This window comes from Lepisma saccharinum, chromosome 5 (assembly GCF_977018435.1).
Source record: "Lepisma saccharinum chromosome 5, izLepSacc3.1, whole genome shotgun sequence".
NCBI lineage: Eukaryota > Metazoa > Arthropoda > Insecta > Zygentoma > Lepismatidae > Lepisma > Lepisma saccharinum.
In genome coordinates, this window is record NC_139233.1 from 1,517,118 (window position 1) to 1,589,206 (window position 72,089).

The following is a 72,089-nucleotide window of genomic DNA, read 5'->3' on the forward strand; positions in this document are numbered from 1 at the left end:
GCTCCATGTCCTTTGGTGGCCCTATGTTTCGGAGACGTTGTCTTTTGGCGACGCTATCTTTCGGTGATTCAGTGTTTTGAGGACGTTTTCTTTCGAATTCAGTCTTTTGGCGACTCTTTCTTTCGGAGACGCTGTATTCTTGCGACATATCCTTTTCCGACCCTCCATTGCTACCCGCTCTTTTGCGACCTGTCCTTTTGGAACACGTTCTTTTTTTTTCGACCTGTTCTTTCACAAGGTTACGGTCTTGTGGGGCGATATTGAAAACATATCGTCCAGGCGATATCAATTAGACGATATATCGTCACGATATTTTGGCGATATGTATATATATGTACCGTATGTATGTATGTATATATATATATCTGTGTGTGTGTGTGTGTGCGTGTGAGTGTGTGTGTGTGCGTGTGTGTGTGTGTGTGTGTATCGTAGAGACGATATATCGCCGATATCACAATACATGAAAAATATCGTATCGTCTGTAACGATATTTTCTTGATGATATATCGCGATATCAAATTTCTGATATCATCCATCCCTAAATATAACTTGTTCAAGGTCTCATTTTTCCTGTCATCTCGTGTTTCCTTTGCTCGCTACTCAAAATGATGACGATGATATTTGAACTGCGGACCATATTTTATATTTACGACTTTAAAGAGAGGAAATTCTAGTCTTATTTTTTTAAAACACCTTAAGTATTACTGTTAAAGAACACATTTCACTTTAAACTGTAGTTCCAGTCCCGATTAGCCTTAATGTGCACAAAGTGGACTTAAACACCAACTCAAACCAAACCAAGGAACAAAATGATTTTGCAATATACTTATTATGTTATGCAGCAGTAACTTTAATTAAAATTTGTCTACACAAATCCAACTCTTTTAAAACAAATAGCCGCGCTCATATAATCAGAAATATAAGATTTTTGCGCTACTCAAGGGAGACGCCAAAGTTTGGCGCCTTCCGAAAGCGGCGCCCTGGGCAGTGGTCCGGCACTTAAGCGGCGCCTGAAAGGAACTCACCTGCTTCTCGCATGAAAATGTCTGATGCAGCTTAGGCAAGAAAAGCAGGGTACGTGGTATCGATTGAACACACTTCCCTTTGGCAACACCCAAAACAAATCAATGCGTTTCTTGGCAACTTTTTGAATTTAATGTGTTGTGGAAACACTTCGTTTGGAGAATATGAGCAACAGGAGGAGGGGTAGTGGGCGACAGGGCTTAGAAATTAAAGAGACTGTTAGTTTATAAAATTCAGGGACAGGAAGTGCCTCAAGTCTAAACAAAAACGGAGAATAACGACAAAACTTCTCATGTCTATTACATCCAGTGTGGTATTTAAGAAATTTCCCGTGGGGGGAAATTCTACTGACTGTCTAGGCAGCATGAGATAATGACTTTATGCCATATAACATTCCCCCATGGATAAAATTTATCAAGCAGAGGGGGAGACACAAGTACCCAGAGGGGGGAAAGGGAAATCCCCCACCCTCCTACAAATATCACACTGATTACATCACAAAGCAATTTTATCATCTCGAACATCACGCTGAAACGTAGTTAAAAAGCAATCAGTACTGTACACACAAGCACTTGAAGTGGAAAATGTTAGCCGGGAAGGGAGGGGGGGGGGGGATAGATGCTTGGTCAAGTCTTGGAGTTAGCTCGGGGGATGCTCCTATGGTTTAACATGGTGACAATAAGACAGCTGGGGATGCTATGAGAAAAGTTTGCATACTTCGAGCACTGATACACAGCAATACATAAAAATTCAATATGCTTTCCAAGGCTGTAATTTAATTTTATTATAAAACATAAACTAAACATAACGTACAACCTTATAGCAAGGTCTTCTTCAGACTCTGCACCAAGTACAAATGTAACAAGATACAAAAACAGGACGATTTATATACACAAACATTACTCCCTTCCAGACTATTAGAAAGTTGTTCTGGAACATTCTAGCAGGTGGCTTTCCCCTGTCAACTGTACTTGCACCTAAAAGGCTAAACATATTTACTTCCATATAGAATGTGGTTGGACTCTTTATCTCACGCTCTTTTTCCTTCATTCTTCTTCCTTCTTCTCTCCTCTTTCTCTCTTGTCCTTTCCGCTCTTTCTAACACCTTCTTCCATTCTTTGTTTATCTTCAGTCCCCCATTCCAGTTTATTGTGTCTTCTTCACCTTTCTTCTCTATTTCCTATGCCTCCTTCCATTTTCTCACTAGTATTCTCTTCTCCCTTCCTATCTGCTTAGCCTCATCCAACTCTATGTCATGTCCTGTTTCTCTCGTGTGTTTAAATATCGCATTTCTCTCTCTCTTAAGTCGTACATCATCCCTATGTTGTTTCAACCTGTCTTTCAGCCTCTTTTTCGTTTCTCCTATGTACACACTCTGACATTCTTTACATTTCACTTCGTAGATAATCCCTTCGTCTTCCTCTTCTCCTTTTTCTTGTTTGCATTCTTCGCTATTCTTAAGATGCTTCTCCCTCCCTTTCTGTAAGTTTTAATGCCCGCTTTCCTAAGCACTTTGCATATCTTTTCTGTGGTCTTCCCCATACTCCTTATTCCAAACCTCCTCTCTTTTTATTTCTCTTTCTCTTCCAATTCTCCCCTGCCACTTTTCTTCCTTCTTCTGTTTATGCCCAGTCTATCCTCCTTCTCATAGCCATTCTTTTCCAGCTGTTTCCATAGGCTATTTATTTTGCCTTCTTTTTCACATTCTTTTGTGCATATTTTCTTGATTCTGTCCTCCATATTCTTTATAAAATTTCTTTTTGTCACCTCACTTACATCACAGAAAAGATATGCAAAGTGCTTAGGAAAGCGGGCATTAAAACTTACAGAAAGGGAGGGAGAAGCATCTTAAGAATAGCGAAGAATGCAAACAAGAAAAAGGAGAACAGAGAAGATGAAGACGAATGGATTATCTACGAAGTGAAATGTAGAGAATGTCAGAGTGTGTATATAGGAGAAACGAAAAAGAGGCTGAAAGACAGGTTGAAACAACATAGGGATGATGTACGACTTAAGAGAGAAAGAAATGCAATATTTAAACACACGAGAGAAACAGGACATGACATAGAGTGGGATGAGGCTAAGCAGATAGGAAGGGAGAAGAGAAAACTAGTGAGAAAATGGAAGGAGGTAAAGGAAATAGAGAAGATAGGTGAAGAAGACACAATGAACTGGAATGGGGACTGAAGTTAAACAAAGAATGGAAGAAGGTGTTAGAAAGAGTGGAAAGGACAAGAGAGAAAGAGGAGAGAAGAAGGAAGAAGAATGAAGGAAATAGAGCGTGATATAGAGTCCAACCACATTCTATATGGAACTTAATATGCTTAGCCTTTTAGATGAAAGTACAGTTGACAAGGGAAAGCCACCTGCTAGAATGTTCCAGAACAACTTTCTAATAGTCTGGAGGGGAGTAATGTTTGTGTATATAAATCGTCCTGTTTTTGTATCTTGTTACATTCGTACTTGGTGCAGAGTCTGAAGAAGACCTTGCTATAAGGTTGTACGTTACGTTTAGTTTATGTTTTATAATAAAATTAAATTACAGCCTTGGTCAGCATATTGAATTTTTATATCATGGAAACAAGGCTTAATGGAGCAATACATGTGACGACGAATGGATTAATTTGTTAATGCTCAAGTAACTTCTGCCGCATTGCATAAATTCAATCACCTCCATAATCTACAAATCACTACAAGAGAGGATTCCTCCCACTGAATGGAATAAATCCGTTGAAATGCCTTTATTGAAGAAAAGCCTAGTAAAAAGTGTTTAGATCTGTGTCCCATAACTTTATTACCAATAATTTCCAAACTTCCCGAGAAGATTGCACACACATTCAACTTTTGGATTATATGAAAGAAATTGATGCACTTCCCAAATACCAATTGTACTAAATATTGTGAATGACATTCAAAAAGGAATACAGAAACAAGATTGCTCCAGTGGGGCATGGATGCCCGAAGAGATATCTTAGAAAAGACAATGTATGTAATTCGAGTGGTGATATTTTATTACATCTAATACTGTTTTCTGTGACTTGCAGACTGTATGAACAAAATAAGGAAAGAACGTTTTCACCACAGACATTAGAATCATCTTGACTGTCGTAACTACAGGTGTCCAGGATGAAATTTTTTGATCGGGATGGGATTGGGGAAGGGAAATTTTTGGACCAGTTTCAGGACGAGAAACTTTCGAAATTTGCGGTAAAAATCTTGAATTCTACGCACTACTCCTTTCCCTCTTAAGTGATTGTTTCTGCACTTCTGGAATAAAAACAGTTAATTTCAAGAAATTTTTGACACTTTCAGAAGAAAAAAATACCAATAAATAACCAATTTCCAATATGATCCTTTGGAATTTCTCGACTGTTGGGGTTCTCGAAAAGTCTGACATAATTTTCCCAAGTTCGATAATTCACGCGCCGTCGTTTTGAATTACTTTTCTTTAATACAGTACCCTTTGACACGTAAAAACATGGATCATAGGAGCTATGAAGGAGAGCAGATTAAGTGGTCCTGTTTGATATCTATGCATCGTGAAAAAGTACAAAAATATAAAGAATTGTTTGTCAACAAAGTGATCGATGTTTATGGAAAGGAAGCAAGGCGAAACCAGTTTCTATTTCAACTCAAGTTGGAATTTGTCAACAGTGCCAGGGAATTTTCACTCAATTTCAATCTTATGAATTGTAAAATAATAGTAGTAATAATAATAAAGGTAAAATACAAATTCTATGACTGAGTGGCAAGATATGCCCCCCCCCCCCCCCGAGAAAAAATCTGCAGGCGCCATTGAGCTCGATGATGTCCAAGGGGTGGACAGCCACACAGTCTTTCCCCCATAGGGCACAACGAAGGGAATTCACTTTCACTTCAAATATGTTCCATCCTGACACATTCTTATATCGACGTATATAATCATAGAAGTAACTTCTAGAAACTAAATCAGACTGATATATGGCTCAGCCGGGATTCTTTGAGATTGGGGGAAGTTTCATGTGACAAATATGTACTGCATGGTCTTATCTATTTTTTCTTTGACAGTTTTCTTTTCTTAAAAACAATTAGCTTACATATATACGTACACAGACATTCAGAATTACTGTTTTTGAGAATTGTTTAAAGGATAGTAAACACGCTTCTTTGAACTGGGTGAGGAATTCAGAAGTTAATTGAAGATGCAACACAGAAAGCAATTCAAGATTCATTACAGGACTTGTCCCAGGAGTGAATTGGCAACTTAATTTAGACCCGAAGTCAGGTCCACATCACATCAGATCAGGTAAAGGTCAAGAGGTCATGTCAAAGTCATTTCAATTCAATCAGTATTTCAACCCTCAATCTGTTAATACTGAAGGAACACAGGACTCAGGCAAGGAATTTAGGACTAAAGTGACAACACAAGTCAGGATGCAATTCAGGGCTTAGTACAGAATTCATCTCCATCTTGAATTCCATTCTTAATGCAGTCCTGGATTCAATGTTGAATTTGATCCTGAATTCAATCTTAAGTTCGATCTTCAATTTAATATTGAGATCAGTCCCAATTTCAATACTGAACAAAGTAATACAGGACTTAAGCAGGAATTCACGAGTTAATTGAGGACACAACTCAGGATGCAATGCAAGATTCAGGACTCTTTTCAGGATTGAATTGGAGACTCAATTTAGGCCTGACAGGTCAAGATCAGGTTAAGGTCAGATCAAATAATATTTTCACTTCATGATTTGCACAAATAGTGCATATAAAACTATTTTTGATTAGAATATTTGAACACCATTTTTATGAAGTACTTCGTTTAGAATATAGCCACACATGAAGAAATTATTTTTATCTGGTGCAGGGTCTCCTGAAGCATGGGGCTTTGTGTGAGTGTCCAAAGGGCTGGGGCCAGCTCCAAGTTCTGGCGACTGTAATAAATACCACCTCCTTTATGTTTGTACATAAACTCAGAGAGAGAAATCTCACTTTCGTATGGTTTGTTCAACTTAAATTTATTAGCAAGTTTGTAATTACAAAAATATGTTCACAGCCATCATATCACATTAAAATACAATAATTTTTCAGTCTTTTTCATACAGTTGCATATCAGAAAGAAAATGAGAGAATACATATTTCTTAATATTCTGCAAAATATGTTTAAATGGCAGTTTCATCCTATTTGTTATCCTAATTTATATATTATACTTTAGTTGTGGTTTGTATGATCATTCTGACTTGAATCATACAGATCCAATTGTCTCTTACTATTCTTATGTGAACTATTAAGTGGTATTAAGCATCATTAACATAGTTAACCACTTAGAAATACATGTTCTATCTCCAACAGTACAAACTATTCACACTGTAAAATCTTCAAAACTAAACCTCAACTACGTATGGAGTAGATAAATTTTGCATTTCACGTTACAATGTGGAAATACAAAACTTTACCTACACAATCCTTTAACAATATTTAGTGCCCAACGATGAATACTTGAATATGTTTCAGACAAAAAATGCAAAGTGCCATCGCACATTATGCAATAGACAATGGCAACACATTAAAATTCTGATCTGAAAATCAGGTATATTATTCTTAATACACAGTATTTTCTAGATGTAAATAAATATCTACTGTCACAATTTTAAAGATAAAGAACATAAACTATCAGGACATAAAATCACTCACTGTCAAAAAAACAGACATGACATAAATATGTCTACCATCTTGAAAAATTTCACCAGTAAAATGATTTTTGCAAAAACTTTGTAGCCACAGAGAACCATCCCGTGGCATTTTCACTTAAATTTCTCAGATTGATTAGGGCTTTGTCTCGAACAGGTGAATCTTCTTCTGGAAAGTATTCTGGCAAGGTGCAGTTTTTCAATACCAATGTTTCTGGAAGTATAGGCTGCAAGATCTGTAAATAACGGGATTCGGTAAATATTATTAGCACAACCATATATCGTTTTCAAACTTTAAAATAGATAATTACCTCAAGAACATATATTTTTAAAAAAGTACAGGGTGATGCATGAAAAAGTAGCTTGGATTCTTCAGTATTTACATTGTATACAGATTTCAGTCTCAGTTATTTCATGTTACTGTTTTACCTCTCGGGTTACTAGAAATGATGGGGATGAATAATGAACTGATGAAATAGGTATACGACAAAGACAATAATCAGTGTGTTTACAATTTAGTAAAAAGATAATTTCCTGGCTTTTCCACGTTTTTGTGACCAAATCATTACAGCAATTCATGTATTTACACATGTGTGTAAGAAGGTCACTACGTTTTAGTTAAACACTACACTTACAATTACACCTAAGCAGGTAAAACTGAGATTGACTTTTGGATAGGGACATCAGGAGTGAGTTTTTAAGTAATACTTGCAACAATACATATCAACTTAACTTTGAAGCAAGCAATTTGTTTTTCTTTTTACATTTAAATAAAGATTTCATGCTTGGGGAATAAAAGACATGGTAGATAACACCGTATGTGCTCGTGCGTGTATAATGTGCACCCTGGTTTTTGATGGGTAAAAGTTACAAAAAATTATATCTTGTATATAATGTACAGTACAATGCAGTTTCAAAAAATGGCTTTCTTAGTTGTAGGTCGTAAATATGTTGCTATGCTGATCAAGAGTGAATAAAATCATTACTATTCAATGAGTCACCTGTTCATATGTGGACCAAGAGGAGAATATCCTCTTGTGTAAACAATAATGGTGCCTCCCCCTTCTCCCTCCACTGTGTTTAGCATCCTAATCTTTCACTCTTTAACCACCTTATTTATTCTGTAATAGTAGAAACCGAGATCAAAATTACATTATGGATTTCCAATGATCACGAAGTTATTTTCTATTATTTCTTACCCAACAAATACTGATAATATGCATCCCATGTGACTGAACGTGCATGCTCGAATTCTGCCAGAGTTGCACTGCTTTTCTTGGTGTCGCACAACATTACATTGCAAAGTGAAAAATCGTGTGAAATGGCCTTCAAACTTTTATACGTGGTTTTTCTTATTCCTTCTTTACTTTTTCTAAAAGAACTTCAAAATATATACTTTTTCCGTGACTAATGTAACATTTAAACAAGGCACATTCAGGACCTTCAAACCAGCAGTTAGCAGCACAAGATTTCTTCCATTAAGGAATTTACACACTCCATATATATATTATTATTTGGCCAGTAATACATTTTAATTATTGTTTTCTGTTTCCTTATGTTTTTTTTCACCCAAAGCACCATAGAAATCGGAATGTTCGTTCATTTTGTGATGAACTTATTTCAACCGCATTTCACATTAGTGTCGTCATCTTGAATGGAATACTGTTGCCATATTCAAAAACTGCAGGATTTAAGTTTTAGAATGATATATATAACACAATAGGGTTCCGTAAACATGAAAAATCAATGCAAGTGTCCCAAAATCATGGAATGACTCTGAACAGTTTCATGTTGGCTGTCCGAATTATTCTGTGCATAATACGCACCACAGTTTTTGGGAGCAAAAACCCTTAGTGGTACCCTTAGTGAATGAAGACAGAGGATCTTCGAAATTAACAGGATTTAACCATTAAATTGTGCAACGCGGAAATAAGGAATTTCTAAATTTCACGTGAGTAATATCTCCCTCTGGTTGTTAATACTTGGTACTTGGCAAGAGATTAATATTACAATTTATATTATATCCTAATGCTTGAAGAGTAATTAGTGGATTTTTTTTCAAGCACTCCAATGTTAAAGATAATACTAATATCTACATACACAGTAATAATATCATAATAATACATATATGAGGGTTGAGGCATAAGTCACCCCTGGTACACATGACCTGTCTTGTTCATACATTATTCAATTCCATACCGTGTCCTATTCCATTTGTATATTTCAAATTCTTGTACCGGTCCTGCATTCTCGCAAAAAAAAAAAAATAGTTACCATACCCTCATATGCATGTATAGGTTTGAGATTGTGATATTCTCATGATATAGACAAAATGAAATAAAAGAAAACAGTTTACGAAACTGTATTACCTCTTGATTCCACTTATTTCTAGCCACCAACTTAGCCTCCATGATTCCTGTTGATGAAACAGCTGATGCCAATTTCTCAAGGTCGACATCTTGAGTAGCACGGACCGTGCAGCGTTGATGTTCCACGTCCACAACGAGGGAAACAACTCCATGTACACTGATCAAGGTTTCCTCAAGCAGCTTCTGTGTTTTCTGAAATAGAAGGTACGTTATTATTTCCCATTCTTTCATGAACACAAATATTAGTCTGCAAAGCTAAAACTAATGTAAGAAATGAGAATATAATCAGTTAACACAACGTATTCTAACACTTAACTAAACTCTATGATGCAAAATGGCTGTGTGAATGAAGGCCTGTGAAATGTTTTCTCGTTGGGTGTTGAGTAGACCTCGGATTTTTAGGTTCTAAAAAGTGTGCTTTCAGGTTCCTAAAATAGGCTATAAAAATCCTAAAATAGGCTCTAAAAATCCTGAAATAGGCTCTAAAAATCCTGAAATAGGCTCTAAAAATCCTAAAATAGGCTCTAAAAATCCTGAAATAGGCTCTAAAAATCCTGAAATAGGCTCTAAAATCTGAAATTAGGCTAAAAAAATCCAGAAGTAGGTTCCAAAAAAACTTAAAATGGTACAAAATTCTTGAAAAATACTGATTAGATACAATAGTCAAAAACAAAATTTCACAAGAATCGTAAGAAATTTTAAAAAACTAAATATGCTGACCAAGGCAGTAATTTATTTTATTAAAAACATAAACTAAACGTAATGTTTCAACCTTCTATCAAGGTCTTCTTCAGACTCTGTATCAAGTACAAAGATTTTGTACTTGATACAGAGTCTGAAGAAGACCTTGATAGAAGGTTGAAACGTTACGTTTAGTTTATGTTTTTAATAAAATAAATTACTGCCTTGGTCAGCATATTTAGTTTTTCATAATCATGGAAACAAGGCTTAATGGTGTTATAAGAAATTTTAATAGGTATATATAACAACCAAATATTAATTTTCTAACCAAATTTTCATATCTTTACATCATTTCAAAACTATCCAAAATTATTGTAATGCAATACTTGTGCTGTTAGCGAAAGTTGCTCTTTGATATGAAAAATGAATTACGTATGTATAATTTGGTGCTCAATACCAGGGTGGCTACTCGGAATTCCAGGAATTATACGTGAATTATTGGCTTTGGGAATTATGCATGAATTTTGGTAAACATGAAAAAGAGGTACAAGCAGATGTTTTCTCTATTCCAATTTCTTTCTCCGTAGACGTGAAAAATTGCAACTCTTATTAATCAAAATCACATTAAATTTATACATATTTATAAATGTCCAGAAACAAGATTTCACAGTTTGGCTTTTATTTTTATTTTTATGGAGGAAGAAAAATAATTTTCTCATTTCGTTTACTTTGTAAGTGTCTTTTGCAGAACAATCTATCTGACATACAAAGATTATTGCAAAAGAAGATATCTTGAAGTTGATTAGATACAATTTTGGCTACATGGAAACACACAGAACCTTTACATTGTTAATATAGTATTGTGTGTGTGGATGTTGAGTCGGTAATACGTAAGGTTGGAATAGAGAAAACATCTACTTGTACCTTGAATTTTATCATGGTCCTAGTGACGTTGCTGAATCTTTTCTCATGTTACCCACAGTCAAACTTCACCTTTTGTGCGTGAGGATCATTTTATATGCTGAAAATTATCTTTCAACAGAAACATAGCCAGAGGTTCATATTTGGATGAAGAAACATCACTTTGCAAGCCGTGAATGCCACAAAAGGATGAAATTGACAGGAAAGTGAGAAAGACCACACAGAGCATAGTTTGCACTTTGGACTGTGCAGGCAGTGCCAAAACTGGGAAGGAAAGGGGGGGAGGGGGTGCAAGGACAGTTTACTTTCTTGTTTTGTTTGGAGCTTTGAAGAACATCACAGACTTGAAGCGAGGGAAATCGACAGAAAACATGTTTCAAACATGCCAGTCATTGAATTGTTTCATCACCAAACCCGGTAAATACCTCTGTGAGATATAAAAATCCTGTAAAAACCTAAAAAACAGGTATAATTTAGGCACATAAATGTAAAATAGGTTCTAACAAGCAAAATAGGTTATTTTAGGCAGTATAAAACTTCGCCACTTGTTGCGTTTTTTAATGAAACTATGACGTTAACTTGTAATTTAATCCGAGGTCTAGTGATGAGTTTCATCAACACTAATTTCTAGCTTTTGAGACTGGAGTCCATTACCATTGCTGTCAACTAGCTTCCCAGCTGTCCTCGCAATGCTCAATCAACACCAACATTTTTATGCTCTAAGTGGGGTCGAACACAGGATCATTTTGCCCTAAAAATATGAGTACTAACCATTAGGCTATGCAGATATGTAAGAACTGTCTCAGCCAGTGATGTTAACTGGGTACCTGGAATTCTGTACCAATGTTTTAGGAAGCCAACCTTTTGGCCTTCCCACAATTACAACCCAGAAATTGTGGGGAAGCAAGAGATTGGTTCAGCAGCTCAGTGGTAGTGTACTGGCAGTGTCGTGTCCTTTCTAATATGTGTGCAATGGCGTGCGGTGCTAAATCAGAGAGGGGAACAGGTGACCTGCACTTGCCCCCTCCCCTCCCATACCCGTCGTAATATAATACAGTAAACCAAGTAAAATTCAACCCTTATTGAAATGAACTAAATAGAGGGGTGCCCCCCCCAAGGCAAATGGCGCATCCCCTCCAAATCATATAATTTGTGAGTAATCCCCACAACGTATTTAATTACTACAGCGTGTCTACTGAAAATAACTTCTTTCTTAGCTTTACTGCACACTATACTTGATCTGCACCTCCTTCCTAAACAGGGGTGCCCATCACTCAAGACCACCCCTAAAATCGTTCATCATAATCGAGAATATATCTTGTCTTGTATTGCAGCTATAGTATATAAACTTCACATTCACCTCATTCAAGCGCCAAACACGCAACCTAGTAACATATCATTGCGATCGAAGCGAGCGATAAAATCTTTAAATCCATTCCTTTGCAGGCTTTCAAGAATATTAATTTAATGGAATGTTAATACTTTCTTAAGATCCAGAGATATTTAGTCTTTTCCAGCTTCCCCTTTGGCGCGTTCGGGGTCGAAAACGTGTGGATATCATATCGCTAAATGCACTCTTCAAAATTTAATTTTCGAACTCTCTCTCTCTCCACTACAGAAATCTCTTGACAATCTTAGATTTCATCAAAGTTTCCATGCCAATTTTAGACTTACTGTTGATATTGAAGAGTGGATTATACCTCATCCAAAAAATTAATTCTCAGTCTCTACACCAGAATTTCCGCAATAGTCTGTCTAAGACAATAGTAATACACAATAATTGTATAAATGCCCTCAATTTAAGGCTCAATCCCCCTCTAACTAAAATACCCACAATAATCTAAGACCTAGAGTTGGATATTTCTCCGCCCCCCACCTCGATAATACCCTTAAACACTTTCTCTTCTTCATCTAATGGATTAAATATGGTGCATTTAAGATGTAAAATTTTTACATATATTTTGGAAAAAGATATACTCAATGTGATCAAAAGTATCCGGACACACCGCGAAACGTGTGTTTAACATAGAGGGCGACACAGTACTGCCATCTACCGCATGGAACACATAGTCAGCGAACTCAGTAGTCTGCAGACAGTGTGACACAGCAGTATGGGATGGTCTGAGGAAATTACAGACTTTCAACGTGGTCAGTTGGTCGGGTGCCACTTGTGTAGGAAGTCTGTGTCTGAGATTTCCACCCTCCTAAACATCCCTCTGTCCACTGTTTCCAATGTTATAGTGAAGGGATGTGTACAACCCAAAAGCATGCAGGCCAACCTCCCATGTTGACCTCCAGAGACCATCGAGTGTTGAAGAGGGTCGTAAAGCATTATCGTCAATCATCCATTGCCACCATCACACAGGAATTCCGAACTGCATCAGGATCTACTCCAAGCACCATTACTGTTTAGCGCAAGGTGTGGCAACTTGGTTTCCATGGCCGAGGAGCTGCCCATAAGTCAAACATCACACAGACAAATGCCAAACGCTGTCTCGTGTGGTTCAAGGAGCGTCGAACCTGGACCACAGAACAGTGGAAAACCGTTGTGTGGAGTGATGAATCACAGTACACAATGTGGCGATCAGATGGTAGGGTGTGGGCATGGCGAATGCCTGGTGAACGACATCTAACAGCCTGTATAGTGCCGACAATGAAATTCGGAGGTGGTGGGGTTACAGGGTGGTCATGTTTCTCCTGGAGGGGGCTTTGCCCCTTGTTGCTTTACATGGCAATGTCACGGCACAAACTTACGTTGACATTTTAACAGCTTTCATGTTGCGTACCGTCGAAAACCAGTTTAGGGATGACCATTGTGTCTTTCAACACGACCGAGCACCCGTCCATACTGCAGGGCTTGTGGGGAAGTGGTTTGACGACAACAACGTCCCACTAATGGACTGGCCTGCGCACAGTCCTGATTTGAATCCCATAGAACATCTCTGGGAAGTTTTGGAATGCCGAATTCGTGCTAGACCACACCGATCCACGTCAATACCTCTTCTCATTTTTTCGCTCTGCGAGGAATGGGCTGCCATTCCTCAGGAAACGTTCCGGCACCTGATTGAAAGTATGCCTGTGAGAGTGAACGCTGACATTAAGGCTAAGGGTGGGTCAACACTGTATTGACTGCCAGTGTTTCCGATGGAGGGTTGCCCAAACTTGTACTTTATTTTCAGGTGGGTGTCCGGATACTTCTGATCACATAGAGTAAATGTTGAATTTTATATTATTTGAAGTGAACCCCCCAAAAAATTTTGATCACGCAACCTGTGCCATAATCCCCCTGTTGGCACCCCTCCTGACCAAACAAACATACGATACATATGTTACAAATTGTCAGAAGTAACATACATGAAGCACGTTAAAATTTGGACAATAACAATGTTAAAGAAAATATGATACTATAATGTAAAAATAACATTAAAAACAAAATTGTTGATGCGCAACAAAGAAAATAATAATAAAAGCAATTTATGCTTCATCTCTCTATTTGTAGATTAAGTTGACTTTTTTGTAGAGTTGAGCATTCTTGTAATTCAAACGTCTTCAATGCAATGATGGCATTCAGATGGCCGAGTTTTTTCATGACGTCCGCTAGATTTGTAGAAATTGTGACAAAACCCGAACTGTTCCGAACTCCCTTCTCGGGAACAAACAAGGACAACAAAAATTTGCCACTGGAAGAGTATCCAGTTAATCATTTAACAGAGTTGTAGTAACTTTTTATAAAATGCCTTGTGTACGATTTCGTTTTTGTTTTTAATTCGATTAGGGTAGGTGTTTTGTTTGCTGTCTTTTCTGTAAAGTTCAATGAACTAAAAAAGGCTTTCGTCTTCAGCCAGTCGATCATACAACATTCTCAACCCTACGCTCGCAACATTCCCCTTTCTTGTCCTGCCTCTGCGTGGTCTTGGGGCTGTTGGAACAGGTGGATTCGAGCTGTTCCCTCGGAAGCTATTTCGCAGCATTTAGCCAAGGCATTTAGCAGACGATTAACTGTAGAAGATTTTTCCAGTTCGTTATGAATGTCAGATGCAATTTTGCAATGAGATTAGGAAACTATAGACTTACTACAATCAAAACTATCACTACGACGCAATTAAACTTTAGCACATAGCAAAAACTCGAAGGAAAACGAATTCGCTGTCTCTTGTAGGGAACAGCTAGAGAGTTCAGCTTCCCTGGTGGGAAGTGGGACCATGAGGATCATTTACCTTCGCGCGTGGTCGGAAATACTCGGCGTCAGGCACTAGAGGGTGGAACGACGAGGGTAGGTGAAGTAAACAAACGTCCAGTCAAGGTGAAAGTTTACTTCGGCGTGTTGATTTCGGGAGAAAGAAGTGTTTTTATTATGTTAATATAGATAATTAAAATAGCTTCAATGGGCGATAAGTAGGAGGGAACAGCCTGTTCCCTCTGTTCCATGGAGGGACCGCCACTGTATGTGTGAATATTGAAAACAGCTTCTGATTTACACTAGAGTGTGTACTCATGGACAGTAACCCATGCTCAAACCAAAGCTTGAACCCGGAACCTTTAGTATTGAGATTGTGATTTGCTTGATTAGTTACCAATGGGCATATTTTATTCACACAAATATTAGAGAATGGGCACATTGTTTGATAGTCAGTCAGTAAAATTATCAATCTGATATATCCATAAATGCAACATTCTGCCATTTTGTTACTATTACTACGATGAAAAACTACTATATTTTGCCATTCATTTCTGATTTTGAGAAATTCATAATCATAAATAGTTTCACAACAATGGAGGTTCACTGATCAGAATCAAGGGACCGATATTATTATACATTTAATAAGTTCACTTTTTATGCAACTTCAGACTGATGGGCTTGTTGACTTCTGTTACATTTTCGCATTTATTTCTTCACTTTTTATTATGATTTCATCCTCTTTTATTTACACATTGAAGGATGGACAACCAACCAAAAACTTTTTAAAAAACTAAAGGGGACCTCCTTCTTTAAGAGGCTGGTCAATGCAGTTTGGCTCAATTACGGATGGAAATTGCATGTGTGTTACAAAAATATTTGGCATGTTAAATAACTTTATATTTATAAAATAATCTTATAGATTAATTGAATTTGTTGCTTTAAGTCCACATTATACACAGAAAGGCTAATCAGGACTGGACCTACAGTTTAAAGTGGGATCCGAACCACTATGTGCCTCCACCAGGTATTGAACCCGGGACCCCTTGATTAAACGGCAATGATGCTACCACTGCACCATCGGGGAGGCCCAAAATAATCGTACATTTTCTAATAATAAAACACACAGGCTCAATTTAGAACAGAATGAAAAATACAGTTAATAGATTAAACACACAATTCCATAAATATTTTAAACTGAACTAAGCAGTGTTGGCACACAGTGGATATACCAGAACTTAGGAAAGTTATGAAAATTGAAATAAATTATAAATATTTTAGTTACTACTGACCCATTTGAAAATAGCCGAAATAGTAAATCATTCTGTATGTCCATCCATCCATCCACATGTGCATGCACATGTATAATGTTGTCAACATTTGTAGGGCAATAAATTTACATTTGATAAAAATTTAGACATCAGTAGAGAGACCTCATCCAAAGCTTATAAAATGATTTTAACAAGTTAGTTCAAAACTAAATTCATGTCTTCAGCACACCACCAATGGATTAAAATATATTCAAGGTCAAAATCTTTCAATTAATGAGTACACTGAATATCCACTTTATTAAAATCACCAGACCTGTTATACATATGTTACAATGACACCTACATGTGGCACTGGTTGACAGTGCCAACCAATAGCCACAGTTGTTGCACCAGCCAATATTCTCACTGGTGCATGTCTGGTATATGTGAAATGGGTCAAAGAATGTAGCATCATTGTCGGTGCAAAACTATGACACTGATGGGCCTACAAAGCATACAGTTTCACAAGTTAACAAAACCTAAGATAAGTTAACAAAACCTTCCAGGAATAAAAAAAAACTGTTTAACCCTTTGTGGACAGGACTTACAATATCAAGTTCTCTTTCCACAGAGATATAATATGTTACACTTTACGAATTTTTGTCTAACAATTTTTTGGAAGTGAAAAAAATATAACATTGCATAAAAGTTATATGAAAACATATTTTGAATAGGTAATATAAAATTAATTCTTGAAAATACTGTAAAAACTTTCTACTACGATCAAAATCATCACTGCAGAATTGGAAGTGGAATTATCATAAGAAATTTCCGCAATGTGGATATAAATTGTGAAATGCTACTGTCAAGAGCACAACTTCATTCGACACGAGTTCAAGTATGCTTTATGCTCATATAGACTAATAGGGACTGGACCCACGGTTTAAAATAAAACCAAACCACAGTGCGAAGTGCTTTCTCAGGGGGACATAATCTGGGACCCCTGTTTAGGGTGCTTGGCCCCCTAATGCCTACTTGCTAAAGTTGAAAGCTCCCTGCCTAGTCAAAGCATTTGTCAAACTTCAACAAGATGGCTACTTCAGCTGTCTTCTTTGGTGTAGACTAGGCTGGTGGGTTTAATAAAATGGACATCCATGCAAGTACATAGTTCAATTAATAACTTAAGGTATACATACTGCATGCAGTCCATGAATGTGAAGACTGATAACATGTGCTTTTGTTCTAACATGTCTGGTGACTTGAGTCCCTTCCAAGGCAGTATATCTTTTATGGCGTGTTTCTCTGAGAACTGATGACGAGGCACTTGGAATGCTGCAAACTGAGGTATCAGACTTTGATTTTTGGAGTACTCTACACAATACCCCTGCCAAAGACATGGTTCTGTCAGAGAAATTTGTTGACCTAGAGGAAAAGATAAGCATTATGAAGCAACAGATGAATGCAGAAATAGATTTGCATAACCTCATGACAATAACAAAGAAATGACCTGGCTTTAAATGTACATAGGTTAGGAATAAAACAGGATAATCAGTACTTTACTGTAATAGGTTGATAAAGGAATATTTGTGTAGTGCCCAATATGGAGGTCTGCAGGACTTTTTCCAGGGGAGAGTGAGTGAGTGTGTGTGTGTAAATGAAGCATTTCCCATAATATTGTTTCCCCCTCAAAAAAACACCTATTCAGCTTGAAATTATCATGTTTCTGCCATGTCTTTCTACTAGCATAAATTACTGTGACTAAAGTAAAATTAAATGTGTGAAATATATAATGTTACGTTTTCGGACATCCATGCTGCAATAATTTTACCAATCTGATATTTCTATCGCCAACCTACGATTCAGTACAAAATTCTTCTGGTAATTTTTTAATGAATATAAAAAAACACAATTCACATGATATCTTAAAAATCTGAGCTCATATATCACATAATCAGTCCTGGAGTAGTCCCATTAACAATTTTGTAATTTACATAGCAATGGACAATACAAGTACTGGTCTCATTCCTTCACCAATTTATTAATATTACAAGGGGTAGGAAAATGCATCGCTATCATGCCTGAAAATTTTCAAATTCAGTTCTAAAAAATATATATTTTTTAATATCAAGTTTGCTTGTGGAAATTTAGATTACATTTGCGTATGTGCTTTTTAACATTTATGCATTTTCTCTATCATTAAATCAGAATAATAAATATGTCATTACATATTTTTGCAGTGTTGCTAACTGCATTTTAAAATCTGCAGTGATATGGTAGAGTCGGCTATACATTAGAATGTATTGCGTAGCTATTCATGCTGTTACGGGTAGAGCCTTCTTTAGGAAGGCCACTACGGCACAAGAATTAATTACTTTTAATCCAATCTTGTATTAATTAATAAAATAAATGTTTTAGGATCATGCTTTAAAATGTGCAGCTTTTTTTGAGTTTGATTCATAGCTCTCTTGGGCCATATTTGCCTCTCCCCCCCCCCAAAAAAAAGCTGGCTCCTGAATTATTTTAAGTCTTTCTACCCCTGAATATTACCAATACAAGTTGTATCAGTACTATAACGTACCACTTGAAATTTAATGCACGATATGTGCTATTATTTCAGAAGTTACAGAGTATCATGCAGCAGCGTTTGAGATTGGACTCTGATAACACAGGCACTGTTTGGCCCCCTAATGCCTACTTGCTAAAGTTGAAAACTTAGTTGTGAATTTACACTTCAATTAATAAAGACCAAATACCACTGCCTTAAAAACATAAAATATTATTATTCATTCTGGTGCTGATTAAAAATTATTTAAGAGATTAATAACATTTGCAGTTTGTGTTGCAAAGCGGGGATGTGGCAATTGAACCAACAAATGAATGCACTTTTCCATCATAACATGGGATGCAAGGTGGACCCTTTCTAAAACACCCAAATGTCAACTTCCCTTCCACCCTGGAATGCATTTTTCAGACTAGCAAGGCTATGGTGTCTGGATTCACATCCAGATAATCCTATGCAGGGCTCGTGTTACGTGTTGTCCTCTTGTGTTTGTCATTGTCCTTTCATTCATATTATCTTATCACAATTCATCTTCATCTTAACCATTAGCCAAAAGTGGGGTAAAATAAATAAAATCAAACTAAACCATCGTAACATGATTTTTGGTTTCACACTGTATTGTTAGATTTAGAAAGGTATTGATAGATTTACAAAGGCCCTTGACCCAAACGAAAGGTAGATATCTGTTCTTCCTGACTTTCGTGGTTCAAATGCAGAGGGACAGAATATGCTGAGTGGTCAACAGATCTCCTTTCAGTGCACGCAAAACAAGAAAGGCAAGTGAGTCATTTTGCAAACTGTAGATCATCATGCATGGCCAGTCTATACACCTTGCCACATACAATAGCTGACGAACACACATGCACGTAAACAGTAGAGTGTCATGCGACAGCAGCAGCCAATCCACATCCCTTGTATTCAAGCTCCTTTTAGCGAAGGCATGGCCACTAGCAAGGCCCTGTCCCCTGCAGCATTTCTCCCTCTGCCTGCATGGACATTAGCCATCATATGTTGTGAGCTGTATACTCACTGAAAGTGGCAACTTCAAAAATCAAACGCAAACTACTTGCCTAACAGACTCTAGTTCATATAGGGCTAAGAACAGGCACGGATCCACAGGGAGAGCAGCAATCACCCCTCCTAAATGCCTGGACTAGGTTTTTGCATACATTCTATTTAATCTATATTTAATGTGTATCTTGATATGGTTTATGTAAGCTATATTTTAGTTCATGAATGTAGAACATTATGAATGGTTATTATGGATATTTTGTAAATATTGTAATAGTGAATGTCAATTATTATTATTATTATTTGTTCCTAATCCCTATTGAGATCTTCTGGTACTACACTTGAAATCAAAATTCAAAAATAAAAAACGACCCTAATGCTTTACATTCTCCTGGCCCAACAGGACAACATGATTCTGGACAAAATGTCCTTGTTTGTTTGCTTTCCCACTTTTCATCATATCTCTATATCGTTAGGTTTATCACAACACAGGAAAGATATCATAATGACGGAAGAAAATAATAATCATCCTTTACTTATCCAGAATTCGAACCCAGTAACTCTTTTTTTTCATCATGTAGATATGGAATAGTACTATATGTTGTTAATAAAAAATCTTTGTAAATAATGGTCAGAAAGGACTTCCCAAGCGCCATTCCTGGATCCGTCACTGGCTAAGAATAATACACTATTAAAACTATTCAACATTCCTTACTTCTGAAGCAAACTCTCCAGGGCCTCCAGCACACCAAAAGTTGCCAGAAGGAACGGGTGATCCTCACTTCTCTGAGCCAACAAACGAATCGTCTCCAATGATTCGCTCACTACCACCTCATTTCTACTGTCCAAAACATAGGCGAGGAACTGCAAACTTGTCCCATCCTGCAATAAAAAACAATGCTGAAAATACATTATCAACAAAGCAGGAACGGCAGAGATGGTTGTCAATAAACAAATATGATATTAAGAAAGGTGATAGTTCATGGCACGTTTTAACACCACAAAAACAACCAAGAGAAAGTCACACTCACTTAATAATTTTCTGAATGTTAGTGACAATGGTTCTACTTTAGCATGCAATGTTACTGGGACATTATCCATTGTTTAGTGCTTTAAACTATCCTTATCTAACACTACATTTCGAGAGAGCACCTCTTATTTAGTCTTCAGGTGAAAGTTCTTTTGCCGGTGGTGCGAATCGAACCTACGACAGACGTTGAGATTTTTACTACAAATCCCTTGCTCTACCCAACTAGAGTGCATCACACATAAATTTGCCGTTGCGTAGAAACAAATTTTCGTTTCGTCTCCCTCTCTCTTAGCATCACGTGTTCTACCCTGCTCGAAAACCTTCGCTACTGTTGCCATATTGTCATTCCATTCCTGGACACACTCGCGCAAACATCATTGAAAACAATTGAATAGCGCTCCAGCTCGCGGTTCCCACCGTTCGGTAGGGACGGTAATGTGGCAATATAGCACGGCGTAGTGGTTGCTTCTTTTATGTAGTGCATGTTCATTGGCTAGCTAGTAACTAGTGTTGCCAACTGTAATAATGAAGCACTATTTCTGTCACGGAAGGGGAAAGGCAGGTAAAGTGGCGGTGAGTTTTGTTGGATTGGAAGCACCATATTTTTATTTTATACTAAGTATTTGACCGGTTTGACGTTGTGTGCGTGTATTGCGTGTGTGTATGTAAAAGTGTGTGTTTGCTAATGAACGTTAAATTCCATAATGCCTCCAGTTCTGTCGAAGTTGAAATCAAAAACCTTGCATAGCCAAGCTCGGGAAATTCTAAGCAACGTGCACGAGTTCATGAAGGAGGAAGCCAGTCATGGTGTTAGCATCCCAATAACTTTAATAAATACTTACTTTTACATATTTAAGGAAAATATACTTAATTTTACATATTTCAACAGGTTTAATTCACAAATTGTTCATATTTCATAATTTTGGAATTATTCAAAATAAATAAATTATGTGGCTCCAACATCATTTCAACTCTGGCTCCGGCACGTGTTCTTGTAGAAATTGCATAGAGGAGGCTGTCATTTTTGCTGCTTAATGCGATACATATTGTTTTCTGTGTTAAAATTGCCATGCTTTGATGGGTGACCAAGTTCATAGCAGGGCCGGCGGAAGGGGAGGGCGAACCGTGCCATCGCCCAGAGTGGCAAAATTTGAAGAGAAGAAAAAAATAAGCCTATTGAAAACTGTGATCGAGCGAGATATTCTTTTGCGCTGAATAGTATTGAAATAGCATAAGAAGTCTCATTATTTATTTTATATTTTGATGTTTTAGTTAGGAATATATTGATTTTCAATTTTCCGTTGCTGCGTAATGACCGGAGGGGGGGGGGGGGGAAATAGAGCGGCATCTGCCGCCACCTCCCAGGGAGGCAAAATGACTAGCGCCGGCCCTGGTTCATAACAAATGGTGCAATTGTAGCGGTTTAACACGTTGGCATGTTATTATCTGCCGTTGCAGTTCCATACCAGTGTATACGGGTTTTGGGAGTGAAAAGTTAGAACGCCACCAGTGCATTAATGCAATGAAAAATAATATATATATATTTTTTTTTATTTTGTTTGAAATCACTCAAATAAGGAATCGTATGAAGAAGTCTTCTTTGCAGCATTCTTGGTAATTTTACTTATGTGTTAGTTCACATTTTGCGAATTTTTAGTCCATATGTATGTAGCTACATACAAAGCCACTTGTTAGTACATATTAATCCTAGTCCTGGTATAATGCATGATGTTTAAAACTCAACGTTAGATAGACCTGAATTCTCTAATTTTATTGTTGCACGTAACAGCTGTGCATCGGCGCACTACAGCGATTTTTCTATCTGCTCCATTAGCAACACTGCTTCTTTAGTTGTTTCGCGCATCGCACGGCAGAAATATCTGCGCTGGACTCTACTCCACGGCACCTATGCAGGGATGGCAGGTTAGAAAGGAAGGTCCGGGTGCTCCCAGTCAAGCCAGGCAGGTAGAACCTGAGCACCTATCAGCTGAAGCGAGTGGACCAGGTAGGAAGGTTGCTGCTAGGCTCATCTTCTTTCTTCTTTCTGCGTCCTTCCTTCTGGGATGGCTTCAGTAGTCTTCAGGCTGGGAGGCCAGTTAACCCTGGATGTTTGCCTGTTGACATCAGGAAGCCAACTGAGCTTCCAGCCTTGCTGCGCTGGCTTTATACTCGCGGTGGAGCATGGGTAGTGAAAACATTAAATACAAGTACGTGTTGCTAACTCATTTTTTTACATATAGCAAACTCCGTACTGAAAATTATCAAGATTGGACATTGAGAAATCACTAATGGAAAAATCACTAGATGCACGTGTCATAATAAACTAAAACTGTGTGCATACAGACAATACAATTAATAATGAGCCACGCAGGACTCTGCAATTCTAAACAATTCTAATCCGAAATTAAAAAGAATATAGGGGCTATGCAAGGTCTTAATAATAAGTGAATGGCAACCATGCAGGGTCGTTACACCTGACATATATTATGTAAAACATCGAAATCTGTTGATTAAAAAAAATCAACATAACAATCGAAGGGGTTATAGTGGGTTAACAGCCACTACTGATGTTTCTTGTATTTGAATATAAATATAATATGTTCAACGTACAAAACTTTAATTCTGTAAAATCATCATCATCCTTCGCCGTGTCTGGGTCAGCATAGAAGTCAAGCCTCTCCATTTTCTTCTGGTCTTCCTCCATTCCTCTCTTTCCACGGTGTTCCAATCTTGTCGTCTTCTCCTAACACTCTCCACTATCTGCTCTTTCCACAGACATCTTGGTCTCTCCCTTGGCCTTATTCCCACTCTTTGTGCATTATATGCTCTTACTGGTAGTCTTTCTGCATCCATCATCTGCATGTGTCCGAATCATCTCATCTGTCCTGGAGCTTCACTACCTCCACTGTCTGTTGGATCTCGTCATTCTATCCCTTCTAGTCTTTCCCAATATACTCCTTAAAATTTTCATCTCCACTGCCTGCATCTTTCTTATGTCCCTGTCATTGTCCAAGTCTCTGCTCCATACATAATTATTGCTACATAGTATAAGTATGTAATATATATTTCCTTCTTGCATTTCATAGGTACATCCTTGTTCCATATTAATCTTCGAACGCTTTGATTCTTAATTATAATTATTAATTACTTCCTAATCCTAGTTCCACACAGGCATTTTTTAAATCTTACTTTTAATAGGATGGCTTTCTTTTGTGGATCAGCAGCCAGTAATTTGTATGATCTAAGGGTGTTAATTGTCCTTTGAGTTGCATCCTCCATTCTTAATCTGGAAAAGAAGAAACAAAATAAATATATTGTTTTGAAAGACACAAATAGCAAACTGGGTAAGAACAATGTGAACATATTGTGGTGAACTTCAATAACGAACTGTATGTACGTATAACTCAGACTCCAGTTCTGGTAGGTATTAGTTGAGGCAGATGATATTTCTTGTCTGTAATTATATCTTCTTCCTTGTAAAATATTTAAATTTACAATAGCCTATCTTTAACATATATCCAATCCAATAATGAAGCTGGGTTATGATGTTTTTACACACCTAGAAATGAATTTGACTCTAAAAATTAATTATCTTATTGACAGAATTGATCAAATAACAACAAAAAAAAATGCCTGCAAAATAAATTTACATGCCCAAAGAATATATATAATACAAATAGATAAAAAAAACCGGACCAGGCCGTGACGTTTATGCACTCAAAGGTACAATCATAGAGGAACTTACATTTACGTTTCGGAAGTTAAATCACTCACACTAACCATAAACAGTATTATTATTATGATTATGAAAAGAGCCATCGGCGAGGCCAAATAAATATTTTTTTACGTGTTTGGCTCTGTGGTTATATCCACTTATTAAATTAATGAAATCACTATATGCGTCAGATTATTTTGTACTCACATTTATTGTGCACGAATTCATAAAACACTTGTGCTGGACAATATTTCAAAATTACGATGATATTTCTTACAAAAAAAAAGTTAGAATCGCGATTTACATTTCAAAAAAGAAAATAGTATGAATCCGCAAATTGTCCACTATGCTCTGAACATTCGTGCATAGGGCTTATTTAATAATCTGAGTTTTAAAAATCGCCAATTGATATATTTCACATGGTTATCACTGTGGATAAATATTAGAAACTGCAATTCATGGTAATAAGCGTCTACCAATCTCATCTAATCCAGGTTTTAAATACGTGCCGACCAGTATGATAATTTGCTTATTCTACCGGTACCTAGATGTAAAGAGGAGAGACCTAAATCATAGAGAAGATTCAAACTGAATAAATAAGAAATATGAAGTATCCATACACATTTCATATATAAGAATGATCCACATTATTTTATAAGAATGAAACAGAATGTTATTTCATAAAATCAGGGAAGAAATGTAGATAGAACATAATACAATTTCTTGGAGTTTAGAGCTGCTGAGTTGTCCGTGCAATAGCTTTTACTCCACGTCAATGTCAAACAAGCGGTGAATTACGAAAATGCATTTGGAATGGAAATCCATTAATTCACATGAGATATTTGCTTTTATCTTTTAAGCTCAGTTGTGAATGGTAAGAACGTATCTGTAAGGCATGCATCTCAAATTAAGGCCCAAGTTCCTTTTGTTTTATTGCGATTTCATCATGCTACGAATGCAATTTTTGGTACTAATTTACTATTCCACAAACAGATTTCTTCATTTTTACACAAGAAACTACGGTAAAACTTCGATAGCTTCCCAACACCTCTCATTCGTTTATTTCGTCATTTTTAACATTCGTACGTACCTATTCTGCATTGCGAAAGATTCTTTGGTAAGACTTTAGTTTACGTCCTTTTCCTCAGGAATACATGTCATATATCGTTGGAAAGGTTATTGTATAAGAAATTCAACAACGTAAATCCCAAAGCGAGGAAAAATTATCTGGAGGAGGAAATCGATAAAAACTGATCTTGTCCGAATATGCGTAATTGATCGTACTGAGGAAATTTTCCGATGAAGCACATATTTAGGGGTGAAATGAGTGCTAATGGAACCTAACCTCGTAGGCATACCTCGTCCCCATGAGTGGTTCGTGGGGCTACCCGTGCATGTTTTTTTTTGTTTTTGGAGTTAACGTGAATGGTTTGTGGGGCTACCTGTGCATGGTTTTTGTGGCTAACGTGAAAGAAAATGGTACTTACCCGAAGAGATGCCGGCTGTCTGCAAGCACGGTTCTGAACGATGCACTAAATTATTACTGGGGATAAACTTATTTTACACTATCTACAACACACACGCACAGCGAAGGCAAAGAAGCAATCACCATGCAGAACGCAAACAAGCAAAGCACACACATTCACAATGCGGACACAGAGGCGAGCCGGTAGTGTTGTTAACTCCCATCGGTTACCACAAGGCAATAATAAGAACGTAAAGTAGAGTCTAGGTACTTCAAGGTACTATTTTGCTTTTTTCACGAAAAAAGTTCAAATTTTGACATAAAGAGTAATTATTAAACCATTGACGTTAGCCCCAAAAACCATCCACGGATAGCCCCACAAACCATTGATGTTAGCCCCACAAACTATTACGGGGATGAGGTATGCCTACAAGGTTAGGTTAGGTTCCATTAGCACTCCTTTCGTTCGATTTAGCATATACGGACAACATCGGTTTTCTCGATGACAGAAAACACCAACAAGAACTTCTAAATGCTACAGAAACTCATTTCGGTAAGTAGTTTCTTGTGTTAAAATGAAGAAATCTGTTGGGACGCTATCAAAGTTTTACCGAAACTACTTACAGTAATTAGTTCCTGTAGCATTGTCTAATATCTGGAAGGTGTTTTCCGTCATGTGGGAATGTATCATAGCGGAAATTCATGTTTTTTGTTGAAAAAGAACCCTTTGGCGTGTATACCTTTGTAGATCATCACGCGTCGTGCTTGTGTTTTGTTGATGTCCATTAGGATGCAGTGTTTCCAACTGTCTGTGTTCCCAACCAAAAATACGAACATGACGTGTCGTGGATGCGTGGTGAAATTCATACCGGGAGCCCCACAAACCAATTACGGATAGTCCCAAAAACCATTCACGAATAGCCCCATGAACAATGTCCGGCAAGGTTAGGTTAGGTTAGGCAAACATAGTTAAAATTTTGTTCGTAAAACAATGCGAAGAAGTAAAAAAAATGTGAAAAAAATATTAAATTACATCAGCTTTCTTCAAGAGTGTTTTTTGGGTTATGAAGGTTGGAAACACTGGATAACGAATTAATATCGACAAAACACAAGCATGACACGGGATTATGTACGAAGGTGTACGTGCCATACTGTGTCATATTCTATCGAGACAACGCAAATAAAGAAGTACTTGTAAAATGAACAATTGACATTACTTTCATCAAAAAAACGTGAATACACATTAAAGAATGTTCCGCGAAGCAGATAGGTAAGTACGAATGTTAAAAGTGACGAAACTAAGAAGTTACAGGTGTTTGTGGAATAGTAAATTTTTACCGTCAAGCACTTAATGCTGGAATGCTCGAGGCAGGTAATAGACCACAATTACACAATTCTTTTCAATTGTCACAATAAACATTTCTTAAATAGGGAAAATGAAGAAACAGGTGCCTTTCGTTAGAGTTATGTCCTCTTTGTTGAGCTAAGAGAAATAAACACAGAAATACACATATAACACTAAAATTATTATCATTTGATTAGATTTAAAGTACTAAGAACACAGTGTTGCCAACAGCACGAGAGAAAAATGGGCTAAATCGAACCCAAAATGGAGCTAAAATTCACATCCAAGGGGCTAGATTTACAAAGGTTCGGCTGCGTACTGAAAAAAAAAACCATCTGGTTCTGGTTCTTGGGTGTTTTGGTGCAAAATTTCTGAAACTCAAGAACCACAACTAATCAACTGTGAAGATGAGGGGCATACACTCAACTATATTAAATTTTCTTACCTTAAATAATTTATTTCCTCCGTAAATTGTGGTTCAGTAGATTACACAAAAGCATTACACATTTTCGGCATATTGCTCCTTCATATATATGCACACGCACACTCACACACACACACACGGCCGCACGCACAAACTAGTCTCTGGTCGAGCCTCACTGTCAGGCCCGTAGCTAGAATTGGTCTCCAGGGGGAAGGGGGGGGGGGGGCTTTGTAAACCAAGTCCATTCAGATGCAATGCAACTGAACAAACATTCACATTTTCTGGAATCGACGCTATCCGTAATTCGCCTCGGGCTACACAGCATACCAAAACCAGAAACAAGGGGATAAAGTGACAATGTGCACTTGCTACCTGCTCTCCAAGAGGCGTCGCAGGACGAGCTTGCAGGTGCAGAGGAGGGTCGGTTAAGTGAATTCTTCTTTGCAGTTTACTTTACTGAAAATACCAAAAAACATTTCATTACTGAAAAGGCTAGATTTGTAGCTTTTGCTGAATTTTGGGGCTGAGTACGTACTCAAAAGGGCCAACTTGGCAACACTGTAAGAACAGCAAGAAAGTCTCAATACTGACTTGAGAACATGTAATAATAATAATAATGGATACATTCATAAATTGAACTTTAGCTACTCTGTGCATAGTGGCCACGGTGGTTCAGTCGGTAACGCATATGACTACCATGCTAAAGGTCCCGGGTTTGATCCCCGCTGGGTTCAAATCCGGGAACTTTTCTAATGTTGGAAGCGGCCCTGGTGCCCACCCAGCGTCAAATGACATGGGTACCTGGGGGAAACCCTGGGGGATAAAGGCAGTCAGGGCCGTGATGCTGATCCAGTCTTGATTATCCTTGTTGGTTTTCAGGTTACAATATTGCATTGGTTTCAAGATATAGTGAACCTACCAAAACATGTCAGAGGGAGGGCAACAAGTGTTTACTTTGGCAGTTGAAGTTTTTCATGAACTTATTGTGGATCTTCAAGATATGGCAAGAATGTGCTTGGAAATAACAAGATTAGATGGTTTACTCCTCAGAGCTCATCAAGAAGTGAGTAGAATTAAACATATAAGAAAAAGCTTTTTAGTAGAATGACTGACACTTCTCTCGTGTTTGTTTTGAATTGATTGTACGGGTTCCTGGCCCGAGTGTGGGTGTTTCTGTGTGAGTGACCTTATCATTGCAATTAGCCAAAAGTGGCAGAAAAGTTATGTAAAATAAGAAAAAATCAGTCAAGAAATTATGCTTGTGGTCAAGAATTTTTGCTTTCACAGTGATTGATTTAGTGTATTTTACTTCCCTTTTCTGCCCATTTTGGCTAATTGCAAAGATGGATGAGATGAGATGGATGAAGGAAAATCACGAACATAGAATGAATGACACAACACGAGCCGCACTGGGTATTTTAGTGGGTATGAGCCCAGATGCCGGAGCCTCGCTAGTCTGCAAAATACAAAATGATGATAATTTAGGCAGTGGACTGAGTGATAGCTGCTTGGCTTTATTATATTTCAGGTCTACATCTATCCTATCACATGCAAGCTTTCCCAGCGAATTATGAATATTTGGAAATCTAAAATTGTATTGAGTTGTGGTTAAGATTTGTTCAGTTTTTGTTTCTTAAAAATTACAGTATTTTATGTGTGAAGTTTTTAAAAATATCTTGAATAATGTAATGTGGCCATTCCCAATTAAAACAAGTCTAATTCTCTTGTTAAAGTACAACTTCAGTTTTCATCTTAACCAGCCTTTTTGTTTGGACTCTTCATTAAATAAGAAATATTTACTTAGTTGCTAATTTCCAACTTTACCTAAGTAGGTGTCAATTCAATAAAGGTTAAGAAAATCAAAAAAGGTCAAGATAAAGTCATGAAAATTTTTGGATTTGTTATTTTGGTGGACACCCTACCCTGAGCATACAATATATCTCCAGGTCAGATCCTTCATTCTTCAGATTGGTTAGCATTGATGTAAAATCTAACATTATAATTATTATTATTATTTTGCTCCATTTAATCAATCTACTTTTCCTCATGTTTTCAAGTTTTCTTCTCTCCAATCTTGTTCATGTTTTTTTCTTTACTATCTCTTTCTTCCATCTTCATTTATCATATATACATATCTTCCTTTTTATCTATATTGTGCCTCTGTAATTTTTGTGTTCCCACCACTTGGATTGATTGATTGGGTTTATTTTATTTTGCTTTTCTGCCACTTTCGGCTAATCACGAAGATGAGGATGGGCGATGATGTTGATGAAGGGACCATTCTCAAAGAACACCCATGCCAGGCTGGGATTCAAACATGGAAACTTCGGTGGTGAGATCAAAATTCGACCACTTTATGTGCTCAGCCACCAAGCCAGTGGTTGAGTGGTTACTGTAGTGCACCATAATCTCTTGTGTCCTAGATTTAAATCCTGTTAAGGCATGAACTGTTCACCATTCATCCTCAGGCTTCCCAGTCCTCTAATTTTTCCCCAAAATTTCCATGGAAGCCTTTTTTTTTTTTTTTTTTTTTTTGGAGGACAGGCCAAGGAGTAGTAGTTAATATTCTTTAGCTTTTGCTCCATGTTATTTTATCAATTTTATTTTGCTACAGATTTTTTGTCAAGAATGAAAATACCAGAATTCAAAATATCCATGCAACATGGATCAAACTTTCATCATTCTGAATCTGCTATCTGAATCTTAAATACTGGATCCGATATCCATTAGAATTTGATAAGTTTTAAGGCTCTGTGAAGGTGTCAGTGTCATTTACTTGGACTACTTGTCCGAGAGACATGATTTCATTTTGCAAATGCATTAGCTCCACTGTACTAACCCAACTCATTCTGTTCTAGGTACTTCTATATTTCAGTCCCTTAAGGCAGTTTGGCAGGCACAGAAGTATTGTTCGGCTCGTAGCATCACATCTACCCTTGAAGCCTTGCCGCAGACCTTATTTCCGCAGTGTGGCTGCAGAGAAAAGGATGTTGCAGGTCTACACAGAGTGGGAATCACAATTAGAAACACCAAAGCGACCAGAAAAAGAAGCAGTTGAAGAAGAACTGAAAAGTTTTACAGGCTGGAGGTAAAATCGTTACAACTTTTGTGAGATCATTAAAGTTATCTCACTTGATGTAGGAAAAAAGATTAAATATAGAACTACTATTGGATTAAAAATTATAGATACTCGAGTTTGGACTTCAATTAAAAATTAACCAGTAGACCTACATAAAAACGAGTTACATAAATTGTAAAATAAATTTAGCTTATTCAATTCTGCATTAATCTATGTTAACAATTTTTTTTCGAGTATGCCTGCTATTTTTTATCGCCGTGAAAACAAAAAAAGAGCCATTTTTTAAAAACATTTTGCAAACGATTGCTCTCTTTGAAATTCTATATAAAAAAAAGGGTGGTCCAATTGTGATGAAATTTTAGTATGGTGCAAGCAGAACGGTTTTAAAAACAATTCTTAATTTTCAGATTTTTAAAATTTGCCTAGAAACCGTTCTTATCAATTTTGCAAAACAACTTTTTCTTAGTATTGGTTAGTCCTGTTTTTAAAATCCATTATCACTGTCAATTCACATTGCAAAACCGATTTTATACAGATTTTTATTCAACGGAGTAAAGATGTACAGGAAAGTGGCAACATGCATGCAGTACCGACTTGCAGTGACAGCCTGCTGTTTCCACGGACATCACTCTGTGCATAGATTAACACAGAATTGAATAAGCTAAATTTTGATATCAACTCGTTTTTTGTAGGTTAATTTTTAATTGAAGTCCAAACTCTAGTATCTATAATTCTTAATCCGATAGTAACTGAACTGTGTATACACGTTATAGTGATGGCATCAGGAGGGGGTGCCTCTGATTTGCTCTCCAGTAGGTAAACAACATGAATAAATCAGGGTTCCCACACACCTGGAAAAACCTGGAATTCTCAGGGAATTTGAAAAAAAGAAAAAACTTGGGGAAAATCATCTAATTAATATTGAGTCCCAATGAAGCACATCTGAAGGACTAAAATATGCTCGTTCTTGTACTAATAATTCTAACTTCACTAACTTGCTTTATATTAACTAGTTTGAAGATGTAGGCTTTAGATATATGTTTAGTTTGCATCACAGATTAATTGATATTATAACAGGGTGTCTACCAGTCAAGAAATCAACGGATAGGTCAAGTCAAGAAAAATCAAGAAATTATGCTATTTTTACTGGGATTTGATAAAATTGAATATTTGAAAATCTATAATTGTATTGAGTTGTGGTTAAGATTTGTGCACTTTATTATTTAGTAATAATTTTTACATGCATTAATAATTAAAGCAAGTTTAAATCTCTTCTTAAAGTACTGCTTCAGTTTTCATCCTAACCGGCCTTGGGGCAGGAGTTTTTTGTTTTTTTTTAAATACATATATACATTTTCTTAATTTCCAACTATACCTAAGTAGGGGCGGTGGCTCAGTCGGTAACACGTCTGACTACCATGCTAAAGGTCCCGGTTTCGATCCCCGGCTGGTTCAAATCCGGGAACTTTTCTAACGATGGAAGCGGCCCCGGCGCCCACCCAGCGTCGAATAACATGGGTACCTGGGGGAAACCCTGGGGGGTAAAGGTGGTCAGGAGCGTGATGCTGATCACATCACCCCCACTCACGACTGGATCAAGAAAGTGTGGGGTGTTACCCCCACACCCCCTATAAGCCTTCATGGCATGGTGCTATGCACAGGGGAGCACTTTACCTTTTTTTTTACCTAAGTAGGGGGCGATTAAATAAATGTTAAAAATAAAGAAAAAAGGTCAAGAGAAAGTCATGAAAAATCAAGAATTTTGGATTTGTTGTTTTGGTAGACACCCTGTATAATCTTCTGTTTGCCGAAAGTATTCTACTAACATACCCAGTCTTACCATATAAACATTTCAAAGCTCTGAATAAAATAACAAGAGTATACTTTTAAGATATTATATCCTATGGATATGTGTTACGTGGATATATTATGTACACAAAGCACAAAATGACCCAACATCCTTTGACCTGCACATAGGACCTAAGTCTCTATGGTCACTCATCAATTGCATTACGGCTGTATCGAGGGGGAAATCTTCCACTGCCTTCACAAGATAGTGGTTCAAAGTGACAATACTGCATTATATCTTCTTGCAAATCATGGCTTGAAGTACAGACCACGATTTCTACTCCAGAGAACTGAGGCCTGCACTGCCAGATAATTCATCTGAAGGGGAAATAAAGTTGAGCACATTTGTCTCAAGCCACTGCCAGGTTGTTTGAGCCATATGAGCTGGTGCACAATCCTGCTGAAAACTACACCTGGCAATGGAATAATATTTCTTAGATCCTTGACCATGTCTCCAGGACTGTCTCATGGTACACTCAGGCTGATGTTTTAACCCCTTTTTTGCAGAAAAGGAGCTGAGTGATGCTATCATAATGCCCCATTTCCCACCACACCATGATTGAAGCAGAATGTGCCCCCTACTAACTTCTTGTGGTATACAACCTGTCATTCTGCAAGTTGAAAGCTGCCTCCATGATAATTCTTCTGTTCCGATTTATTCTTAATGATCCAGTAGGCACTTTGCGTTTATTGCTTTCTGAGGCTAGAATGTGGTCTGTATTTTGTTTGTAAGATTTCAGTCCTAGGTCACTTTGCAACATACAAGACATGGACATTTTGGAACTGGTCAGTTCACAGACCATCATTGACGCTTCCGTACACTGATTTTTCCAGTTGCACAGTCCTTATAGTATGTGGCTAAACCTGGCTGGGTCAGTCCTTCACTTTTCCAGTGTCACTGAAATGCTGGACAGTACGATACTTGAATCACTTGGGAGCTTTGAAGCTTCTCGAGAATCCTGAAAATTTCAGCTGACTTTCCTATCTTAGAGGCTGCTAAACAGTCCCATTCCATTATGAAAGCTAAAGACAAAATGTTCTATCACTTCTGTAGATCAATTAGCAATTAACAATGACTTTGAACACCACATGATGAGCCACCTCCCAAAGTTTGTGACGGTGTTTGAAATTTATTTTGTGTACTGTAAAAAAAGTATGAAAATTCCCAAAGAAACCTTACTCCTTAATTAAGTGCATGAAGATATAATTTTATTCTTTAATTTGTTTTGTTATTGGCTCATACTGATAAAGTAATACACAAAATTTACTAATTGGCCTACTGATCTGATGTAAAATTGAAAGTGCTCCTTGAATGTTCGATGAATGGTTCATTCACCTCCTTAATTACTGTACATAACCGGGTGATTGTGGTGGATTTTTGTCTTTGAAAAGGACACATTACACATTTACTTTGCAAACCCATAACATTAATTACATGTTCTTATTCATAAAATAAATATCAAGGTGGCAGAATATTGCACTAAATTACAGAGTGTTTATAAATACAAAGGCTGTCGCAGAGAAGGTGAGACTAATTCCTGTATAGGAAAACAGTGACCTCCATTGGCTAGCAAATGTACTAGGCTGAAAATTTGGTTCATTAGCTGCCGATTGAGACCAAAATGAGCACAATAGTTCAAAAAGTTGTGACTGTGTAGCAGTTAAAAGACAAGCATGTACATGGACCCCTCCAAGAATCATTAAAATGAAACAAAAGATTACAAACCACAACATTTTTATTCAGAATCAACCATATATGGAGTAGACTTACATCTTTTTCAAAATAGGCACCATTGACAGCTAAGCAAGCGTCCATACGCTCCTGCCACTTTGTGAATGTATTTGAAAATTCGTCATCAGGTAGCGAACTGAAGAAAACTTGTGCTGCAGTGATCACTTCTTTGTTCGTCATGAAATGATGACCAGATAAAGCGGCATTTAAAAGTGGAAATAGCCAAAAGTCGCAGGGTGCAAGGCCCGGGCTGTATGCTGGATGCGGGAAAATGTCTCTAATAAAAAAGCCCGCGAGGTATGCAACCGTATTCACTAGCGTATCGTTAATCATGGACAGTCTTTGTCTAGGATGCGCCTGATTCGCGCCCATCTTCAAACAACTTGTGCCATCGATACTCTGTGGTTCTACTCAGTCTGTCTTGATCGGCATATGCCTGTTGAAACATTGCATACGTTTTCGCAGCACTTTTCCCTAAATGCCAACAAAATTTTATGGCATGTCGCTGTACATCTTGAATACTCATCGCAAAAAACAATGTTATACACAAAAACCTGGAGGGGAAAACGAAACACGTTCCACATAAATCAACACAGCTGCTCACTAACGTGGTTTCGCAACATGTGACAACTTGCTACGGAAACAGAATGAGTCATCCTACACAACATAACTAGTGCCAAAACCATAGGCAGTGTTGCCAAGCCAGGAAAAAATCTGTCTCACCTTCTCTGCAACAGCCTTTGTATATCAGATCGGTAATAGTACTGATAAAACAGATGCACCATAGGCCATCGTAAAATATATTTAGAATAGTAGTGTACTGGGTATTGAGTACTCTGGAAAAAATTTGCTGATTCTGGAAAACTCAGGGAAAATGCAGTTAGAGGTTCCGTGGGAACCCTGATAAATGTCCTTTTACCCTACATATACATTTTTATATGGTATTTAGGGATATACCAAATGAGACTGCTCCTCAAAAATATTATCTCTTGCCTGCTGCCTCCACACTAATTCCTTTTTTCTGGTGTGATCATTGGTACTGTGTAACGATGACCTTAAACACACAGACCATGATCTGTGAGATGCAAATATTTGTCTTAATCTGATGTAAACATCATGTTGTAGACCAGCCGGCCTGGGCCCTGGCATCAATTATACCAGCCCAGAGGTTCTCCTGGAATTTGTCATTTTAGTTTGTGCAGCAATTTTCATCGTCAGATATTTATATTTGTCAACAAACATAGCCATATTATTACTCCTTATGATTATACCATAATTTCTTTATTGATATTTAATTGGAAGGGCACGTATTAATTAATGTATGATGTTTAAAAAAAATAGAAAAGCATGAGTAGAATTGTTGGGATGGGAGCATTGACTTTCAAAAGAGGAATTTACTCAGCCGTGGTCTCAAGAAGCTTGACAGCTACTGGGATAGAGATTCTTCTTCGGATATTGCTGATGTCCACTTTATGCGCAGGTAGGCTTCTGGAACTGGACCAACAGTTTAAAGTTGGATCCAAACCACAAATCCTCCACCGGGTATTGAACCTGGGACATTTTGATTACAAGGCAACAACATTACCACTATGCCATCAGGGAGGTTACGTTATGTAGAAGCTTATATACATACATTGACCATCTATTTTTAATATTAGTTAATGTTAAAGATGGATGGCTAAGCATCATGCGATACCATCTAGTTGACATTAGATCACATTGTATTCTTGGCTCTTGAGGAATATGTATGTGCAATACACTAAAACAGCACATGAAAGGATTCTAGCCATCAAATAAATGAAAGTTCTTAATTATAATATTATTTGTGTAATACAATTTAAATTTTGTGAAAAGAAAAACAGATATGTCATACAAATGCTACTTAAAAATATATATATATATAATTAACTCTAGCTTACTTGGGAGTGGGGGGTTGCTGTCAGGCCTACCACCTCTATTTTTTCGATTTTTCAACTGAAATTGTTTATACAACATGGAAAATAAATTAACAAGCATAAATGTTATGTAAAAAGGAGGCAAAATGCACTCGGTGGTCCTATAAGGTGCCATCTTTGAATGCATGTTATTCAAGACACTCATGCCAGTGAGAGAGTACATTTGGTTGCTAATGATGATAATTTTGGTAATAATTATAATTAATTAACAACTACACCTCTATAAACAGAAAAGCTTTAATTAAAAATTATTGTTTTTTTGTGAGTTTTAGTGAATGTGTGTGACACTCATGCAATAAATACATAATTGGTCACTATTTCTTATTAATGATGATATTTTTTATAATTATTATAATTAATAAATAACTGCACATATATAATCAACAAAGGAAGCAGTGATTAAATAACAAAATGGTTTCTTGAATGTTATAAAAAATAAAAATTAAAAAAAAAAGTAATGGCCTGTGAGCCCCCCCAGGTAAGTATGTTTCTCGTACGGCACGGGTAAGCTGGGGTTAATAAAATTTGTTGCTTCAAAATGTAAATTATAGATTACAGAAATTACTACATAAATATTTAATTTTTGTTATTCATTGCTACTTCTCTGGCATTTGCAGTGCTGATATAGTGGAACCAGATATAATAGTGTCTTCTCACAGAAATAGCACCCCTAAAATAGGAGGACAGCACTCATTTTCAGAGAGTAGTGTTGCATCGCATAGCATGGTGCAGGATGTGCTCGACCAGTTACATCTCTTAAGGCTTCAAGTGGACCGAATTTTGGAAAGTCGACAAACTTCTGGTAAGACTCTATCGAAGTTACCACTGGCCTGAAAACCTTGGAAGCGAATCACCCTTTCCCCCTGTTCCCTTCTTGTTCCCAGTTTGATCCTCTTTTTCGTTCTGATAATTTGTTACTACTATCATTTTTCAAGTTTGTCGAGTAATAAAATTTTAGTCGATACAAAAAAAAAATTATAGTTTTAATTAGTACTATACAAGACAAAGTTTTTCTCCTATTTCTAATGCATTTTAAGTTTAAATAAGTGAAAACAAAAAAGGGGATTCAAATTATTTTAGCAAACTTCAATAAAGTCTGGACACTGAATAAAAGAAGCAGGGTTGGTTTTTTCATTAACTTTGGTATTTCAATGATTTCTGAAATAAAGGAATGTCGGAGGTGTATACTAATGAAGATTGCATTTTTTAGATTCTTAGAATGCGATCACGACTGTCATTATAAGTAGAGATTAATTTTGCTATCTAAAATGCACAACACTTCTAATATTGAAATGAAGTAGAACGAAATATCAGAGCTCAGTACACCAATACAAACGTTTAATCTTTATTAAGAAATTACATAGGCCTATATTAAGCTGTAGATTCTGCAGGTAATTTAGACAAAAGATTCCAATATGTATGTTGAACAGCAACGTATTTATGTTTGCTCAATATTGAATACATTCGTTACTGCAGTTTGTATACCAAATAGCATAGAATTACATGATTACTACATTATTACAACAACACAACTATTACGTTCTACGTAACAGGCGTATTTCTTGAAATAATCTACTATCGGGGAATACTATGTATACTATCTATGCTATCGCTATTTTATTATGCTTGTGACTGAAGATAATAGTACCCACCTGCAATTGATCTTTTGATGCTTCTGACAAAAGTCGTAAGGTATCTTATATCGTCTTCATTCATATTGATGCAGGTGCGACTTTCTCACGTAGTATAAATTGTCAGTACAATATAAAAAGAAAAAAATCTTTTATAAAATACCTAAAAGTACTTACGTTGGTTATGATTTCCGTGAAACTACGTTTCGGGATGTAACTACTCCCTTCATCAGGTAGATAGGCTATACCATGTCTTGTTTGATGCAGCCAATGGTATAATTAAATTGGAATAGCCTATGTACCTGATGAAGGGAGTAGTTACATCCATTTCTGAAGTTTTAATTATCCTGTGAGTTATGCAATTCACAGAAAATCGATTAATTCTGCTGTAAATATTTGAGAAGCAAAAATGGACCCCTTTATGCAGAAATAAACTTAATATTCTGGTAACTACATAAATGTGCTATTAGAAGGGATATGTTTGTTTTGTGTAATAAGTGAAGTTTTTAAATCAAATTTAAGATGATATTCACAATTTTAAAACCAAAATGTAACTTTATATACTGCTTTCGATCTGATTTTTCACCACTGTAACACCAACATTATATTTTATTTACCACTTTTGAACCCAAAATTGACTGTATTTTTTTTACCAAAATTTTGCTATTTTATTTACAATTGATTACAAACCCCTAGGCCTGGAAAAATCTGGGTCTGCTTGCGAAAACCTCTTGAATTTCTCCTTCCAATTATGCATATTTCAAATCAATAAATACAGTGGTTTCACAAGAGTGAGGTTATTTGGCACCAGTTCTCACCTTGCATTAGGTGATGCTACGTATTTTTCCAACTAATTCTATTTTGTTTTCAGATTACGTCAGCAGTAGTATCCTATCAAGATGTGGATTCATGTCCCCAAAGCAATATTCACCACAGCCTCCTCCCCCACCACCCCCACCACCACCCTTGCCTCCCCCTCCTGGTGGTAGAGGATCTCTGCTTCCTTCCAGCAAGAAGCTGTCACTCACTGAGCAAATTGCACTTCAATCAAATCGCCTCTCTCCTCGTGAAGATGTCCAAGATCACCCGAAACAAGTGACTATGAGCGATGTACTGAAGGACATTGGCAGCGTTAAGCTCCGTTCTGTTCCAAGGTAATATTTTTTACATAAATATTTTCATATGAAGTATTGGTCTGATGCACAAGATTGGCTGATTTGGATGTAATTACCGGTAATATTTTGTTGTTTAACCAATTACAATGTATTCGATTTTTAAATAGATGGGGCAGGATTCCCAGTGATCCGCAAATCCTTAACACATTCGGGTCTGGCCTCATAATACAGCATTTTTACCTCTGGTCTGCGGTTTTTGGTTGTTTTTAAAAAAATCATAGAAAAAATACTTTTAATTTGTTTTTATTTACTACACATTTCTTAAACTACAAAACTTCCTCTTTTCAATGAACAAAAATTTGTTAAATTTTCTTTTCATTTTCAGACATTTTTGAATATTTTTTTCAGCAATGTTTTGTGAAAAAAAAATACAACAAGGCAGAGGCGAATATATAGTACAAGCAATGCAAGCACTGCTTGCATAATTCGAATATCATTTAATGTACTTAATGTTCTAACCGTATTTAGTTTCCATCGCACTCGATTTCGCGAAAAAATGCGTCCGCAAACTCCCCCAGCAGCTCTGTAGCAAGCACCAGCCTCAATGCTTGCAGCCGTTCTGCGGGAAAATAAGGCCTCCGAAGGAGTCACATGGCGAAGCGTGAAATTCTGGTGGAACCTGTCCACAAAGCTTCTACAAAAAGCTGTGCTTTCCGAGCTTGCGTGATTCCCGAAAATAGCCGAGTTCAACCGAAAGCAGAAGGATTCATCTATGGGTACGTTGCCAGCAAAAACTAGTAACGAATATTTGTCTTCATGAACACGTAAACAAGATCGCAAATATAATAATAATTGTTAGTCATAAAATAACTAAAAGAAGTTATTATCACTGTTCTAAATTCCATATATATCATATTATATTACAAATTATTTTAGATTTCGCGAAATGTAAAACGCGTAAAAAAAGTTGACATTGGGAGTTGGGGCAGTGGAATTTCTGCACCCCCGTGAAGAGTTTTCTCAGGGAGGGAGGGAAGATTGGACGGACCTTGGTCCTGCACCCTGCTTCCTGGTCGGTCCAGCTCAAATTACGCCAGAAGTGTTGACCGCTACCAGTGTTTGCAACTGCCAAATTATTTACGCAGTAATTCAAGTGAGCTCTTTCACAAATTTTACAATCAATAAATTGACTGCTTTTGAATAAAACTTGGGGTGAAAATAAAGCTATCTGAGAAAGAACTATCTACTGATATTTGTACATGGCATAGAAGTAAATCGTATACATTCTGCATATTATGAGCACAAGAATATGTTTTAATGATTGATTGATTGATTTGTTGTTTTAAGTCCACTTTATGCACAGTAAGGCTAATCGGGACTGGACCTACAGTTTAAAATGGGATCTGAAACACTTGTGCCTCCACTGGGTATCGAACCCAGAACCCCTTGATTACAAGGCAACGACACTACCACTGCGCCATCGGGGAGGCCCGAATATGTTTTAAGTTCTATTATTATGGCGCAAGTGGTGTTCCCAGGGTCTTTTTACGGTCCCCATTTTGTCATCTTTTCCTTCCTTTGACGTTTTTTCTTAGATATACTGGGCCAAAAGGGGGTTATGTCTACCATCCACCCCCCCCCCTTCGCCCCGGGCACGCCATTGAATGACACTTTATTACTTAAATATTAATGTACATACTCGTTCTGCTGAAATGATTCTGATTCCTCCGCGTAATTTTTATCTCCAAACTGATATATCTTTCCTTTGTGACGGATAAAATTAAGGAAATAGGTTGGTATCACTTTCTGTTGTTTCAGAGATTTTCAAAGTGATCTTGTGTGGATGCTTGCATTTGCAGTTGTGGAAAGCGCGTGGGATAGTGCGAGTGTTTGTTGCTTCGTGTTTTGTGCTTTGAATTTATCGGAATGAACGCGTATTTAGGAACGGTTGATGTGAAGTGCTGGTGTATTATTGAGCAATTGAAAATTGCTTCGTTTAGCTCGAGAGAGATAAGTGTTAAAATGAAAATCGTGGAAGGGGGTCGACCAACACCAAGAGTTTGAAATTTATTGTGGTGAGTACATCGTCTATGCATGTGTTTCTTTGCTTTGAAATGAATTTTTTATTGTTTGTGTTTAACTTTTTATTTAGTGTTTAAGTTACTCCAATGCGGTTTTTATGGTGCCCAGAAATACTAAATTACATCATGCAGCGTAAAATAAGCAAATGATTCCCATTTTTTTTTTATCTAAATCGGTTTGGTCACCGTTTGACCATATTATATAATAATGAACAAATAAAGGTACTAATAAGTAAGTAAGAAATTCCGTCTCCCTTTAGTCGTATGCGGAAAGTTCGCATATGCAAAACGTTTAATATCATATGAATAACGTTACCTGGATTTTTTTTAAAAAGTAAATGTGACGTTTGCGGATCATATGGTTTATTTTTAGTACAGTCACTTTATTACGATATTTTGACAAATCCAGCGACTGGGTAAATGAGGCTATAAACCTTGAATCTTTCCCCTCGGCATGTCGTTGTACTACATGTTTTGTTGTACTGAAACATTGCTTGCCTCCTTCGTAAGACTACGCTTCGCTACTGCAACAAGGTAACAAATGTTAATATAGATATATTTTAAGTTCGTAATCTGGAAATTTCAATAATTAACTACTATCAATACATCTTTTGAATCTTGCATAAGAATACTTCTTATGTGCACATAACAAAAAATAAGTACAAAAATAATTACAAATTACATGGAAAAACTAAAAATACATCAGTGCATGTAGGAGAATCAAGCAAGAGGCAAGATGAATAGACCCAAAAAAATTACCTCTTCTCACTTCATTCATAAAATACTAGAGTTTGCAACACTGTTTATATTGTCAACAATTAATTATTACGAATATAACCTACCTTCCAAATCTTCATTCATCTGCATCATCAAAATCGTCGCTAACTTCAAACTCTGAGGCAGAATCCTCATGCAGAATTTCCGCTATGCAGTCTGGATGTAACGACACCATTCTAAACAATGCAAGGTACATCAACCCGACAACAAACAGTCAGTCAGTCGCAGGTGCGAGATAAAAATAGCGCATGAGTCACCTAGCAGTCGGAATTTCAACAGAGGGGCTTGAATGAACATGCACATGAGATGAAGTACGAACATAGCCCGTAGTTCAATCGGCTAAGTGATTGCATACCGCAGGATGGGCTATAGCATTTTATAGGTTTATGGGTTTAATCAGGATTAGATTTTTAAAACAATGCAGGAAAATGGGGGTTTTACCAAACTTTTTAAAATGGGGGTATAAACCGTTGAGTGTAGGCATGATTGAACAAAAACAAGAAATACAGTTTAAAATACTAGGGAAATGTATTAGGGAAGCACATGGACAAGTCGAACGTCTTAATAAGGAATGCTATAGATTACATTTGGAAGTTAGTGGGGAACTAGACGAAGTGACGTGGAACCGCATTGAAGAGAGACACTTTAGAGCTGTGGAAAAAGCCAATTTTAGGGATAGTAATACTATAGAGAGGAAATTGATGAAATTAAAATTGAATAGGAAGGATAATCTAGAGAATAAGAAACAAAAAACAGAGGAGTGGGGAAATAATGAGAACATTTTAAATTTAACCACCCACGAACCACCTAAAGAGTTGATTAGGATTATGAACAAGGGGCAGAAATTTGCAATAGGGGTAGAGAAACTTGAAAAAGAGGAATTCATAATAGCAGCAGAAACGATCGTAACAACTATTGACGAAAGGGAGGATAAAACTGAGGTTAGACAAAGGATACGTAATATTGTAGAACAACACTTGCAAAAAGAAATTAAAAAGGAAACGAACATGAAAGGGGGAGATAGAACATGGAAAGAGAAAGTAAACGAAAACCTAAGACGCGATTTAAAAAATGTAAGAAAATGGGTGAAGGCGAATAACGTATTTCTAATTAGGTCTGATAAAGAAAACAAGATGGTTATCATGGACAGAGAGGAATATCACCAAAAATTAGAAGATAGCTTTAAAGGTAACGATTTTGAGAAAATAGAGAAAGACCCTATTAATAAGATTAGAAGAGAGATCAAAAAAGGGGTAGAGACAAGCATTACATTGGGCACAAGCGAAAAGAAAATCCTTATTAAGGAAATTAAAGTTGGCAACATACCAATTGCTTTTGGAATACCTAAGACACACAAACAAGGCATACCACTTAGGCCTATTATACCAACATACGAACATCCGGGATATGGGCTAGCAAAAATGCTGGTAAAAAGAATAAGGAAGGTAAATGAGAACACCCAATATAGCGTTAGGAATGCCGTAGAAGTTAAAGAATGTATAGAAAATCTGGAAATTGATGACGAGGATACAATAAGTAGTTTTGATGTTGTTAACTTATACCCAAGTGTACCGAGGGGGCGGGCGGGAGATTGTTTACTAAGGTGGCTGTTAGAAAAAGGAATAGACATCCTAACTGCTTGGGAATATGTACGATGGTATAACCTTGTAACGGAATATAACTTTTTCTATGTCAACGACAGTATTTATAGACAAAAAGAAGGCTTGGCGATGGGAAACCCCATTTCGGGTATAGTAGCGAGCATTTTTATGCACTTCATTGAGAAGGCAGCTTTGGAAAAAACAGGAATGGGTATTAAATATTATGGGAGATACGTTGATGATATCTTGATTATAGGAAAGGGGGTAGCACTGAACAAGGTTTTTGAAGAATTAGAAAAACAAGACGAAAGAATAAACTTCACTAGGGAAAACTTAAGCGATGGAAAAATCAATTTCCTGGATCTTAGTATCTTGAAAGAAGGGAATAGGATTAGAACAGGAGTACATCATAAACCCCTATCGGGGAACTTATATATTAACAAGGAATCGGCACACCCCGAAATAACAAAGAAAAACGTATTCCTTAACTTTTTTATTAGGGCCGGTAGACTATGCAATAATGAAAAAGAAAAAGACAACGAAATTCGGTGGATAAGAAAAACAGGATTAAAAAACGGATACACAAATAGAGAAATGGATAAGATAGCGGAGAGAGCACGGAAAATTATTAGGAAAGAAGGGGATCAAAAAGAAGGGGAAAAAATCGAAAATAGGAGGGTAAAGTACGTTGGCATCCCTTACCATCAATCCGTATCGGAAAAAATCGGAAAAATAACGAGAGATTTTGGAATCGTTTGCGGGATGATAGCACCAAAGAATGTAGAAAAATACTTCACCGATTATAAGAAAGGAAAGACAACTAGGGAAATACCGGAAAAACAGAAGGGGGTTTATCGAATAGAATGCCAATGCGGGAAGGAGTACATAGGACAGACGGGCCGAAATATGGGTAAAAGATGGAGCGAGCATGAAAAAGACATAAGGGAAAAAGTTCCCAAAACGGGTCTCTCAGAACACATTTTGGAAAGTGGGCATAGAATCGCAAAAAAAGAGATAATCAGAAAAGAGGGGAGGAAATTAGGAAGAAATGTGTATGAAACAGCGAGTATTTGTAGGGGGGGGGGAAGAATAATCTTAATAGGGACGAAGGAAATTTGGAAGAAGGGTGGATCAATTTCCTCAAAAAATGGGATAAAGCCTGGAAGATTGAACCCAATATCGGTTTCCACGTCACTCCGGAAGTTATGCAAGCTGCAAGAGAGGAACGAGAATTCACGTTGGATTTGTGACGTAATAAGGGGAAACGGGAAAATTAAGGGGAGGGGAAATATTCATTGAGAATTGACCTTCATGTGGATAGATAAGCACAGTTGGGTAGGAAAGACCAAACCTGCAGGTTGCATTGTGATTTATGCAGGTTTTTTAGATTTTTAACTTTTTTACCTGTGAATAGGTCTACTGTACAAGTTTTATTAGGGAACGACTTGGTTTTTACGTACTTCTAATAGCAAAAACTTAATATTTTAAATGTACCCTAACCAACCCTTAACCACAATCCTCATATTACATTTTTGACGCAGTACTATGCCAAGTACTTAGTTTTTATACGAACCTGAGGAAAGAGATAGTCAATCTCTGAAACGTCGTTCTACAATAAGAGCACTATACTCACATACGTAAGTACAATTTTTAACTTTCCTTTTTTATATAGGATGGGCTATGCCCGTCGTTCGTCCACATTCACTTTAAGTGTACTGCGGGCTATGCCCGTTTGAGACCCCAATGTGTTAAAAAGTCTGGGAATATAAAATATGATAAATAAATGTGTTTTATGCTTGCAATAGCCATAAACTACAAGAGAAATAAAAAAAGCTATACGACATTAACATGCAGTGTTAACTGAACATTATCCATTGTCTACTGCTTTTAACTATACTTATTGTAACACAGAGAACATCTCCTCAGAGAATTATATAGAATTAGGCATACCCTTGTGGTCTTCATACTTCTGAGTGCTACATCATTTGAATGTGCTCTCATTACCTGATTCCAGTTTAAGGTTACCAGACTTCGTCTTTTACCTGGACATGTCCTCTTTTTCGGATCCTAAAAATGGTCTGGGTGGGTTTTTAGGAAAATGAGAAAATGTGCTCCTGGGTGTGTAGCAGGCGCGTCGCCTGATAATGTTCGCATGAGCACGTGAACACTCACCTATTAAATGCACACAACTATATTTCTTCGAAATAATACTTTTTTGATGTTCGAGTATACACACACAATTTAGTCTGATACGGCGTCTTTCAAGTCTGATAACTTTTTTAGATAGTTGGTAACACTGACTCCCATTGTGTTCCACGGTTGCGATGAACACAATGGCTGTGTTGTGTGTTGTGAACTGGCAGCTAAGGGGCTGTTGGCCACTATACCCCGAAAGTGTTCACTGCCCTGTGCGAACATTGTGGTGCGAACCCTGATCCAAGCGGCAATACTTCTTACATTCGGCACCAGGGCGCAGCATATACAGGCACGTCTAGGAGGACTCGAAAAGATCGGCGCTACATAGTTGCAATCTTTAGTGAGAAATCTCTAAACCTGGCGGATTTTAAATTCCAGTGAGCGCTAAAATTCACGGAATAGTGACGAGCGACTTTTCTTTAGAAACTAGTCTGCAGGAGTTATAAACTTTGAAAGATATTATGTATGATTTGCGCATGTGCGTCTAAGGGCAATTCAGACTGTGCAACTTCCTTTAGTAATCGACGTTTTTCATGCCAAGGAAATAACTCTCACCAACTTAAATTGCAAAGGAAAGTGCTGACTACATTTACATCAATTCAACGCACATTTTTCTGGTAACTATACTCAGAATAGTATGGGGTCGTATGGCCTAAATAGTTGTTACCGAAAAAAGTTATCAATTGATATTAGTAAATCATTTTTACTATTCTCTACGTTATTAGAATATGCTTATTGTAAAGAACAAAATATAACTTTCAGAAAACTAGAGCTGTATTTTTGCTACACATACATTTTATTTTTTGAAGTTAGAAAGTTGAAATAATATATGCATTTAAATTATCACAATTCAAATTAAATGCATTTTTAATGTGCATATAAACGCACATACATTCAATAAACCTGGTGTAAGTTGTTCCGCACAGCATTTTTAAAAAATACATTTTGTATTTTTCACCAGCAAATTTGATTCAGCGATTTTTAATTATAATAGCGCATGTTGAAGATTTAAAAACTTCTGCGTTTCAATTGTTGGCAACACTGCTGCTGTGGAAGAACTTCAAGGGGGAACGTTTGTTTTGGAAAGATCAAGTACCGTTAGTTTTTCGGGGCAACAAAAAAGCCTATGCTCTTTGACGGCAACGGGTAAACTGTTAGTGTCGATGTCGAGAGCAAGATATCTATTGACAAGGGGTTGGGTGAATTTATTTGCACTGGCTTTCAGACGTGCGTGCGTGTTGTGCCGTGTGTGTGTGTAGTGTAGTGTTGTGTTGTGTTTTGTACACTATGAATACTGTTAGGAGTTTGAAAGAAAAGTAATTTTCGCGATTGAGCGAAGCAGAACGAACTCAAGTAAAAAGGATGGGCCCTCACCAGCCGACCTCTACATTGTACAAGAGGTAAGTACTCCCAAATGCGTTATTAAAAGAACATTAAAAAATTACTGGTACACGAAGTACAATTGGTTATGTGGGTGCAACGTTGTGAACGCGCAATTTTCCTTGCTTATTGTTTGGAGGCGGCAATTCATGGAAAAACATAGGACACATCCTGGGCGTTTGTTACCATTTGCACATGCGACTCGCTTAAAAAGAGACTGCATCTGGATTGGAACGATTCGTTTCGTGCAATGTATAAGATCAAGGATGGTAAATATGTTTGATTGATTTGGTGCTTTAAGTCCACTTTATGCACAGTAAGGCTAATCGGGACTGGACCTACAGTTTTAAGTGGGATCCGAACCACTGTGTGCCTCCACCGGGTTTCGAACCGGAACCCCTCGCTTACAAGGCGACGACGAGTAAATATGTTAATGACAACGACGAACAGATGTTACTATACGCTTTAAATCGGTGGTTCCCAAAGTGTGTGCCGCGGTGCCCTGGGGCACCGTGATTAGCTTACAGGGGCGCAATGAAATGTTCCGATATTTTCACTGAATCGTTAGTCAATGCTATGAATGTTTCAAATATCTGCTTATTTAGTACTTTTTTTTTTACATATAAAATGTTTCTGAATTTCTTACAAGTAACTGAGCGTTGCAAGTGTTAGAGAGAGAGATACATTCTGGGCACCGCGGCAAAGTCTTGAAAAAACTAAGGGAGCCGTGAAGCAAAGAAGTTTGCGAATCCTTTCTTTAAATGGTCGAAAATCAATCTCTCACTGAACCATGGCTAGGAGGAAAAATACGAAACACTAGGAAAGAAGGAATACAAGGAATGTCACATTGACTGATACTTTAATCACAAGCATCACAACCGAGTTATTGTGGGCGTGGCGAGGGAACATTCTGTAGAATACCCAAATATCTTATACTATATACAATTTTTTTTCTGGACTGGACGCGTCCTCCTCTCTGTCCCGCTAACGATGCACATGCTTTCAATGATGAATGAATGTCGTTGGTTAACATATGGTCGCTGTAATAGAAAGTAGATTGCGAAGTATGATAATCTTGTGTTGTACATACCTGAGATTGCATGTTATACTAATTAGTTTGCACTAGCCATCACTAATTGTAAATAACGTAATTAAAAGGGTGTTAATTGAATAAAATAGTATTGTATTACTTCAGATATAGCGTGATTTTGGGAGAAAATTGTTGAAAATAAGTTGAACTGTTATTCTTACTTGTTCAATATTGAAGATAAAGTTACAAGGGAGAGTAGTAAATCTCCAATCAGTATAAAAATTTTATTGTGAACACCCGTATGTGAACAGCACGTGACGCCACTGGTGTGTAGACAACTACTTCAACTTCAAGATTCGTAACAACATGTTATATTTGTAAATAATTGTTAATTTTGTTCCGTATTCAATTTCAAAGAAAGGAAGGGCCTCCCCGATGGCGCAGTGGTAGCATCGTCACCTTGTAATTAAGGAGTCCCGGGTTCGATACCCGGTGGAGGTGCATAGTGGTTCGGATTCCACTTTAAACTGTAGGTCCAGTCACGATTAGCCTTACTGTGCACAGAGTGGACTAAAAACATCAACTCAAAGAAAAGAAATACAACACACTCGGTTGCAAGCGCAAAGACAAAAAAAATGTTCATAATTCACGATATGTGCGACTTATTTTATATATATTACTCCCTCTGTCCCATAATTATTGTCCGGTACACTTTTGTTTGTTGTCACAAAATACTTGTCCCATTTTCAAACTGTGACACTTGTGTATACAGAAGAAGAAAATGAAACACGGGAATGAGTCATACAACGTTATTACTCAAGGATCAGTACAAATTGGCCGATCAAGTATCCAAAAGAACATAAATAAAAAGTTACCATTTTGTAGGGATGGGCCGATATGAAATTTTGGCCGATACCGATAAAGTACCGATATAAAATTTACCGATACCGATAACCGATATTCCACCGATCCGATATAAGATTAGAAATGGTCCTTGAAAAACCTGAAAGGTTCAATGACCTCTTTAAGAAATGTGTGTTTCAAGGTGACTGCAGTGCAAAAGAAGTTGCATATTTAGTCATTTACTTTTTAGAAAGATGGGCATGGATATTATCCATAGAAATTACAACAAAATGGCAGAATTTTGCACTAAATTATCAGATAATAATCGATATATCGGATCGGTGAAATAATCGGTAATTTTACCGATAAACCGATACACCGATATGCCTATATCGGCCGATACCGATAGAGTACCGATTAATCGGTCCCATCCCTACCATTTTGGCATACCGGATTATAATTATGGGACAGAGGGAGTAATTCGTATTTTCAATAAATTAAAAATACAAATCTTTGTTACTTACGTGAAATGAGTATCTATTTTCTGCAAAGACATAACGAGGAGGAGAAATGGAAGGGCAAGGCCAGGGAGGGGAGAGACGACACACCTGCAACATCATACATAGGACAAGGAAGAAACTGGCAGGCTGCATGGGAACAGTGTAACAAGCGGGGTCCCTTCTTTTTTAATGTTTTAGTTGTACATAGGACTTTTAGTACGAAGGTTTTATAGTGATAGTTTTAACAAATGATAGAGAAAATGGGGTTAGCAACAGTTTTAGAAGTGTTTTCCAAATTTGTACCTCTTCCTTTTCCCTGACGAGAGTATGATATAATTTGGATAGCCAAGAGAAGAGCCTGAAGAAGGAAACAGTTGTTTCTGAAACGTCGTTGCACAAAATAGATACTCATTTCACATAGGTAACAAAGTTTTGTATTTTTAATTTATTGAAAATTCGAATTAATAAGAAACAATGTGATGAAATACTACATATATATATTTTATTTGCAAATTATGTTGACCTGCATTAATATTTTCGTAATCGGTAATGTAAGAGATTATTTGTAAAAAGTATATTTTCTCACTATGTCATTAAGAGAGTTGTCAAGTAGTATAATACTTCTGTAAAACCTTTCGTGAAATCTAAAAATGTCCTCTTTTTTTTAAGGTTTGCATCCAGTTTGAAAAGTGAATGTTAGTGACATGAGTGTCCTTTGTCACTACTGAACTTCAAATATAAGTAGCTTAATCCGCAGAGATTCATTATAAGAAGAGTTTTTCTCTGTGGTATTACAGCCCTTTTAAAAGTATTTTTGTATTTAGAGAATGTATTTTTTTTAAAAAAAAATTTCTTCAAAATGATGTGACAGTTCCATCCTTTGTAGATTGCTTAATGGAATGAACTCTTATGAGTTGATGTAAAAGCTTAGGTGGTAAATCACCTATCATGACACAGTAGATACAAGACCCTTTATATGCAGCTTATTAAAAGGAAGGAGATTTCTATGCCGTGTTGAAATCATTCAGGGTAATCCAATGATGTCATATAATAGCTTCTAGGAATGAATGGTGAACACGATTACAGGGTGTCTACTAGTGATGAAAGTCAAGAGAAAGTAATCAACAAGTAGGCGAAGAAGTCAATATAAAGTCAAGAAATTATACTTGTGGTCACGAATTGTTGCTATCACAATCACTGATTGAGTTTATTTTCTCCCCATTTCGGCTAATTTCGAAGATGAGGATGAATGGGGGAAAGACAAGATGACGATCAGAAATATGTAGAGACAACAACACGAGCCCCGCGTAAGGTTATACTGGCTGAGAGTCCAGACACCAGAGCCTCGCTAGTCTGCCAAATGCAGTCCAGGATGCATTAATAGATAAATCAAGTTTCTCTTGTTAAATACAGCTTCAGCTTTCATCTTAACTGGCCTTTTGGTAGATATTTTTCATTATATAAATATTTATTTTCATAATTCCTAATTTCCAACTTTTCCTAAGTAAGTGTCGAATAAATGAAAGTTAAGAGAAATGAAAAAAAGGTCAAGAAAAAGTCAAGAATTTTGGATTCATTATTTTGGTAGACACCCTGAATTAGCTGTGAACTGCTTGTAGTTAAAGTGGCATGCAATTTTTGTTCTACATTTTCACAATGAATGGTAATTGCTAGCCATTTTAGTTGTGTTTCTTGATGAGATAATGAGAAAAATCATGCATATAAGGAAGCTTTCTGTCCGAAGTGACAAGCAACAGAAATAAACCCACAGAAATATAGGCTACCTTTCATACCAAAAATCCTAACTAGTATCTTGAAGTAATGGGTATGTCCCAACACGTGTTCTCGGGTTAACAGCCAAGTCAAGTCTGTGTTAGCGCCCCTTTTGAGTTCATACATTGATCTCATCATGAGGGACACCTGTTTGAATCACGTCGCCTGAAAAGCTACAATTCCTAATGTGCATATGTTATTTCCAGATCTCCTGGAGGTACACCCATAAGACAGCTGCCAGTTCCTAGTCAACACAACGATCCGACAGCCATCCTGGCAGCTGTGCTGAAGAAGAGGTACGCTGCCATACAGGAAGAAGAGAATGAAGAAAACCGTGAATCTGAAAGCAGTTTCAGCGATTCCGATAATGTTGACTCATGCCAAACTGAGGTGTGTATGTTCATTATAACTAGGGCTGAAGTATTACTGGTTTGAATTTGTTTGAATTGAATTGTTGAGTCCACTTTATGCACAGATAAGCTAATCTGGACTAGACCTACAGTTTAAAGTGGGATCTGAACCACTATGTGCTTCTATCTGCTATCGAACCCAGGACCCCTTGATTACAAGGGGAAGACATTACCACATGCCATTTTAGAGGCCCGAATTGTTACCAGTGTATCTGTAACCTAAAGTATTTTTGATTGAATTTGAATTTTGATTTTAAAATTTTGGGTGCATCAGCACTTAGGCTATTTTGCACCCGTCGCATTATACGAGGGTCCAGCCCCTTACCGTTACAAATAACTCTAACGTTGCATAAGTAAAATCTGAAAATTTTCTGACTTCTGTTAAAGGTTAAGGTTGAGGCACTCAGCACACACAAGGACAAAAAACAGTACAACACACACAAAATTATACTGGCCATAGTGCCAGTCGCCAGAACCTCGTTCGTGTGCAAAATGCAATCCAGGGTGTACTATGTGGAAGTGAGGTTGATGGTTGGGTGTACTACGTGGAAAATCACCCCCCTTTCACCCCAGTATTTTTGATTGATTTGGTTTATTTTACTTCGCATGTCTGCTACTTTGGCCAATTGCGATGAGGATGATGATGATGCGATGATGAAATTAATGAAGAAACACACAAAGAACACACATGCCCAGGCTGGGATTCAAATCTGGGACCTGTGCAGTCGTAGCATGGTGTGCTAACCACTCCACCACGAAGGCCGGCTCTGAAAGTTTTTGTTTGAATTTAATTACCAATAATTTTCCAGAGCCAAAGTGTGTTGGTGTCTTTGGTGTCTACAACCTACAAAATATCTTAAAACACTCTTATGCGGTCTAAATATCTAGTTAATTATGCAAAATGGCCAATTGTAATTAATTTTGTGCTCTTATTGTGTGACATAAGTGGATATTTTAATTAAATGACTGTTATTTTAACATTCTAAACATCTCATGCAAGAACCTGTGAATATATGAAAGCACACAACTTTGGAAAACTGCAATGAATTGCTTATTTAAGGTGAGGAGATACAATTACGCACCAATTGTGCATTTATTTCAGTTTCGCCCGAATGGGCACTGCTACTAAAAAGAACCCTGAGCGTATCCAAGAGTATGAATTTCTCTCCATGTTGCAAGTGCAAACATTTTGTTAATGTTGATTATTAAGCTGGACACGATGTTTGAAAAATATAATGAATAATAATTTTCGGAATCCCATGTATTCCTTGTGGGAATCAACTTCAACATCAAATTACGGCTAATCAAATGGAAGTTTCGACTTTTCCGCTGGTGAAATTTATCTTGAAACTGCCCTCTTCCCGTTGATATCTCTTTCCATTCCATCGGAAGTTTTATATTCACAAGAGAATGAATCAAATCATACTCCCATATGATCAATGCTTTTTCCCCTGCCTCCTTGCAGTGTTGCCAAACCTGATGGGCATAAAAGAACTAAATTTCATCTTAAATGAAGTTAAAACTGACTCTCATGGAGCTAGATTTACAATGGCTGGATAAAATGCCTTCTAGTGTAATATTAGTTGTCAAAGGGGCGGAGCACTGCTATTATCGTTAACTCTAAATTGATGACAATTTATTCTTAGTTTTCAACATCTATATCTGGCGGCATCGCCCATCTCAATAATCCACCGATGGTGGTATGAAATCGAAAGTAAAGAATTCCCTGACGACAATATTATGTCAATTTCATGTCTAGCATTGCGCTATAAAGAAGTAGCTGGGGAGATAAGAGAGAGTGTGGCGACACAGCCAATATAACATTATCACGTCACGTGCAAAATGTATAATTATGACGAAAGGTGGTCTATGTGGGTCGGAACCAGAGATGGCATCATAGTGGGGCACAGGGGGTGGGCGTCCCAGTTCACAGCCGAACGAGTGCAGGGAAGATTGATTGATTTAGTTTATTTTACTTCGCATTTTGTGCCTCTTGGCTAATTTGTGAAGATGGGGATGAGTGATGAAATTGATGAATGGACATTCACAAACAACCAAGACAGAGCGGGATTCGAACCTGGGACCCTTGGCGTCGCAGCTCGATGTGCTAACCACTCGGCCACAGGATCCGGCTAGAGTGCACGAAAGAGCCAGATCTTGCTCCAAGAGAGCTAAGTTGGCACACTGCCATGGACGGAAGGGCTTGGGAAGACTCCCGTGGAAATTGTATCGCATACCCTTAAGGATCCAAGACTGATCCAAAAAAAAAAAAAAAATTCAAATGCTCCTTGTTTTTTGAACAATGTGACTACAATGTTATGACAATTGTTTTTAGTATTAGTGCCACAGTGGTTCAGTCAGGTGACTGCTATGAGAACCTGGGTTTCATTCGTGTGATCTCAGATGGGATTTTTTGGTGCCCACCCAGCTGAACACTTCACTGGAATGGTCATGGAAATAGAAGGGAAATTCGGTGCATTTCTGGAATATCAATGTTTTTGTGGAAGTGCACTAAAAACTGGTTCTTGAACAAAGAAGGAAAATACAAGCAAGAAATTATAATTGTGTTTTGGAGAAACTATGCTACAGTTTGATATACTGAATATTCTAGCAGTTACAGTAGATATTACACATTAACTACTCTAGGAAAAGGAGTCATATTTTGAACTATTTTCTACTAGAAATCTACTGCAACATGTGGGTATTGGCATTTACCACCTTCTTGTTGCAATTGTTGGTACATATTAGGATTAATACATGTATTATTAAATTTTACTATAATTATGGATTATTTAAGCTACGATTTTTTATAAAACAAATTGTTTGTCATTAGTCACTACATGGCAAGTATTGCATAAAAGCTCACTAAGTTTACCATCTTGTTATTAATTTTAACTTCTTTTAGTGGGTGTTTAGCTAAAATGTAGTGAGTTCATACATTGTACAGTCACGGACACTTCTGGGTTATAACAATTCCATTAACTTTCAATTGAATCGATACAACCCAGAAGTGTCCATGACTGTACAAATGTGTAAATACATGAATTGCTCTCTTGACTTCGTCTGGAATTTTGTTTTTATGAAATTGTAGCCACTAGGGATGGGATAGATTTATCAGTATTCTATTGGTATTGGCCCATATAGGCATATCTGTTTATCGGTAAAATTACCAATTATTTTGCCAATCTTATATATCTAAAATATCTTATAATTTAGTGCAAAATTCTGCTATTTTGTTATAATTTTTATGGATAGTCTCCATAAAAGGTAAATGTCTAAATATGCAAATTGTTTGCACTACAGTCACCTCAAAACACACATTTATTAAGGAGGTCAATGAACTATAAAGGTTCTTCAAGAATTTTATATCAGATCAGTCATCGGTATCGGTAAATTTTATATCGGTACTTTAGTAGACATCCTGATCACCTCCGCTGTGGGTGAGATTGAGAATGTACAGGTTCGTATTAGGAATGGACATTTGAATCTAAAATTATCCCATATCCGAATCCCACATCTAGAATTTGACAACTTTACTTGTCTTAATAATATTATTTTTATTAACACCTGTAAAATAGAACTTTCTTCTCTTCCAGCATGAGCAAGATAATTCAAGTTCAAATTGGAGACATGAACTTGCCTTGAAGCAGAACAGGTCCGTAGAATGGAACTGACTATTAATGGTAAACGGAAATGTACCATGCGCAGTCATCTCTACGTGTTCACCCATTGTGCATGTGCCATAACATGTTACAGCCTTGGTTGATATTCTGATGATTCTCATCTCGTATGTTTCTACATAAATTAAGTGCAATTTTGATATTTTCATACTCAGGTTCAAGCAACAATGTGATAATAAAGGTGCCATTGGTATCAATATGATCTCAGGTATGAACCAATAGTTACAAATTATAAGTGTGTGCTGAATTCATTATAGTTACTGAATATTTTATATTTTTGTAAAGCATGTTAAGAATCTAAAGAATAAACTTTTTCTAAGTTTTAAAGATATGTGCTCCTAATTATATGAAAAATTACTGTAGGAAAGTTTAATTAAATATTTTAATGATTTTTTGTCTCTTATTTAGAATATCCCCTTTCTGTAGGCAATACATAAAAGTGTGATTTTTTTAATTAAAAAAATATCACATTTTTTTGGATTTGAATGTAGCAACAATCAGCATTGTAGAATGACACTGCTTCCCCCCCCCCTTCATTTTGAATGACACTTGGTGTATACTGTATACACTGGAAGTACATTAAACAAATTTCTAAAGGAAACAATCGTTGAGGTTAAAATGTTAAAACTAAAACTTCCAAAAGAAAAACTTTTAACTGCTGTCTAAAATTAACCAAATTATATGAAGAGCTCAGTTGTAAAACATGGTGACATTTTGGTTATTTCTGAGTTCATTAAGAAAAATGGTTATTAGAAACTATACTGTAGATATTTTTTTTGTGTTGTGTTTACCAATTTCACAAGGCTCCCCTGAGTCCAATGCAATTTGTATGACATGGCAATTTCACTCGAAAATTGAAGGATGGCACATTTTGCTTTGTAACTCAAAAATTACCATGTTATACACCCGAGCCCTTCATATATCTTATATATATTATACAAATATATCTTATAATTATCTAAAATTTCCTTTTATATGTTTTCAACGTATCCTGAAAATTTCTAAATGAATCTGGTACTGGCTGTTGTATAATTTATAGTGTTTCAAATTATCAATCGCAAAATGCAACTAGATTTTGGTTTTGTGCAGGGGCGGCGCAAGAAATTTTCGACCGGGTGGGCAGAAGATGTATATTCATAAATTAAGGTGGGCAGTATAAATGTAAGACCTTATATGAGTTTTGCATGCACTCATGCCCCCCCCCCCTCCCTTCTTCCAACATATACAGGGTGTCCGAAAACAACTTCAACGACGGTTGGATGCTGGTAGATATATAAGAAACTTTTCCAATTGAAAAGAACTTGCGAGTCTTATCTGGCAAAATACAAAAGAATATTTATACTTGCGATGTTGTAAGCATAGGTGTGCGCAGACTAATTTATTTTGGGGTGCATTAAGGGAAGTTTCAGTTACCTATCTGGACAAGGCAAATATCATCGAAAAGTAATAAATAAATAAATAACATTGTATGGATTATGTTAAGCACAAAGTTCTAAAATGTCGTCCCTATTCTATGTTAGTTAACCACAAGAAAAATCACATGATTACATAACTGATAGGAAATATGTATCTGTAATAAGATTTTTGGCCTCCCTGATGGCATAGTGGTAAAGTCGTCGCCTTATGATCAAGGGGTCCCGGGATCAATAACTGGTTGCTAACTCATTATCAAGTCAATAATTCTGCAGCTATTTTTCAAACCTACAGAGCTGTTTTATCAAAATATATTTTTGTGATTGCTTCTTATTAGCAGAACGAATATAAAATTGTTATTTCTTCTTTATTTTGGATACCATATCGAAATTAGAAGATGACAGGTATATAAAATTGTGATGATGAAAGGGACATATCAAATTACCTCTGTCTTAGTATTTCAATGTAGACCTAACTAAACAACTTTGTGTGTTGCTGGAGGAAGCATCGCGAAGAAGAGGTTTTTATTTGTTTAACATATTACCTTAATCATACCCAGGCCGGAAGCCCGGAGTTGACAACATCAAGCACCTCCACTCCACCCCTTCTACTCTCAGTTTCAGTTATAACTTTTTGGCCAAGTTATATGGCAGACAGTTAATTATATTTCTCATCATTCTATATTTTTGCCACATTTCAAGTATGTATTTCTTTTCATTATGTGGCACATTTTCAAAGCAATTTGATGCATCGTCCCTGTGAAGGCCAGGAGCTGCAGCCCTCAGGCCCCTAATCCTGTTCTAATCTTGATCATATTCTGCACAATTTTTCGCCTCCCATAAAGCCTTCTAAGCCTACTGGCTGCTTAAGCATACAAGTGGGCATTAGATCACATTTTTTGTTAAAATCTTTGGAAATTCCTTTCGCTTTCCAATGATAAAGTTAAGGAAGTTGAAAGAAAAGCGTAAATTAATTTCACTCAACTTATTATTTACTCTGACTTTCGTAAACATATTCACTAAATCAGTGTTTCGGCAAAGGACAACGAAGCTTTTAATTGAATGATAATATGTCAACTTGTCTGTAATATAGATAATATTCACAAGTAAAATACACATGGAGTGAACACCATAACAAACTTATTTATTGAACCCTCGCATTTTCCCAAGTGTATATATTTATTGAATTTGATTGGGTGGGCAATCGGGTGGGCACAGCAATTTTTGGGTGGGCAATTGCCCACCCGTGCCCACCCCTGTCGCCGTCCCTGGTTTTGTGCCTATAATCATTTTTCAAGTCACCAATTTCAGTGACTAGGCAACAGCTACCTGATGGACAGAGCAGTTCCAGAAGTGTCTAAAAATATATTTTTCCACTCATAAGTATATAGTGTTGATATATGGTAGTTACCTGCATTTGTAAACGTCCCTTTAAAAGTGACTTGAATAAAAGAAACACTGTTTCCAGAAATTGCTTGACAATCAGTTCAATGTATGATTTGTGTACATGATCAAAGTGAGTTGGACGGACCATTGTTGCAAAATTTCAACCCAAAGGATGCCGTAAAATGATGGAGGTGTAATGCGTTGAGTACACATGTTTGCCCTTTGGCTTCCAGTAGTTGTCATGTAGTTTGGCAGCCTCATCTGAAACTTTACCGCACTATATCAGTTGAGATATTTTACTTTGTGCTGATTTAAAAGACAGATTAATAATCCAAACGTGTGGTGAAATATTCTGCACTTTTGAGCAAGCATTGTTTGCAATAAACTGCCAATGCTATTATTTTTTTATATATAATTTATTCATCACTGCAAAAATACACACTACTTGTCAGTATGAATAAGTTTTATTGAAAAGATATGCACTAAGTACTTGTTTACATTCTTTGGAACACTTTCATCCCACCAAGAAACCCTCTGGACAATATTCCATTACATGATCCTACGCATATTTTCGCTCCACTGAACTCTCCCACCTACATGATACACGACAGGACTCTCACGGTAATTTTTTTCAATTGTAGGACACATTATTTGCCAATATGAATGCTTTATTGAAAAATATGCACTAACCACTAATTTACACGCATTCATTTTCTGACATGATATCATTCTGTTTACTTTCTGCACTTTGTATTAAGCTAGAGTCATAATCACTGTCTTCTACATATTCCTCCTCTGACGAAGATGTGTCTCCGCCAACAATTTCATTGTCTAAATCTTCAAGAAGCCTCAATTTCTTGATCCATCAATCTTCTTCCTTGGATCATTTCAACATTTGACAATGCGACAATAAACTGAAACTACAACTAGTGATAGTAGCCAGGCACGCACGGGGTCAAAACTTTCCATATATAGCAACAGTGCCACCAAACAACTGTTACTGCTGAACTAATTGTTGGAGGGAGATGAGTCACAGCAAGATGAGTGAGACAAGTCCGTTTGAAAATAGGTGGGTTTCCAAGATCGTAAAGAAATTACATGCCATGCAGAATATGAGTCGTCTTGGAAGAAATCTACTGCATTAAATAATTTATTATGGTAAATTTATTATTCCTTCAACAAATTTAAAATAGTTTTTGTGAAGCATACTTTAAGGTTCCCTGTCCCCTTCCCTTGACCTTGGACAAAAGTCCATTCTAGGGGAAGCAAACATTGATGAAAAAAAGAGACTAGGAGAATCTACCAGTAAGAATACAGTAGCAGGACAATTGGATACTCATGATGGAATTAGTTTTTACGTGTTCCTTGCATTTTTCTACCAGACGGCCAAGGTCACTTGCAAGGGGTACAGAGGGGCAATTGCCCCCCCCCCTCGATTTCAAATTTTATACAAATAAAAATACATTTAGTAAAATTTTCTTGATCACTTCGCTTGCATTTTGTGCTCTTCTTATAGTCCAAGTTCAGAGCCATAGCTATGGCATGGTGAGAGTCGGCCCTGGCCTGGGAGCCAAACGATCTATATGGAAAAAAAATGTTAAAGAGAATGCCATGGCGCCCCGTAAAATTATTGCACCCTATTAAAACATTTTTTTTCCTATCGAACTTAATATGAAATATTAATGATGACACTGTAATCCAAGAAGTCATTGATCAATCAAAGGATTCCTGTTTGTTTGTCAGTTATAACACCATTAAGCCTTGTTTCCATGATATGAAAAACTCAATATGCTGACCAAGGCAGAAATTTATTTTTTTATAAAACATAAACTAAACGTAACGTTTAGTTTATGTTTTATAATAAAATTAATTTCTGCCTTTGTTTGTCAGGTGTCGAAACATGTATTTCAACTATAATATAATAAAATTCATACAATATTTTGCAAAATGGTTAACGTAACCAGTAGGCAAACATTGTCTGTAGTGATGCAAGTGTCTCCCCTTTGTAAGAAATAAGAGTCCGTGGTGGACTAAGGGACCCATGTTTTAATGTTTTAGCAAGTACAAAAAAAAGTATTACACATTTTTACACAATTCGTCAAAGTGTAGGTAATATGTAACCATTATTATTTAATTAATTCGATTTTTCTTGCATAACACAACACAATGGTGTTGTTGGATTCTCGTTAGATTCCTTTGTGAAAATGTTGCATACTGGAAACTAGAGGGAAGCATTATGAAGTATGATTTATAAAGGGCTCCCTTAATCACTTCTGCAGAGAGGCCCAAAGTTCTTGGTGCATTCAGGGCCGGATTAAAGTGGATGCTATTGATGCTGCAGCATTAGGCCCATACCTGAAATAGGCCCAGATGAAAAGACGAAAATTTTCTAAAAAGCTGAAAAGGTTTTTTTTTCTATATTAACCTGAAAATAAATCTTAGAATGAATTTGGTGCCCAATTTCGTACGCCTAGACACAGCGTTACTTATTATACAGTTACTATCATTCTTTGAGCTGTGACGTAACTATAACGTTGTTGTGTTTATTGTTCACCGAAGATTTCAAGCATCAGGCCCAATTCCATCTTAATCTGCCCTGTGCATATTAATCGTCTATTAACATTATGGACCTGTAAATATCAAGTCCCTATTAGCCTACCTAGGTATTTATGTTATACTTCATATTCTTTGGCAATGTGGAAAGGTCAATATCGAAATATTGCTATTTGATGTTGCTCGTAGTTTTTTTTTTGTTCGTTGCAGTTTCAAGATATCATCCCTTTTCTGTTACTTATCTCTTTTGGAGGAGGGGGTAAGTGCCTCTGTGTACCCTGTTATATCTGCCAATGCGACACAACGTATTAAAAATTTGCCCCCTCTAGGATTGACTTCGCCCCCTCCCCTACAAAGTATTCCTGGTTACGGGTCTGAGGGGGTTGGTGGGTGTCATAGCCCCCTGGCCCAGTATTCCTAAAAAAAAAGAACGTCTAAGGCAGGAAAATATGACACTAAGAACAACAACATGCAAACCCTCCTCTTCAAAAATTCTGGGCACGCCACCGAAGGGATGGAAGGGCACGATTGGCCCATAAGGAGCCAACCTCCGTGGCGGAGTGGTTACCACAGCGCGCTACAGTAGCGTACGCAGGATTTCGTCAAGGGGGGGGGGGGGTTATTTCTAAAACTTTCTCCAAATTCACATTACCTTTTATTTATTATACTTTAATTAAATAATAATAATCACAATTAATTAATAATACTTATAATTAATTAATTAGCTGAATTACTACTAATACTACTACTACTATTATGTAGTAGAGATCTACATAAATATACCATTTATGAAAACAATAGAAAGAAATTACTTTCTAATCATTCAATTTTTATCAAATCCTGGGAGCATTTTTTTGTTTTTGTTTTTTGTCTGGTCAACGAGGTGAGACATTTTAAGGGTGAAGAAAATCCATAAAACAAGAAAATATATTAAAATAAATTGAAATAATTAAAGTATGGAACTCATCCAAGAAGCTGCGGTGGTCTGGTCGGTAGAGCATCTGACAATCACGCGGGAGATCCGGGTTCGATTCCCGAAACTGGTTGGAATTTTTCCGGCTTCTTCCCCGCATAAATGCCCCCGATAATTCACATCTGGATTGTCTCACTGTTCTTACCAACAAAATATTTTCCAATAGTTAAGCTTATTGTCGTTTGAATAATTGTCTAGTCAACAAGGTGAGACATTTTAAAAAGAGACATTCAAACGTGCTGCGGTAAATAATACAATGGGAAGGCAGACTGGTGACTGTATTCTTGTCCGCCTAGCCTTTGTCTATGCATTAGCCACTAACAACGAACCAAGAACTTTCTTTAGTTAATTCTCATTGTTCACACAAAAAAATACATGTTCGTTGAACACTGGCGTACGTAGAGGCATGGCCGATGGTTAGAGGCACATACTTTTGGTAAATAAAAAAGCAAAATTTCAGTATAAAAACAGAGTCAATTTCGGGTTCAAATGAAATTTCGCTGTTATAGCGGTGAAAAAGCAGTATATAAAATTACATTTTGGTTTTAAAAATGTGAATATAATCCCAATTTGATTTAAAAACTGTACTATTACACAAAATAAACATATCCCTTCTAATAGCACATTAAATCATTACCAGAATATTACGTTTATTCCTGTATAGAGGAGTCCATTTTTGCTTTTCAAATATTTACAGCAAAATTAATCAATTTTCCGTGAATTGCATAACACACAGGATACTTCAGACTTCAGAAAGTGTCGCATCGGTATATAAACGGTAAATTTCGTGTTTAAGAGTCTATTTCGCATTTTGCATTTCATTTCGCATCATTTCGTGACAAAACAGAGTAGGAAAATGCACCTCACACCTTTCAGAAACCTTAAAAATTAACATTGCAATGTGTTATTTCAAATTTCGTTTTCTTTTTGTCAAAAACGAAATATGCATGCCTCTACCGATGATACTACAGCCCCTACCAAAATTTTGAGAAAATCAGAATTTTCAAATAAAAGTCCGTTAAGAACTTTAAAAAATCAAAATGTGTAAATACGAAATCTCTTTTAAAGTGAATCCCGATTACCATTTTTGTCTTTGAATACAATTTTAATAGACTGAAAAGCTCCAAAAATATGAAATATATTATTATGCACCCTGCCCTCCAAAACGAAGCCATGTGTTATCCACATTTACTATTCTGGCCCCTCCCCCCCAAAAAAACTGCGTACGCCAGAGTATTGAACATTGTTGCAACTGAAATACAAAACATTTTATTTCTCTTTTAAATCATAGTTACCCTCATATTTCACTTTCAAGAACTTGTGCTTATTTTCAAGGCATCACTCTGAAAGACTCGTGTGCTTGGAATGCTGTGCTTTTCTCCATGCTACATGGAAATAATAATTCAAATTATTATTATTATTATTAGTGGTAGTAGTATATGTAGTAATAGTAATAGTATTGTCCCAGATCTTTGACTGTGGTAAATTGGCCATTTAAATTTTTTTCCACCGCATTTTTCATAATATTTCACAAGCTCAAGGGGGGGGTTTAAACCCCGTAACCCCCCCTTGCGTACGCCACTGGCGCGCTACGACTCCAAGGGTTCGAATCCCGGCCTGGCCGTCTTCTTTATGTGTGTCCCTTCATGAATTTCATCACTCATCCTCATCTTCTAGATTAGCCAAAAGCGGCAGGAAATGAAACCCAATGAACGATTGGCGAATAAGGGTTCTTTCTTCAGTCTTGGAAATTAGTACCCTAAAAAATCCTTGTCCCGGAAAACGTTTGGTGGTGCATAGGGTGACCAGACATACTCTTTTGAAGAGTATTATACTCTTTTAGAGGTTCATATACTCTATACTCTTTCCAATTTGCAAAAATCTCCACATATACTCTTTTCCTTGCTATTTAATTTCATTCATTATTTTACGCGTAAAAATGCCGTAAAATCCACAGAACGGAAAACGTCAAGATGTCAACAAACTGAAGTATTTACTCCTTGACTCCAGAATTTCCTATGAACAATTTCAAGAGTCATTTTCATATTCCATCAACAAGCAAAACATATTTCAAATGCATTGGAATTTAATGATAATGATTAGGGCTGAGCCGATACCACTTTGAACCGATGCCGATACTCTTACCGCTTCCCACCGATACCGATACTTGAAAATTGCAATAATTAAAATTTGTTCAAAATATTGGTCAATATTGGTGTGTAAATATTCTCCACTCATATGCATCAACATACCAAGAAATTTGCTTTAGAATATTCAAGAATTGTATCAGAATATTAAAATAGATATTATGTAGTCACAAAATATAGTTTTTCGTGCAAAATTAGTGTAAAATAAAAAGGAAGTTTTAATTTAGCATAATTTCCAGGATACTTAAATTGTCAAGAAGTCGCGCGGGATTTTTGGGGACCCCGTGAAAGACCAAAATGCCCTAAAGTATTGGCTGGTATCGGTAGCTGAATTCCAACCGATACATCGGCATCGGTATCGGTTCAGCCCCAATAATGATATTTTTGAAACTTACTGAGCAAATTTCAAAAGCCGTTGAAAAACATCTTGAAGATTGGAGGGAAAGAAAAGAATCAATGATGGGTAAGCGGAGGTCAGTGTGCAAAGATTTAGTATAGGCTGGGTCACATTTTAAAGTGATTGTGCCTCTTAAAATTTCTTGTTTACCGTGCCTGGTACACATGTTGGTTGTGAAACACTCTTCAGTGTTATTAAAACTTATTGGCGAGAGGAAAAAAGTACACTCCTGGTGTCAACACCCGAACAAGTAATGAAAGTGACATTCAATGTGGACATGACCTGTGAAGAGTTTGGACTGGCAATAAAGTACTTGTACGATTTAAACATACTCAAGAAAGCAAAATCATCCCAGAAGTATGAACGATGGTGCCATTGGTGAGTAAGTATTTGTAATTAGGTAATTATAAATTAGACCCATAAGTAATTTGAATCTGTAGAATGTAGGCCTATTTTATAGGGGCTATAATAGAAGCAATAACAAATAGCCACCCTTATTTTCGTTTTCTTTTTATGTTTTGTACATGCGCACCTTCAACCTATAGACTATACTCTTTTTGGTCAACAAATATCTGATCACCCTAGTGGTGCAAATATTTTAGGACAATATCACCCCCGGTTTCGAATCCTGTGCGTCATCTTTCTGCAGTTTAAATCATTCAAAATGTTCGTGTATTTACGTATAAATGAGTACATATCTACATCGCACGGAAAAATAAACACCCCTCCCGACCTTCTCTTCTACGTAATCGGCGCAAGCAACCACGCGCATGCGCGAAGCTTGCGTGACGTCATATCTTGTTCCCAGGCACTTCACCCTGACGACAGTTGGCGTGCTTCGCTCTCCGTCGCTCCTTGTCTCGTACGACGACCCCCGGTCATGAATGAAGCTGGAGAGAAGTGGCACCTGGCGGTGGGACTCGATACTGCTACACGAGAAAGGAAGTGAGACTGTTTATGTGCGTGCAAGTATAGCTGTCGTTTGTGTACGAGGTTGCTAGGCACAAAACGTGTTGCAATGTGATTCCCTCGCTTGTCGTGGCGTCTCAGCAGCGATCCTGTTGCTCTCTGGTGAGTATTCCCGTTCCTAACCTGTAGAGATATGTGTGACTGCAGTGAGTCACCCGAGATAATAGCGTGTTGTTTCCTGGTGAATAACAACACCCATTGTGGTTTGAGAATGCAGTCGAATGCCCAGACACTTAACTGGAAAGAAATACATTTGTTTTATTGTGCGCTTGTTGCCCGTTCTTGGCACGATTTTGGAATGCTGCATGTGCATTGCGTAAAGCAGGGTGCAGAAATAATACCAGTCAAATTGCACAACGGTAACTACATTCAATTTTTTGTCGGGAGAAAATATATTAATGTGGTTGGGTGTTTGGTTGACGTTATATTTGTTTTCGAACCCTGGAATTGCGCAAGAAAATGTAAATGCACCTGACTATTCACAGTTTACCCGATATTATCTCTGCATTCGACTGTACATGTATTCAAACGCACGTGGACAGATAGCCTCCTCCATTTTTTTTAACCCAGTCTTCTGCATCTTGCGTGATTATGTGGGACAGTTTTGTACTAGTGGCGAATGGGATGAAGGGCGGACCACGCCCCCCAGAAAAACTGTCGTGGCCCCAATTTTAGGGAGAGAAATAGTTTGACTATAATATATGGTGCCCTTGATCACCTCTGGAATTATGTCGAATTCTTCTTTAATTGATGTTTTGTGTAATATAAAATGTATTTCAAGATCATAATCATCATAATCTTTATTCATCCGGAAACTCAAAATAACAGACATATTTGATCCCAAAGTATGGCCTGCGTAAGTAAACAAAACTATCTCGGAGTACTTTTGCCGCTTTTTGTTAGTTAAAACTGGTTGTATGCACACTCAAATAGCGAAAAAAAAAACACGTGTAAATGATAACGCCATCAGACTTAGCACTTAGAGCCCCCAAAATACGTCGAAAATTGTAATCGGCACCAAACCTAAGCTAACGTGAAATTATAAACAAAAATAAATCTAACACTACTAACGATAGTTTCACTTGTAATTTGATTTCGTAAGCCTTTAGTACTTCGTGTTTGATTTATTTTATAATCCATTTTAATATAAAATAAATAATATTTATTGTAAGTTTAGTGACTTTTTTGTCATTAATACTTTTGTGTTTATGAAGCGGTAGGCAACGTTCCGCCAACTGTTGTTTTGGATTGTCGTGTTGGGTGCTACATTCACTTGCGCGAAACTTTCCTGCTGTGATGCTTCAAGCTAAGGTAGCAGAGGTACTTTACTTCACCATAAAACATCTTCGCCGTAAATAAACAACATAATCTTCATACACCATGAGAAATTTTTCACTTTTTTTTTTAGTGAAAAATTAGAAAGGCATCCTTTGTGCATTGCTTTCTTTTTGTTACTACAGTAAACCCTCGTTAACACGAATCCCAAGGGACCGAAAAATCAAGAGTTCGTGTTAAAAAAAAATCGTTCTAACCGGGGGGCTCAAATTTTATTGTTTCAATACAGTTCTTTCTACACATTAACCACTTACAATACGTATTATGTATGTCATCATAGAAAACAGTACTACAGCAATTGTCGTTTTGTTGAATGCATCACGGTCTACTTCCTCTAGGATTTTCAGTTTTGTTTGCAGATCTATGCCTGTCTGATTCCTCTTGGCCATCACTTCCGTCTTACTGCTTGCAACTACGTGATGTTACCCGTACTGGCTATGTTTTAAAGAATAGAAAAACACATTCTTGATCTGAATCTGTTGGTTACAATACTGTATAAGTTGATTGTTGACAACATGATAGAGATTGTTGAGCGATTTCTTACATATAGCAGAGGAACAACTGAAACAAATTCTGAAAAACTTTGAAAGTTCGTGTTAAATGAGATCTAATGATGCAACGGACTGAAAAACAGTTCGATATAACTTTCTACAAGATATTATACATCCCTGCCGGGACCAACATTTTTTGTTCATGTTAACAGTGTGTTCGTCTTGAGCGAGTTTGTGTTAACGAGGGTTTACTGTAGTAGTAGACTTTCGCTCTCGTCATCGAAGTTCCCGGGTTCGAGTCCTACCGTGCTCTTTGCGAGTGTCCCTTCATCAAGCTCATCTAATTATCACTCGTCCTCATCGTCGCGAGCATTAAGGGGTCCCGGGTTCGATACACAGTGGAGGCACATAGGCTTGCCAACCCTTTCGAAATTTAACTCACCAGGGGTCCCCCCCCAAATCATATGATTCGCGTCCTCAAGCCATATCGTAATCCCCACAAAGTATTTAATTACGACAGCGTGTGTACCGAAAGAAAGTTTTTCCTTAGCTTTACTGAACACTATAGGCTACTTGATCTGCCCCTCTTTCCTCATTCAAAACCGCCCCTAAAATCGTTCATCATAATCCCCTCAAAACAGTTTGGATGAATACGTAATAATTGATGTCTATTTGAATGAAATACCCTATTTTTTGATTGTTCGATTTTCAAAAACTTAAAACTATCACATTGATTGGTTAAATGTAGTATATTAAATTATGTAAATATCAGTGGCGTCTCGTTCCTGGGGATTCCGGGGCTTAGCCCCTAAAGAAAAACGGACGTATTCACGTAATTATCAATCACCATAACGCATAACTATCACACAGTCTTTTAAAAGGCGATTTTTACCCACGTAAATTCATCGTCTGTTGCAATGGATACGACAGCGCTCCTAGCGGAATTGATGTCAATCATAGTTTTCCGGGGCACGTCGCAAAGGAAGGCGTGGCCTACACCCACCTACGCTACAGTGAAGGTCACATGCTAGCAGAGAGAGGAGGGGAGAGTGCAATGGATTTGAGTGCTGATTCGGGGCTAGTTCCTTTGCGTCGCGTTCGATCTCGCGTGTTGTTCTGTAGTGTTTTGGTGGTTTCATTCGCTATGTTTGAGTGAGTTTGGCAGGGTTGACGTTCGAACACAAATTGATGAAGGACATAGGCTGTCAATTACAAGACACAATGAATTTGTCCGGAAAAATAGGCATATATTAAATAGAATTATCGATTGCTTAAAATTCTGTGGTCGACATGAACTTGCTCTACGAGGACATAATGAAAGAGAACAATCTTTAAACAGAGGCATCTTCCCAGATTTATTATCCCTTCATAGAAGAGGGAAAACTAAAGAGGGAACTTCGTGTTCTTTATTGTAGTGAAGAGTTGAAAAACATAAACTCTATCAGTAGATTGCATTCATTTTTTATTTAAAATTATTTAGAGGGTACCTTTTCAGAAACATTAAAAATTACAAACATAGTTTTAATAACTCCAGTGGCAACAGCTGAATCTGAACGATGTTTCAGCACATTGAAGCGTATTAAAACCTACTTAAGAAATGCAATAGGACAAGACAGACAAAATCCTTCGCACTTGCTTACAATAGAGATAGAATACATTTCAAACATAGAGGGCTTCAACGAAAAAGTAATAACAAAATTTGCTGAGCAGAAGAACAGGAGTCAACGTTCGTAGAAAGGTATGTTTCACAACAATACCTGTTTCTTCTGTAATCATGTGAATTGTCATTATATTTTAAATTCTTTAAAAAATAAGCCCCGGCCAAATCTGAGGCCACGAGACGCCACTGGTAAATATGCATATAAATAGTGTTTGTGATTGGTTTATAGAACTCACAATTTGAGTATATAACACAAATTGACACACAACTTAAGATAAAGATAGAAAATTATTATTTTAGTAACCCATAACAATAATTACGCAATTTTTATCTTCAGTGCAAATTTAACTTATTAAAGTAAAAATGTTCCTGCGCCAACAAGTTAGAAATGCGGATTCGATATATTTTCATTCCAAATGATTTACCTTCTTTAAATAATTAAAAGCAGTATACCAACACTAAGCATTCAGTGTCGGCGATGGAGAAGGGGGGCAGTTGCCCCCAGTTTTCGCCAGTTTTGGCCCCACACTATGCTAAATCTCATCTACAAAGCGAAATATACTATCTTTGCCCCCCTAGTTTTGGCACCTTCATCAAGGTTCAGTCCCGATTAGTTTATCTGTACATAAGTGGACCTAAAAAGAAACTCGCACGAACAATCTTTACATTCTTAAACGCAGTGCTCGAAGTGATAGGGGATGCTGGGGTGGTATCCCCCAGCTAACCCAAGGCTCGACCAAACATACCCCCGGGTAACATTTTCCACTTCAAGCGCTGTTTTAATGCAAGAAACAGTGGCGCCGATTATGGGGCGTTGGGGGCGCGGTTGCTTCCCCCATCTTTTTGCCCCTGCACTATGCTAAACCTTATGGACCAAAGGAAATTAAACTGTACCCCCCTTCCCCTAGTTTTGGCAACTGCACCTCAAGTTTTGGAACCCAATCGCAGCCACTGGCAAGAAATGTACGTGAAGACCATGGCTGGCGAGTAGGAAGGCTGGCCGTACTCCTTCGTATCATTCTCATAAAACTTGTGCTGTTTTTGACTGCATTTTGATTCTGCTTCAGCCGGTCAACGCTGCTGGTCTAGCCTGAAGAAAATTTCCAAGTCACCACAAGGTTCCTTAATTGTGATTGGTGGATTTGAAAAATCGTCTAACGTCATTGGTTTCTACTCGCGCTTGGCATGCCGGACATTGGATTCGATCCATTGCTAACAAATATGCTTGCGTCATGCAAGTGCTCTTTTACCACCCCGTGTTCCTGTCGTGACGTGACAAATCTGTGGTTCTCTCAACTCCAGTATTCAAGTAGCTATGTCATCAAGCGACATCCCCCCTCCCCCTGTTCCGCCCACGGAGGCAGTGGGAAGGGGGTGAACGGGAGAAGCATGCACGAGACTTCGTGTCCTAGAAACCTTATTTCTCGACTTCAAACCGTTACTGTGGCGCCACAGATGGGAGTTGGGGGGATATCGTTTTTTCAAGCTTTGAGAAACTAGCAATGCTATACAAATTGAGAGTATAGTTTTTTTTTTCAAAGCAGGGTTGCCTTTAGAAGGTGGGACTAACCAGAAAAAAACTGTTCTAAGACGTGAAGTGGATAGTATCGCTTTTTTCCCCATACGTGTCATCTTTTACGCATGATTAAGTATGTCAACTTTAAGCTCAGATACTTATCGAATGCGGTAGACTACTATTAATATACAGGGTGACCCAAAAAAGGTGACCAAAATGATTTCTGTTACCTTTCTTGGGTCACCCTGTACTAATGTTGATAGTAGAAACTTAGTTGCAAGAAATATTCTGAATAATATATCCGATTTTTATCATTTTTTAGTTGGCATTGGCTGTTTCTACCCTATTCATCTTTTCAATGAGTACCCTCATTGAAATTGTCTGAAAAAGGAATGGATATTTCGAGAAACAAAGCTTATTTTTTCCCCCACATACACTATATTTCTCTCTATCCATTTAAAAGAAACATCTTTGACAGATTTAATGCTTGGGAAGCAGATAGTAACTTGCCCCTTTCCCCCAGTTCGGTGCCTCAGTTCTTTATTGAGTTTTTTTTATTATTATTTATTTTTTGGAAACTAGAACAAAGCCGACTTCGTCATTTGACGAGACGACGCAAGATCATATGAAGCCTCGTCTCCTTACTCCCCCTTCCAACTTAAAAATGAACCAAGCCTCTTATCTGTTTCTACAAGGCTCAACAGTGTTTTATTTTTAAGAAACACTCAGCTCTAGAAACCTTGTAGATATAAAACTGTTTACACTTCTGACACGCACATGCTTCACGAAATCTTGTCCATATTTGTCATGTTATCTTTCATTTTAGGTGATAAAATGTCTGGTTTAATTTATGACTGGTGATAATCACCCATCCTTACTCTTCCTAAACTATTTTTTTAACGAAACTTTTCAAGCAACGTCAGATCTCTCCTTTGTAGAGTGGGATGCAGAAATAGTACGAGGCTAATTGTCCAGCACCGTGTTCATTACGTTTCTTTTACGCATTGGGAGGTTCTAGTACGAGGCTAATTGTCCAGCACCGTTTTCATTACGTTTCTTCTACGCATTGGGAGGTTCTAGTACGAGGCTAATTGTCCAGCACCGTGTTCATCAAGTTTATTTTACGCAATGGGAGGTTCTAGTACGATGCTAATTGTCCAGCACCGTTTTCATTACGTTTCTTCTACGCATTGGGAGGTTCAACACCGGAAACAAAGCCATCAGCACAATTTCATTCCCTAAAGTAATCTATAAAAGTTAATGAAAGTAGTGGTGGATAATTTGCCTGGTAATTTTTAGCATCCAACTTGACCATCTCCCACAATTGATGTGACACGATACAAATGCGTAGGACAGTAGAATCATCGTCAGTAAAACCATTTTTGATATCAAGAGTTGTGTTTTTGTTGTTTTACGTCGCATTTCTGCCATTTTTTGACTAATAGGAACGATGAGGATGAAAGATGATTAGATGAAAATGATAAAACGACGAAAAAAGGAGCTAGTCTCAGGATTATGGTTCCCCCGTTTCCATGTGCTAAGCACTTTATGTATCATAAGTTACACTTATGTATGTATAGGTTAGATGAATACATAGTCGAAGACGACAGCCATGCCTTGGCCGGGAGTCGAACCCGGGAACTTTGGTGGCGTGTTAGAAAGTCGACCACTGAACTGGCTCAGCCACAGACTCGACTGTATCAGAGTTGCATGTGATAGTGACAGACTTGAAACATAATTTGGAGGGAACAAACATAATTGTATTTTTTCAGTTCTGGGTAGGTGTTGAAATCGTCTTCCGTTCTTTTCACGCGGATTCGACAATCTATCACTTCCTTATCTTAAATTAAGTTCACGTAATGAAAAATATCGATGAGTAATAGCACAGATAAAGGTATATATATATATATATATATATATATATATATATATATATATATATACCTTTATATGTGGCAATAGTAAAAAATAACTATG

General features: G+C 37.1%; 3 protein-coding genes across 3 annotated transcripts; 2 read left to right on the top strand and 1 right to left on the bottom strand.

The window, feature by feature from the left end:
- Window positions 1–6,008: 6,008 nt before the first annotated feature.
- Window positions 6,009–24,742, bottom strand: LOC145987562 (armadillo repeat-containing protein 1-like). The gene is made up of 6 exons (XM_083121911.1): window positions 24,616–24,742; window positions 23,883–23,979; window positions 20,379–20,545; window positions 17,289–17,514; window positions 9,064–9,255; window positions 6,009–6,930 (listed from the first exon to the last, which is right to left on the bottom strand). The coding sequence occupies exons 2-6, from the start codon at window positions 23,970–23,972 to the stop codon at window positions 6,748–6,750; spliced, it is 858 nt and encodes a 285-aa protein (XP_082978037.1). The 5' UTR covers window positions 23,973–23,979; window positions 24,616–24,742; the 3' UTR covers window positions 6,009–6,747.
- A 433-nt stretch (window positions 24,743–25,175) lies between these two features.
- On the top strand, window positions 25,176–37,090 carry LOC145987563 (uncharacterized). Its single transcript, XM_083121912.1, has 4 exons — window positions 25,176–25,282; window positions 28,522–28,705; window positions 30,501–30,730; window positions 36,874–37,090. Exons 2-4 carry the CDS (start codon window positions 28,568–28,570, stop codon window positions 37,088–37,090), a joined length of 585 nt encoding a protein of 194 aa, XP_082978038.1. The 5' UTR covers window positions 25,176–25,282; window positions 28,522–28,567.
- A 1,670-nt stretch (window positions 37,091–38,760) lies between these two features.
- On the top strand, window positions 38,761–55,664 carry LOC145988173 (mitochondrial fission regulator 2-like). Its single transcript, XM_083123001.1, has 3 exons — window positions 38,761–39,041; window positions 51,390–51,573; window positions 55,190–55,664. Exons 1-3 carry the CDS (start codon window positions 38,797–38,799, stop codon window positions 55,265–55,267), a joined length of 507 nt encoding a protein of 168 aa, XP_082979127.1. The 5' UTR covers window positions 38,761–38,796; the 3' UTR covers window positions 55,268–55,664.
- The last annotated feature ends 16,425 nt before the right edge of the window (window positions 55,665–72,089 follow it).

Coding starts and splice junctions, on each gene's coding strand:
- LOC145987563 (XM_083121912.1), top strand. CDS start 28,568: ATGTCAGAGGGAGGGCAACAAGTGTTTACTTTGGCAGTTGAAGTTTTT. Junction 28,706..30,500: donor TCCTCAGAGCTCATCAAGAA/GTGAGTAGAATT, acceptor ATTCTGTTCTAG/GTACTTCTATATTTCAGTCC. Junction 30,731..36,873: donor AAAAGTTTTACAGGCTGGAG/GTAAAATCGTTA, acceptor TGGCATTTGCAG/TGCTGATATAGTGGAACCAG.
- LOC145988173 (XM_083123001.1), top strand. CDS start 38,797: ATGTCCCCAAAGCAATATTCACCACAGCCTCCTCCCCCACCACCCCCA. Junction 39,042..51,389: donor AAGCTCCGTTCTGTTCCAAG/GTAATATTTTTT, acceptor TGTTATTTCCAG/ATCTCCTGGAGGTACACCCA. Junction 51,574..55,189: donor TTGACTCATGCCAAACTGAG/GTGTGTATGTTC, acceptor CTTCTCTTCCAG/CATGAGCAAGATAATTCAAG.
- LOC145987562 (XM_083121911.1), bottom strand. CDS start 23,972: ATGGAGGATGCAACTCAAAGGACAATTAACACCCTTAGATCATACAAA. Junction 9,256..17,288: donor ACATTCATGGACTGCATGCA/GTATGTATACCT, acceptor CTTCTATTTCAG/AAAACACAGAAGCTGCTTGA. Junction 6,931..9,063: donor GAAATAAGTGGAATCAAGAG/GTAATACAGTTT, acceptor CGTTATTTACAG/ATCTTGCAGCCTATACTTCC.